The following is a 60,948-nucleotide window of genomic DNA, read 5'->3' on the forward strand; positions in this document are numbered from 1 at the left end:
ATGCCTATACAAATCTAGCCATGCCTGTGATAGCAATTAAATACCTTCTATTTGTAAAGTGCTTTTACACACTCTACCTTATGATCCCCATTTTACAGACCAGGAAACTAAAGCTCAGAGAGAGGTTAAGTGACTTGCCCAAAGTTGGTAAACAGTAAAGCCAGCACTTGACCCCAGAGATCCTGATTCTGAGCCCAATGCTACTTTCACTAAAACATGCTGCCTCACCTTCCAGCTTTTTTGTTAGCTGAACTTCAAATGTGTGGATGTGTTGTTTCTGTCTTTTATCATACTTGTCAGCTTTGCCAGGCCAACAGAACTGCTTTGAAATGATAGGAGGGAGAGAGGGAGAGGGAAAGTGAGAGGGAGAGGGAGAGGGAGAGGAAGGAAGGAAAATAGAGGAAGGGGGGGGAGGAAGGAAGGAAGGAAGGAAGGAAGAAAGGAAAGAATGGAGGGAGGAAGCAAAAAAGGAAGAAAGGAAGGAAGGAAAGAAATATATAAAGATGACATGCATGCATACAACCATTTATTAAGTGCTTGCTATGTGCCAGGCACTGTGTTAAGCACTCAGAATATAAATACAAGAAAACAAGACTACTCTCAAGGAATTTAAATTCAAATAGAGGTAAACAATTGAAAAAACATAAAAGAGCTGTAAAATGGAAGATGGAGCAGGGCAATTGGTGATGAGAAGGAGCAGTGAAGAAAGTGAACTGAGCTGGAAGTGAAGAAGGGTAATCCCAGGCAGAGAGAGAGCAAGCCTAAAGACAGGTGAGGTGGTCAAGGCAGCAGGTAAGGAGGGAGAGCAGTCTGTAAAGAGTTGAAGTGGGAGAAACATAAAGGACAGACAGACAGCTTCACAGAGCGTGCATTGTATCTTGGACACAAGCCACCTACCTACCTATGGTCTGATATTGTTCCAGGCCATGTACCTCATTCTCTCCCACAATTTGTTTTCCACAGCTGAGTTGCCTTGTGGGCCAGGAAGGTAGCCCTTGGGTAGTTAGTCAACAAGCATTTAAGGGTTTACTAGGTGCCAAGCATTGTCCTAAGCTTCCCAACAAACAAAGGCAAAAATACAGTCATTGAGAGAGAAAACATGCAAATAACTATTGTATATACAAGACATATATTTGGTGTAAATGGAAGGTCATTTCAGAAGGAAGGTAGTGGGGGAAGGAGGCTGAAAGGCCTTCTGCAAAAAGGTAAGATTTGAGCTGAGTCTTGAGGAAAGCCAGGAGATAGAAGTGAGCATTCCAAGGTGGGGGTGGGCACCCATCGGATAGAAGATTAATACAGCCTTGGAATCAGAGAGAACTAGGTCCAAGTCCCCGTTCTGATGCATGTTAACTGCTTGACCCCATGTTAGTTAGGAATTAAGGTGAGCCAGAGGCCCAACTTCCTTCCATTGTATCGTCCTTGTTACAGACAGGAGACTTCAAGGCCCTAGCCCCTTTCCTCTTTCAAACACTTCTCTTCCTGCCTCATTCCATGCGTGAATGCTCCTCTGTCTCTATCATTCTCCCATACATATAAATCCATAAACTTCATTAAGAGAGGGACGTGGGGGTGGGGATAACAGAGTCCATGTCATATGGTGGCATCTGAACCATTCGCTCTTGTGCCTACGGCTCAGGTTTCCTCTCTGCTCCCCCATGCAGTATAGAATGAGTCTGCCAGTGAATGTCTCCAGCGAAGGCTGAGGTGCTGTGGGCAGCAGGTCCACCACCCATCCAGTTAGAGCGGATGCATGCTCAGGAGAGGAATTGGATTCCCCCTGACGCTAGAAGCTATGGATGTAGCAGAAAATAAAACAGGAACCTGGTTTCAGAGGCCCGGTATGTAACCAAGACTAAGAGAGATCTCTGCAGATGATCTTAGTACCCTCCTCCACAAAAGAACACGAATTGTTTGGGGAGGAAGGGTTGGGATTTGGATGGTTTTATTTTTCTCCTTGAAACTATCCCAGGCCCTAACTACAAGGGAAAAAACAGAAAAGTACTGAATCTGGAGTATGACCTTCTTCCCCTACCTCCTCCAAAGAAGGGGCGGTGTGGAGTAAGAGTACTCCCGTCCTGTATTATGCGGTAAGGTTTTTGTCCCCGATCATTTGGGATTTTAGGGAAGGGTAACTTATTTTGTTGTAGCAATGACTCTTAGAGCAGCGTCTCTTTAAGACAGGTCTCCCCGAGGCAGCCTGGACCAGACAAGTTAGAAAGAGTGAGGCGTTCGGGGACCCCAGCTCTCCAACCCCTACCCTTTTGGTGACGCGGCTCGTTCCTAGAGAGGTGTGTCGTTCCGTGCAGAGGAAGCAGCTTTAAAAAAAAAGAACTTTTTTTAAAGTCTTTCAATTGTTTTATCTGTTTAAAGATAGGTCCTATAAGTGGCCTTTAAATGGGAAATTGAGAAGTGGTTGGGATTGAAAGTCTTCTTTCGTGAAATTCACAGCAGCCCGCGGAAACTGTTCCCCTGTGTGATGGGTCTCTTAGAAACCTCTGACTGGACGTGGAATTATTGTGACTCGCAAATCCCAAAGAGCTAGACGGCTCATCAGCTCCGGAAGAAAGGGACCTAGAATTAAGCACGTTCCTATTTGCAAGCATTTCAAAGGACACCCAACCAATCGCCAGGGACAGTCCGTAGTGTGGCTTTGCATCTTCCCTTTTTCTATCCGATCCCGCAGACCCACTGGAAGTGTGAAATCGTGTGCGCTAGCGCCCGCTGCTCCCAGGGTTGGGGAGGATGGGAGGAGGAAAAGACAGGGCAAAATCCTGAAAATCCACTCGTGTGCCTCAGTCCTTGGAGACACAAAGGAGTTCGCGCGCCTCCCGGTGGCCACTCAGAGCTGGAGCGATAGGTGCAGATGGGACTTTGTGCATTGGGGCCCGAGCAAACCAGGGTAAGAAAGGAGACAGAAAAATTGGGAAGGCAAGGATGGAAAGAGGTAGGTAGAAAAGGCGAGGTGTGGTGGAAGAAAGGGAGACAGGGAAGTTGTCTCCACTCCAGTCCGGATGCTTTCTGGTGTCTCGAGTTGGAAGCTGGAGATACAGCCTTAAACAATGGCAATGCAACTGAGTCTTGTGGTGACCCCATCTGATAACGGTGAGGGAAAAGAATCTGTCTGGGATAGCCTGCAGGCAGTTTGTTCCTAGGTCAAAAACCTTTAGCTCGGACCCCAGAGTTCAGACCAGGCTTCTCGGAGGTGTGGTCAGTCAAGTGCAGCTCAAGGAAGGTGGAGGGGAATTGGAAATCATGCCCCATTGCCTCCAGTTCTTCCGACTCCCTCCCCAGATCTGTGCCTCTCTTAAGTACCTCCCCTAGGAGCCCAGACAGGTCATGGGGCAGTGTCTTTCCATTTTCTTGGATAGACTTGTTTCTAAGTGGGTTATGTTGTTTTAGGGGTATGGAGGGGAGGGAGGTTTGTCTTCCCATCTTAGACAAATGTATGCCGAGCCACAAGAAGCCAAAGGACTGATCCCTTCAGAGAAAGCAAAGCACCTTCTGCTTTCCAGTGTCCCCTGAGTATTATACCAAAAGGTACATGGCCTGTACCTTTTGGTATAGGCCAATGGATTTTTAAAACTAAAAATACCAGCTCTAGGTCCCTGATTGAAATATTTCTTTCTGCCTAATAGTTTAGTAGAAGGATGGAGCTTTGTTATTGTCTGGGGAAGACTTGGGAGAGAAATCAGCCTTTGTCTCATTTTTCCCCACTTTCCCCCTCCCCAAGTCCTCATTTTACATGCTGCAATAAGTATACAAGGAGGGTCTTGGGAGAAACTGTGTGAGCCTTTGGAAAGACTCCCTGGGAAACCAGGGAGCCTTTCAAGGCAATTCCTGGAAGTGATTATAGTTAGGAGAGAAGCAGATGACTACCCACAAACCTATTGAAGATTTGGACTCCTGTCAGAAAGGTAACAATCATCATCATCATCATCATCATCATCATCATCATCATCATCATCAAGCATTTATTAAGCTCAGGCACTGTTCTAGGAGCTAGAGGAAGAGACAAAAATAAACAGCCCCTGCCTTCAAAAAAGTGTACATTTGGGGGTGGGGAACAATGTGTACATATATGAGAAAAGTTTAAAATCTATCTGTCTATATCAATATCGATATCGATATATAGATATAGATATAGATATAGATATAGATATAGATATAGATATAGATATAGATATAGATATAGATATAGATATAGATATAGATATAGATATAGATATAGACATAGACATAGACATAGACATAGACATAGATATAGATATAGATATAGATATAGATATAGATATAGATATAGATATAGATATAGATATAGATATAGATATAGATATAGATATAGATATAGATATAGATATAGATATAGATATAGAGTAAATGAAAATTAACTAGAGGGAAGCTGATATTCCTAACTGGGGTGGGGAAGGGGATCAGGAAAGGGCTCTTATAGAAGGGGAAGACAACCTTGTCCTCCTAATCCTTTACAACTCTGGGTAGTATCCAAACTGATTCTGAAAGAAGCTAAGGATTCTGTAAGAGTTAGGCATCCTGAGGTCTGGAAGTGATAACGAGTGCATTCAAGGCATGGAGAGACAGCAGTGGCACAGAGTTGAGTGAAACGAGTCCTGTGTGAGGAACAGCAGGTACACTTACTGGATTACAACTTTGAAGGAAAGCAATATGCCACTAAGTCTAGAAAAGAAGGTTGGAGCCAGAATGTGAAGAGTTCAAAGGCCACAGGCCCTTCGTATTCCACACTAGACGCAACAGGGAGACACCAGAATGTTTTGAGCAGAGGCAGTCATACCTGTGTTTTATGAAGATTACTTAAAGAATCTTTGGTGTAGTGGATGGATTGAAGAAGAGAGAAACCAACTGAGGCTATTTGCAGTAGTCTAGGTGAGAGATGATGAGGATCTTCATCAAGATGGTGGCCATTTAAGTGGAGAGCCTACCTTATAGCTCTTCCGATTTAGAGAGTGCTTTTGTAAATATTATAGAATGATAATACCTCAATCCAGAATGGATGTTAGAGATTGACTACTCCAACTCGCTCACTTTTACAGATGAGAAAACTGAGACACAGAGAGGGTAAATAAGTTCCCCAAAGTAGATCAGGTAGTAAGTCACAAAGCCAAGTTCTCAGAACCAAATGCAGTGAGTTCGGCACAAAACCGTGCTATGCCTCTATGTATATAATTTTATCTTCACAAACAAAGAAACCATCAGATAGGCATTACTATGCCCTATTTTGCAGAGGAAGAGACTGAGAAACAGAAGTGACTTGCCCAGAGTCATAGTTCCAGCTATGAGTGGTATAACTGGGACTAGAGCCCAGAACCTCTGATACCTAGTTAAATACTCTCTTCACTAAAACAGGAACTTAAATTTTAGCTTCTCAGTTAAAAAAAAACTATGTTTTAAGTGACTTCAAGTCAATTAAACTTTTTTTTAATTAAGTACACATATGTTCAGGAGGCAGCCTCACATAGTAGTGTATAGAAAAGATAGCCTTATATACGAGCAGATCTGGGTTCAAGTCTGACATATATTAATTGTGGGACCATAGACAAATCAATTAACCTCTCTGTGACCCCAAACAACTCTATAAGGCTCTAAATTTCAGACCTGCTGGCAATCTTCATTGATGTGGAGAGTTTCCCCATCAGGAGATTCCCTACTGCAATGAAAGAAAGAAAAAACATCAGCAAAGCAATGGTTATTATACAAAGTTTTTGCCCTTATTTTCTACCAGTTAAGTGGGAAACCTGCATGGTCCACAGGGAGTTGTTCAATTAAACTGATCAAAAATTTTCGAGGACAGTGCCCTTTTAGGCTGACATTCGGTGTGTCACACCTGATCTCACTAGTGCTCCCAACTTACAAAGGCATCTCAGTTTTAAGAATAATGGGCATACATCTGATGCTCAGTGGGTCTCCATAAGGTTATCCAGTTAATGAGAAGAAAAAAACTCAAGGAGAAGAAAAATCACTTTTAAAGAGGTGTAAAATTGTGTTGTTGGAAGTAGAAGGGAGTGGCTAGATTATCCAGAAAGTGATTTCCCTTTTCAAACTTCAGTTGGTCTGTGGAGATTCTTCCTGGACCAGCAGAAATGTCTTCCCTCTTGTGAAGTAGAGCAACCTGAGGAGAACCTTGCCTGCAAAGTGTGAAAATGGGAGACTAATGATGGCAGAGCTGGAAGGATTTTGAGGGTTATATAGTGCGCTGCTCCTCTTTTACAGATGAGGGAAGACGTCACACATCATAAAGAGGCAATGTGGTATTCGAACACAGGCCCTCAAAATCTAGTATTCTTTGCCATTAAATTATGATGGTGATGACAGTGGGCATTCCATTCCCCCAGATAATCAGCCTTCTGAACTTGGTCTCAAAGGACCGGAGTTCAAATTCTGACTTTGCCACTTATTTCCTGTGTGACTGGGGCAAGCCATTTCATTTCTGTCAGTTTTCTTCTCTAAAATTTAGGGGTTGGACTAAATGATGTTTAAGATACCTTCTCGTACTCAATCTATGGCCGTATGTCCTAAGCAGGTCAATCACGGAGATCTTTCTTTTGCTCCCTCGGGGGGGGGGGGAAAGGGGAGGGGCAGGTTAACTCTTTGACCAGAGTTTGACAGCAGAGCTCTTTGCTTTGAGAGAACCATAGAACCATAGAAATAAGAGCTGCAGCATCCTCCTAAGTGGGGCTGGGTTGGGCTAGACTAACTGTGCAGAGGGACCCGAAGTCTGATCAAGGCTGGACAAAGCAGCACCTCTCCTAGCCTCCGTCGGGGGGTGGCGGAAGCTGCTCACATCCTTCAAAAACCAGTGCGCCATCGCCAGAAAAAATCCCTTCCTTGCCACCCAGGTTCGACCGGAGACACAGGCTTGCCCTTTGCTGGTGGGGAGGGGGAAGGGCAGAAACTGATTCAGCCTTGGTGACCCCAGCAGTGGCGGGGCCACTTGCCTCGTAAAAAGCTCCCGGGGAGGGCGGCGGGTTCCGCGCGCTCTGTCCGCCTCCTGGGAACATTGAGGTCCGCAGCGCGCGCTCTCCATAACCTAGCTCTTTGTTCGGGGGGCTTGCGCCCAAAGTGAGGTTGGTTTTTTGTTTTGGTTGTTTGTTTGAAACAATTACAGAACAAGCATTGGATAGTACTTTGTGTGATTGGGGCAAAGGGGTAGGGTGGAGTGGGGGAACGTTAAAAATTTCCAGCCAAGGGAAGAGGGGGTAAAGAAATTCCCTACCATCACCCTCCCCACCCCCAAGAAAAGCAGCCCGAGAAGTAGTGACCAATCCTCCTCGGATTACCATCGAAAGGCTCCTCCCTTCCTCCCCTCCCCACCTCGATTTGCATAAAAAAGCCAGGAAAGCTTGTTTTGCCCCTAGCACCCGATCCCGCTGCCGCCCCCAGTTTCGAGCCCCGAGTGGTTCCCCCAGCTGAATGAGGTCTAGGGAGGCCCCCAGAGCTCCCCTCACTGTCTCTTTCTCCGTGCCCCTTCCCACCCTCCTGCTCCTCCTCCCCCCTGCCACTGCTTAGTGTCTTGCCTCTGACCAGCGGCGCGGAGAGCTCCGGTCTAGGGGGCTGGGGGAAAGTGGGGTTGCTTAGGAGGTCGCGGTTGCTTTTTCCCCTCTTGCTAGATCCTTTTCTGAGGTCGAGTTGCCCAAGATGCCTCAGGGGCCCGGCTCTCTGCTCCTGCTCTTCCTCGCCTCTCACTGCTGCCTGGGCTTCGCCCGTGGGCTCTTCCTCTTCGGGCAGCCCGATTTCTCCTACAAAAGGAGCAATTGCAAACCCATCCCCGCCAACCTGCAGCTATGCCACGGCATCGAGTACCAGAACATGCGGCTGCCCAACCTCCTGGGCCACGAGACCATGAAGGAGGTGCTGGAACAGGCGGGCGCCTGGATCCCGCTCGTTATGAAGCAGTGCCACCCGGACACCAAGAAGTTCCTTTGCTCGCTCTTCGCCCCGGTCTGCCTCGATGACCTGGACGAGACCATTCAACCCTGCCATTCACTGTGCGTGCAGGTGAAAGACCGCTGCGCCCCGGTCATGTCCGCCTTCGGTTTTCCCTGGCCAGACATGCTGGAATGTGACCGCTTCCCTCTGGACAACGACCTCTGCATCCCTCTGGCCAGCAGCGACCACCTCTTGCTGGCCACTGAGGAAGGTAAGAGCCCCGCCCCCCGAAGTTGTCCCCAGTAGATGAGAAGGCGGCGCAATTCACGCCCCAAGTTCCCAAAACTTTTGCGCTTTCCCCACCTCTCCTTGGGTAAAGTCCACCAGAGAAGAGGGGTCAGGCTGCTTTCCTGGACCCGGGACAATGCCTCCCACAGACCCCAAATAACCTGATCGAATACCAGATCAGGAAAGGAGACTCTTGTTCTTCCGTCTCGCTTGGTAGAGGTGACCCTGTGTTTTTCCCTAGCCATGAAGCATAAAGTAAGCGGTCTGTGGGTGTCGTTCCCCCCCCCCCCGCGGATAGGAAGGAAGGAAGGAAGGAAGGAAGGAAGGAAGGAAGGAAGGAAGGAAGGAAGGAAGGAAGGAAGGAAGGAAGGAAAAGGAAAGGAAGGTCAGAGGCTTCCACAGGTGTTTACTGTCAGTGCAATATTGCCATTGTTTATAATTCCAGTCCCCTCCCGAAATCTGTAGAAGCAAAATTCAACTAGATTTTACCTTACCAGTCACTTTTTTGTCCGTTTCAAGTTTCTATCTTGGAAACAAAGTCAGAAATTACTCCCTGAAGAAAGCTCAAAAGAGAGCATGTTAGCCGTCCATTGCATCCAAGTTAAATTCCCTACAAAGGAGTAATTGGAAGAAGGAGATGGGGAAAATGCACGGTGTCTGGGTACAAGAAGAAATATGTGAAGAGGGCACAAAGGAGTCTCCAGGGAATAATCTTTCTACCACTATCTGCTTTTATCTGAGGACTGGTTTTAATTAACTGGGGAAAATCATGCAAAAGAGAGTTTCCCAAGTTTTTAAAAACGGGGGGAAAGTTCCTGTACAGAAACCATCAAAGCAATGAAAACCTCATGGGCTCTTGATATTTTTCCCAAAAGGAAAAAATATACAATGTGCCTGAACTGATTTGGGTTCCTCATGGAATGGCAAGGGGACTCCCTAATCCCTTTCAGGGCATTCAAAAAGATCTCCTTTTCAATCTCTAATTGCTTTCTACAGCCATCATTAGTTAAAGAAAATGCAAAGTTGCTTAGCAGTGTTTCCTGGCATGCATTGGGAGTTTGCAATCATCTTATTGGTTAGATTTCTAATTTACTGCAAATGTTTGGCATTTTTCAAGCATTTGTCCAACATATACCATAGACCAACCAATGCAGGTTAGTAACATTTTATATACATTCCTAGAGCTTTAATGGAAATGTTGTGGTTCCTTCTGTTGCTTTTTGGTTCAGATTACTTACACCCTTTCCCTCTGTGTTCTAGACTGTCCATTGCTCCACAAAGGACTGTTTTGCCTTCCAAAAATGAAGTTTACATGCTCAGATATTTACTTTTTTGCCATTTATGTAGCTAACATAAGAAATGATCGTAAGTGGTATCTGCCTCCTAGGACCCACAAACAGCTTCCTAAAGAAAGCTCAAGTATGCATTAATGACAATCATCCAGTTCAACTTGGACTTTAGAGACACTGTGAATAAATACAATTTAAAATGGTAGTGGCTGGAGGAGAAATTATTGCCTTTGTTTAAAGAAAAAACCAGTAGCTGAGTTGCCCCAAGTGCTTTTCCTAGGACAAAACATTCCAAATCCTCTCCTAAAACAGATAAGGCAATGTGTATGATCATGACACCCCCCAAAAAGATTTCAGTCTTGGAGACCAGAGATTGGCTACACAGCCAACTTGTTTACCTTTAGATGTAGTATCTAATTAGTAGCTTTTCAAGTTCCAGTGAATAGGAGGGGGTAAAAAAAGAAAGAACTCTATTCCAAGGTTCTCTTAGATATGAAATAAGTCCAGGGTAAAACAAGTACCAGGTTGGCTACATTTGCAAGGTAATGAAAAATCAGTTTCAGTATGCTAATGTAATTAAGTACAATCCTCCCACAAAGTCCCAGGTATTCATCAATCAAGTATAGTCTCCATAATGGAAATAGCACTTCCATACAGGAATTGTTCAAATGTTAACCCTATATTTCAGTCTTCAAAATATCTTGGAATTTTTCACTTGAAACCCAGGGCTCTGATGATCTAGGAGGAAAAATCTAGCTCTACTGGCATCTTTCCTCCTCTCCCTTCATTGAAGGGAAAGAGATGATTGAGAAGGGAGCTTTTGGCAAATTTGTGGTCAGGAAATGGAGCCCAAAGATTCATTTTTCATTTGAAAAACATTCATGTTTCATTGTTGCTTACTCTGAGCTGTCTAGGAAAAAACTCTGGTTCCTTGGGACGTGGATTTTCAAGACAAGGGTCTTCAAAGAAATAGGGTTATGTCAAGGGATTGTCTCAGGGACTTTTCATTCAAAAAGAGCCAAAATCTGCTCAGGTCTGTGTTGTGGTTATGAGTGACTGTATACAGACTCCCAAATCTTACCCTCTAGAGACACAACTTTTACTTCCCATTGATTATTGGAACAACCTATTACTGCCTCCAGAATGTAATGGACCAAGAAGGGGGCTTTTAGTCCCTTAGGAACAAATGGCTCCCCTCCCCTTATAAAAAGATAATATTTACCCAGTGAGCAGTTGAAACCTTAAAGGAAGGTGTGAGCTGAGATACTGAGGGAAGCATACAAACCATTGGCTGGAGAAGTGACCATTCCTTTTAAAGTTACCTAATGCCACCTGCTGTTCCCTAATAACTAAACCTACTAAAACCTCATTTTTCCCATTCCTAGCTCCAAAGGTATGTGAAGCCTGCAAAAACAGAAATGATGATGACAACGACATTATGGAGACCCTTTGCAAAAATGACTTTGGTAAGTGGAAACAGGAGCTCCCACCCATGATTTCATACTTTGAAAGTTTTATCAAAGGATAAAACTTTAGTCTTGATGTTACAACAAGTAGCTATGTAAAATTGATTTTCACCAATCATTTGACGATTACTCCTAATTCCTTTTCTCATCACTTAAAGAATATTATATTCGGTTTTATTTATGTAGATGCAATACATTTTCCATGAAAGTATAGTCAGGTCTTTATTACCTCTTTGTAAATTATCCATTTTGCTTTTTGGTTTTAATCACACATTAATTCACTAGTATTTTCTTGTTCCCAAGAACTTGCCAGGGCCACATTCTCCTCTGGTTACTTGATGCCTGTCAAGGTACTGCAAACTGAAACCATTATTAACCCAAGTAAAATTTTATCACGTAGTGGATTGGAAAGTGATTTGGAGTCAGAAGAACTGGGTTTAAACCAAAGCTCTGCCACTTATTACTACCTTTGTAACTTTAGGCAAATTTCTTCAGCTCTCCCAACCTCACTTTCCTCATCTATAAAAGGAGGGGTGGGGGACTAGATGATTGCTAAGGTCCCTTCCAGCTCTAAAATACTATGATCCTAAGTAAATCTGCAACCAAAAAAGAATCATCATTCATTCTAAAGCCAAGTACATTATTTTGGATTGGGGGGGTCTCTGGGGGGCAGGGAATCATCTTCTCCTTTTCTCCCCTTTTTACTCTACCTCTTGCCATAGTGAAAGAATTAAGAATTGTCTGTATGGTAGATCTGTTTTTAAAATAATTAAATTCTGTGTTTAATTATCCAAATGAGTTATATGACAAGGGCCATTATAACCTCTTGTAGATAAATGTAATAAACACACCTTAAAAATCCATACAATTGAGTTATGAGAAACCCTCTTATTTAGATTGTATTAATGTAGTCTGAAGCATTAAATGGTTTTTTAAATAGAAAGTTAAAATATTCACATTAGGAACATGCAATAGAGGTACTACTTTATCAAGGTCTTAGGAAACAACCAATTGTATGATCCCTATTGTACTTTGCTTGGTGTTACTACAAGAGAAAGGGATTTGGAGAGTTTCTCCCAAATTCACGTAGGATCATAAGATCTAGAGCTAGAGCTTTCCTCTTTTATAAATGAGGAAAGTGAGGCCCAAGAATATTCAATGACATGCTCCAGCTCACACCAGTAGTCTATAGTCTCTCATGAAGCCACTCATGAAGGGGAGAAAGTATGACAAGAAGACATGGTATAGTAGATATTTGATAATTACTTAAGGATGGATGGATGGACCTCTGAATGGATTGAAAACTGGACTTTGCTTCCTATGAGCTCAGTGTCCTATTGTTCCATTCTGAGGCCAATTAACCAATCCAGATTCAAATCATCCAAGGTGTCCCCAACATAATTTTTAAAAAGTTTATAAAGCACCAATGTGTGCATAGTTTTGTATTATCTTGGAAATAAAACAACTTAAACAGAAACGGCCCCTGCTCTTTACAGCCTAAACTCTCCCCTATTCCCATCCCTAATGTTTCCTGAAATAAATAGACCATCTTAGACACATAAAGGATTTTACTTATATATTATACTACTTATAACCCTGCTACCTAAGAAGGTATCCTATACTGATTGAAGAAAACCATGCTTCCCAACTCTTCCCACATCTGTCCTCATTTCCCAGTTGGGAGGAATGATGGCCAACTCTCCCAGCAATCCGGTTGCCCATCCAGGAAACTTCAGGCAAAGGGTCTCTAAAAATATGAGCTTTCAAGCCAAGTGTTATTTCTAAAGTCTCATGCTGAGTGAAATCTTCTCCAAGACTAAGTCCCTACCTTAAAGTCCCTAGGAAGAAGCACAGAAATTCAACTGGCATCACCACCATCACCTTTAACCTCAGTGGCACCTGCTTAGGGAAAAGGCAGATGACTAACTATTTCACTTGCTAAAAGGTCAATCACTCCCCAGCTTTGGGGTTGGAAAGGAATCCCAGCTGACAAGGATGGGTAACAAGAGGAAGAGGCAGAGATGTCTTACCCAAATTATGTTCCTGCTATCGCTAAGCCTGAATCTGAAGTGTTACAGCATGTTAGTATATCAGACAGCTAATTTTATATCATTAAGATACAATTATAGTCCTGTCTCCCTTGTTTTCAGGTGCTTAAAAACATCTTAACAATTAAGCTCTCCAAAAACAGAATGGGGTGCCTCTCCATCACTTTAAACATTCAACTAGAGCCTGCATCACGTCTTTTGGGGCAGTTTTAGAAAATACTACTGTTTGAATATTAGATGATGTCTGAGGGTCCTTTTAACTCTAAAATACTTGTGATTTGGTGAAAATAATAAATTGTCAGCCATCCAAATTCCTAAACAGTCATGATTAATACTGAAAAATGAATGATCCAAAAATCACTGGAAGTTCATTAAAATGCTATCTCAGGTTACATGCCTAGGTACCTCATTGTAAGGGATTAGGGTACCATAATGAGTTTCTTTCAGGAACTGATCTCCCTTTGAATAACATCCAAAACATACTTTTAGTATGGAATTCCACCCTATAGCAGGTTGGCTTCTATAGATGGTCTCCAGTATATTTCACTTCAGATTGCAGTCACATACACTTCTATATATACTCACCCCTTTTTTGTTCCAGAACCATAGGATAGAGTAAAAAGGGAGGATCTTTCAAGTTACTATGGATTAGTCATAAAGCTGACTGAGAGTTAACTATGTAATAAATGTAAAATAGGCCCTTCCTGGTCATGAGTGAGTCAGTGACCTAGAGAAGAGGTTTTTCCCCCTCAACTGGTATTACAAGGGAAATTTAAAAATAAAGAGAGAAAATATAAGATGTCTATTCTTTCCCTTTACATCCACAAAGATACTAATAATATAGAGTGTGGAAGAAGAAAAAAATGCTAATTATGCCTAATAACCAGTATATTTGTCATAATCCTGGATAAATTCTGACTTCAAGTCAAAATACTTTTATTCAGTGCTTTGCTTCGCCAATTAATCTTGTGTGAACTCAGGCAAATCACGTGAACACCTTGAGCTGAAATTATCCTCATCTGCAAAATGGAAATCATAACACCTGCCCAGTCAAACTTACAGGATTGTCGGGAGTGTCAAATGACATAATTTACTTAAAAATATTACATGAATGCAAGAGATGATGCTAGTACAGCATGACAGGCAAATAATTTTCCATGCCCACCAACCTACAATGGGAACGTAGGTCTGTTTGCTCTTTTCACAGTAGGGAGCATGTGAGTTAAAGCTACACAGAGCTTTTTTGCCCATTTTGTTCTGCATTTTGAGTGGTTCTTTGTACTGATAAATAGCTTTTCAATCATTTCGCTCCCCCACGGGCATCTTTCTGATGTCACCCATTCAAGTAGATGAGAAGGTGGACCTTGCAGCAACAATCAGAATGTTCCTTCCCTCCCATCTGAGCAGGGGAGATTTTCTTCTAGCTATACTTTATAGCACAAATTTGAGGGAAGAACAATAAAGGGCCTGAGAGGAGAGAGGAGGGAGAGGAAATGGCAAATTTGCTTCATGTTAATTTACCCTAGAAAGCATCAGCTCCTTCTCCAATATAGTTCTAAGAAATAAATATATTTAATGTCCTGCACTTCAAAACCAGAGGTCGATTGAGACTTTCATTCCTATATATTTCTTCCCCTCACCTCCAGTCTTGGATATGTACAACAGGGAATAACCCTGCCTCCCATCCTACATCCAGACTGGAAACTTTCAGTGGGAAAAATAAGATCCTTTGTTATTTAGAATTCCCTAGATTGTTCTCAATTCCAAAGTCAATGAGTTCCTAGGGAAATCAGGGCAAAGTTTAATATCTAAGAGGTGAGAGGTGTAGAAACAATACTTTCCAATGCTGATTCTTTTTTTCTTCCTGATGCCTGAATTAGTTCAAACTTTCCACATCTTCCCTCTATTACCAGCCCCAAAGGAGAAAACAGGGAGACCCAAGAGACAGCAGGAAGAGTTGGCCAATGCTATTTCCATTCCCTTTAAAAAGACACAATAGGATATCTCCACTATGTTTAGATTGCTTGGCTTTTTCAATGACTTAAGTCTCATAAGTGCTAAAGACTCCTTCTTGTAGTCCGAGTGTAGGCAAAACCCCAGGCAGAAGTTAGATGGGCCCCAGTGTTGCTCAGTTGAACGCTTGCCATTTCTCAGTGACAGGGAGAAGCCATGAGATCATAGAATGATGGGTTTAGAGCTAGAAGGGATCTTAGAGGTCATCTAGTCTGAGCCTCTCATTTTACAGATGAGGAAACTGAGGCTGAGAAATAAGTAAAATGTAGGTAGGAAATGACAGAACCATGATTGGAGTTCTTTGCCTCCAAATCTAGTACCCTATCCATTACAACACACTTCCCCCCATATTCAGAGTTTATACAAATTCTTTAAAAGTTTAAAAAAATCCTGCAGTAATTAAATGAAAGGGGAAAAAATCCTTCATTTCATGTCCATTTTAAGCCTTATACTTAGATACTCCAAAGAATGAAATTTCTGGCTGTCCAAGGATCTTCCTATACCCTGACACCAGATTCACCTCCATCAGTACTAAGATTGGTGACAATAATTATATAATATTGGTAACAATAGTTAATGCTGAGAGCAAAATTAAGAAATTTAATTCTTTCTGGAGAGGAAATGTAGTATCATGGAATGAGCTCTGGACTGGATGTCGGAAAACCCAGAGTCCAATCCCAGCTCTACTATTAACTAGTGCCATGACTTCACCCATCTGGTCCTCAGTTTCCACATCTGTAAAGAACAAAATAGCTGAGCCAGGCTAGAGTGTCTCTAAGACCCTTTTCAGCTCTACCATTCCTTTCCCCACTTTCATGGAGTCTTGAACTGTAATTACAGCAGATGCATTTGAAGTTGGGGGGTTTTTTGGTCCCTAGGAATCCTGTTCATGACTATAAAATGTGTCTTTTATAGCAAACCACTTACTTTTCGTCTTAACAGTCTAATGAGTTTACTTATCCATTTTTGGAAATGGTACATATATGATCTGTAAGTGCCTTGGCTAAGCCAGTGATAGCATATGACGATGAGGTATTTGGAGAAACCCTTTTACAGTTAAACATGTTGTACTCTTAAAAAGAGCCTTGCATGGGTTTTTCCCTCCTCCTAGTTACTTTACCAAATGAAATGCAGCTGTGAGATCAATTCCCCTTCCCTGTAATCTGTCCTTTAGAAAACAATGATTGTGTAATACAATTTCCTTACAGGTTTGTCCAAAAACCTCTCCAACATAATAAATTGAGTTTAAAGTTTACAGCCACAGTAAGGATCACATTTCACCTAAAAGTCAGACGTTTCTTTTCATACTGAAGTTTCCAATAGGGGAAGTCAATTTGGGGCATGTACCACATACAATCTACATACAAACATGCACTCTAGGGGCTTTCTTTTGGAAGTGCTAGGAAACTAGGAGAGAAGTTAATTGAGTCCCAGAAAAAAAGAAAAAATAAAGGGAAGGGAAGGGGGTGGAGAGGAAGGGATGGTTGATTTGAAACAAAATGCCTGGCAAGTCCTTGGAGTCTATAGAAATGAAGCCACCTGCTGCCTGCCTCCCATCCTGCTGTCCTCTGACAGTTTCATTAGCTTCCATGGAAGCCTGCAGTCCCTCCCTCCCGTGGGTCATGTTGCTGTGCCCTAATGGAAGGAGGAGAGGATCTCTCTTTCTCTCACACACTCCATCTTACTCATCTGCCACTCTTTTGCTCTTAGCCCTGAAGATAAAAGTGAAAGAGATAACTTACATCAATCGAGACACCAAGATCATCCTGGAAACGAAAAGCAAAACTATTTACAAGCTGAACGGAGTGTCCGAACGGGATCTGAAGAAATCCGTGTTGTGGCTCAAAGACAGCCTGCAGTGTACCTGTGAGGAGATGAATGACATCAATGCTCCCTACCTGGTCATGGGACAGAAGCAGGGTGGGGAGCTGGTGATCACCTCCGTGAAGCGGTGGCAGAAAGGGCAGCGAGAGTTCAAGCGAATCTCCCGCAGTATCCGCAAGCTCCAATGTTAATTTCTTCCTGTCTGCCTGGGTTCTCTGCCTGGCCCATCCTGGCGGTTCTGCTCCCCGGCCAAGCTGAGCATGTCCGCCCGGGACTCCTTCCTCTCACTTAACCAGCCTCCATGCCCAGCCCTACACTTCCCACTGCCTTTTGCACCTTCTTATCCCAGAATTTCTTGAGTTTTGAAATTCCTAGGAAGCCTGGGGCATAGAGAGCTATTTTTCACTTAAAAGAAAAAGAAAGATAGAAAAAGAAAACACCCAAATCTTATGTGTACATATTAAAATTGTAATAAAAAATCATGGATAGTTTTATGAAATATTAAAATAGCTTGCTTCAGGCTAGTTATTGGGTAGGGGAAAATGTGGATCAGGCATGATGGTGCACGCCTTGTAATCTCTGCTACCAGGGAGGTTGAGGCTGGTGGATCACTTGAGCTCAGGAGTTCTGAGATAGAGTAGGACTGAAAACCCTGTCCAGTGTCCCAGAGTAAGTCCAGTGGCACGCCACCAACCTGCCTGAGGAAGAGTGAAGCAGCCTGGGCTGGAGATACAACAGGTCAGAGCTTTTGTGTCTGTCAGTAATGGGATCAGGCCGGTGAGCGTTTGCTGCGTTTTCGACCTGGGCAGGATAGGAAAACCCAGTGTCCATTAAAAAAGAACATGACTCACACCTAATTTTTTTTTCCTTCTTTATTTGGAACATCTTGTTTTTATTTGTCACTTACAATGCAATAACATGCCTAATGCTTCACATTCTATATAACCAGTCTCTATTGTGTGTAACAGAATAGGTTGAGATAGAGCTGGCTGTTATCTCAACCCCTTACTCTCCTTCGCTCTGGCCTGGCACTTGGGGGTCTGAGCTTTTCAACATTCAGCTGTTATTATTCCATCATAGTTGGGAAATTACGGCTCTTGTATGTGGCATTCCATTTCCAGGTACAGGACTTGGATTGATGCAAAGCACATTAACCTATGTTCCTGGCATGTTTCCTTCCAATAAAATGCAAAAACAGATTACCAATATTATAACTGATCTGAATACAATGTTAAGCTTTTTAAAAAATAATTTTACTTAATTTTACAATTAAACCATTTGTAGCCTGCCTGTAATATACGTAGTGATTTACCTAAAAGAGTTGTAAAATATTGCTTTAACCAACACTGTAAATATTTCAGATAAACACTATATTCTTGTATATAAACTTTATGCCATGTTTTACCCATTGATTGTCTTCTTGTTTGTCCTAAAATGTCTTTTAATAAGAGGGACTGGGGAAGGAAGCAGTACAGAGCTTGACTATCCAACCTTTTAGTCATTTAAAACATCTGTGTCTACCTTGTTTTCTCACTGTCAACATGTCACATACTTGGAACATTTTAGGGTGGGATCATCCATATGGTCCTTGCTGCAGCAAATGTAGGACCTACAGGTGCCTTAATGCAATCCATAGATTCATAGATTTAGAGTAACTTTAACCAACTTGGGATCTACAACTTTTTTATATTTTAATTAACTGTGTTTCAATAAAATTGATTTCCTTTGCAATCCTATGCATTTCCTTTTATGCTTTTAAAAATATTATTCTGAGAAGGGTTCTATAGTCTTCACCAATGTGTCCATGATAGCAAAAAAAAAAAAGGTTAAGAACCCATGATTTAGAGTTAAAATGGACCTCAGGAGTAATCTATCCATTCCCCTCAGTATACAGATGAGATAACTGAAGTCCCAAAAGACTATGCGACTTACTTGCTCTGTTCAGCTGCCTAACTGATATTTCTAAAGCAAAGATCTAACCATGTCACCACTACCACTACCACACTGCCCTCAGTAAATACCACTGGTTCCCTATTACCTCCAATATCAAAAAGAAAGTCCTTTGTATGATGTTTAAAGATCTTCACAACCTCCCCTCTCCCTACCTTTCCAGACTTCCTACATTCTACTCCCCTTCAGGCACTCTATGGTTCTGTCAAAGAGCCCCATTTGTAGTACCTTGAACACAAAACTCCAACTCCCTCATCTGTGTCTTCACCATGCCTATGCCTGGAATACCATCCCTCCCATCCTCCAACTTTAAGATCCATTTCAAATATTGTTATTGTTTGTCCTTCATTCTTGAGGAACAATGACATCATGGGGTGATATTTTGACTCATGCATGAATTAGATGTAAGTGAGGCAGAGTTGCACAAAATAGTCAGCTTCACCCTCTCTTCCAGAGTCATTAAAGTCCAGTGGAATGACAAAAGTCAAGATAACTGGTGATGACCCAGGATGCAGTGGATGACCTTGACATCTTTGATGACTGACCAAGCTCTAAGCACTCCACAGCACTTCCTTCAGTCCTAATTTTACTTAATTTTATAATTAAACCATCTGTAGCCTGCCCATAATACACATAGTGATTTACCTAAAACAGTTGTAAAATACTGCTTTAACCAACACTGTAAATATTTCAGATAAACACTATATTCTTTATGCAACATTATGAATTTTAGTTCCTTAAATAATTTACATCACAGCTTTAGAGCTCAAAGGGACCTTCAAGGTCATTAAATCCAACCCTTTCATTTAAAGATTTAAAAACTGAGACTCAAAGATTTTAAGTGGCTTGCCCCAAACTAGTAAGGGGCAGAAGTCAAAGATTCAAATGTAGGTCATTTTACTCCAAAGCCCTTTCCACTGTACCGCACTGTCTCCTGGTTATCTGTGTTTGTGTCATTTCCCTACTAGACTCTAAGCTCTATGAGAGGCTATGTCCAAAATTTCTCACCCTTCCAGAGTCTAACTAGCAGCTTAATACGTGGGGATTGAATTGAATTGAAATGTTCACATAGATAAACTCAAAAGAAAATTTCAATGTTATAAAGTCACTTCCAAAGGACATGGCACCTTTAAGGAATTCCCATAAGATCTTCAGGTCAGTTGTTATTGGTTTTGGGTTTTTTTTTTAAAAAAACTAGTAAAGACCAACCCAATCCTTCAATATCCAGTTAATTTTTCTAGGCCTTTTGATACTAAGTTTGGAAGCCAAGCCCCCACCCCACTAACAATGCCAATGAAAATTTTCCTCTTCCATAGACACAGCAAGACTTTGTTTACTGTAAAAATTAAGCATGCATAAGTAATTTTATACTGAGATATTAAATTTAAAGAACAGTCCTAATTGAACAACATGCCCTGCACAAAATTTCCATTTATAACTATTGAGTTGCTTGGAATCATTTAAATCCCTCCCAATGAAGAGGTGAAACAAGCAACAAACAACGAAGAAGTCAGTATTCCATTTCTCATGTATTCCAAAATACTGCAAGTATGTGTTTTATTACAAAAACGAACACCATGTGTGCCCTATTCTAAGCCATTATGTGACATGCTAGGATTGTTGCATTAATAGAGTAAACTGGCAAGGCAGCTGTATCTCCAATACTCATTTGTTGTGCATTTTTTTTCATTTGAGTGCTATGTGGCTAAAGGCAGATTTTCCCACTGCTTTGATAAAGGTTTATGCTGGACTTCCACAGACCTGCATTCCACTCAGAACTCATTCTTTCAATTATCAGTAACCCAGCTTTACCATCTCTGTAAGGTAGATACGCACATACCTGTTCCTGCCTGTGACTATGGGTGTTGTCACACACACAATTCAATGTCCCTAAGATTATACTTATTCAGGACTTAATTGAATTGTGATAACTGCAAATTCTATCTTTAAAAAAGACAAAAAGGGGTGGCCTCTATGATTGAGATCACAAAGTCATGGACTTTCGAGTTAGAAGGGACCTTCTTGTTTGTCCTTCATTTTCAAAGAGGACAAACGATATCACAGGGTAGTGTCTTGACTTACAGGAGAATTGGACTTCAGTGAGGCAAAGTTAGTTGTGCAAAGTTGTCAGCCTCACTCTCTCTTCCTGAGTCATCAAAGACCAGTGGCAGAACAAAAGTCAAGATGACTGGCAATAGCTCAGGATGCAATGGATGCCCTCGGCACCTTTGATATCTTGCCAAGCTCTAAGCACACCACAGTGCCTGCTTCAGCCACCTTCATGGCCCAGTAGAACAAATTGTTCTTATCTGCCTGTTCTGCTGGGAGAAGTCTTCACATGCTTGGGGTAGACATCCCACTAACTAACCATAGAATTTGAGACCTATCAGTTACCTTAATTTGGTTTAACCTATTTGCCGAGATAATCTACTGGGATGTGGCCGCTATGCATGTTACAGCTTCTTGGAGCCACAGGTGAGGATTGGGTGAATCAAGTGAATACCAAAGATGAATGAGCAGCCCTGAAAAGGGCTTGACAAGCCCTCACACCAGAGGTGCTAGTCCTCCTGAACGCCCCATACACCTCAGAGAGTATCTAGTCTAACCCCCTCACTACATATGAAGAAACTGACCTGGAGAGGTAAAGTGATTTGTCCAAAGTGTCATAGGTAGAACGTAACAGAGCCAGAACCAAAACCCAGATAGATCTCTAGAATATCACAATAATACTATTGCAATACTCCATATCCAATATACACATTTTCTGATGTCTCTCTCCAGAATGTGAAGGCTATATCTTCTGAAGTCACTGTGTGACTTGATCTGATGCATCCTCCTAGGAACTGATAACTTTGAGTCAGGCCAGGATTCATTTGAAATCCTGCAATCTATAGATAAAAAGGACTGCTTTGAGAACAGTGAGAACTGCCAGACTAGAGAGGCAATAGAGTCACTCTCTTCTGCCTTGGTCAGAGCAGATCTGGAATATTATTCTCAATTCTGGGCACCACAATTTAGAAAATGTATTAACAGGCTGAAAGGTGTCCAGAGGAGAGCAATTAAGATGAATAGGGGTGGGGGCCCTGAATCCATACCATATGAGATTGGATTGAAATAGTTGAGGATGTTTAGCCTGAGGAACGAAAGACTTAGAGGGGGATGTGATAGCTATCTCTAAAGATCTAAAGGGCTATAATTGTAATAATAATAACAATAATAATTGCTAGCATTTATATAGCATTGTAGAGTTTGCAAAACACTTTATAAATGTATTATATACAATATATAACTGCCCAAATCTAACCTATGATTTCCAAGCCAGGCTGGGGTTTTTTCCAGCAGCATCCTCTGTGTACCTATGGGATCTCCTCGTGTCTCCAAGAACCAACTTTAAGTCACCAGAAATCTCAAAATGGGACATATTTGTGATATTTGTTGATTCAGGAACAGCAGTCCCAAATTAGGAATGTCATACCTTGTTCAAGATGTCTGAACACCTTCATGTAAAACTGAAGCCACTGCTAAGTGAGGGAATGAGGAAAGGAGAAGAAAGACATGGGAAGAGAAGGGCCTTACTAAGAATTTAGATTTGATTTCTCCTCCTGCAGAGAAAATCCTTGCTCTCAATAGGTGAAAATAGCTAAACTGAAGCTTGAGGCTAGAAACTCCAATTAATTCTAAAGGAGAATTTTTCTTTTCTAATATCAGTTGTTCAACAGGACTAAAAGCTATGAACTACAGAGATGCTTACTTTCAAAAACCTGGCTTGCAAATTCTCTGAAGGCAAGAATGGTGCCTTTCCCATTTTTTGTGTGACAAAGCTTGACATAATGCTGGGTGCTCTGTCCATGTTATTGATGGACTCCCTGCTTCTAGTCTGTCATCTCCACTATTTCAAATTAACTAGAAATCTGAGAACTCAAAAACTGAGCTCCAGTTAACATTATTCAAATGAACCGGCTGTTATATGAACCTTAAACCACATGTCAGGATCTGCATGTTTGGCCACAGGGCTACATGAGGGCCAGGAAACATTAATACAGGAAGTCCCCAACTTACAAAAGGGCCATGTTCCAAAATTTCATTTGTAAGTTGGTTGTTTAGAGAACAGAACACAATTTTCCATGGAAACAATGTTTTAAATTATGGTTAGGTTCCCAGGCTAGCCCACATAAAAACTCACTTAACCCACAATTTACCTGAAACACGCAACAACTGCAAAGAAAACTGCAGGAAAAAAATAACTGTTAAAATATTCTAGTCATCAGACATTTATGAAGCATCCATTATGTGCAAAGCCCTGTACTGGGGATACAAAGATACAGATCAGCAAGACCTCTGTCCTCAAGAAGCTTAGAGTCTACTAAGGGGAATATCACACGTCCCCAGAACTTATACGCTCATATAAGCACTTATACATATGTGTGTGTGTGTGCATTACAAGGTAGATGGTGATAGGACAAATGAAGGAATTCAATCTATTGTGGTAAAATTTGAGGCAGTGCAGAAAAATTTTAGCTGAAGAGATCAAGGAAAACTTTGTGGGGAATTTGGCAACTGAACTCAGCTTTCAAGAAGGGGAAGGATTTTCACAAGCATTGCTCAGGAGGGATGCCCTGGCAACATGCAGAAGAACAGAAAATGGCAGGCCAATCTCAGCGAATAGCTAGCAGACCTGGACCTGCACTGTATGAAGGGACATAATGTGAAATGAGGTTGGAATGGTAACTTGAAATCAGGCTGGGGAAGAGCCTTAAGTGCCAGGCAGAAGAGTTTGTGTTTTATTCTAAAGGAAATATGGAATCATTGAAGGGTTCTGAGCAGGGTAGAGATCTGTGCATTCGTTAGGAAGATGAGTTTGGAGATTGTTTTGAGGATGGGCTGGAGAGGGGAAACTTGAAATCGGAAGATAGATTAGGGGAATATTATACTACACCAAGTGAGGGGTGCTAGGGGCCTCACTGAGGATGACGGTGTAGAGAAAGGGGAAGACGAGAGAGGTTATGAAGATAGAATTGACAGGATTTGGCAAATGATTCTATATGTGGAGCAAGGGAGTCAAAAATGACCCAGGATTCAAGTTTGGAGGACTGGGAGAAAGGCAATGCAATCAAAAGAAACAGAAATTAAGAAGAAAGGTAAGTTGAATAAAGTTGGACACACCAACTTTAAAATCCCAGTGGTGTAGATAAACGATAATGTTGAAAAACAAATCATTTTTATTTATCTCAAATTCTACTGGAGTTGGCAGCAAAAGAAAGTTTAATAAGAAGATGAGGATTTTCCAACTGAAGACTTTCATGGAGATTCTCCAGGTGACTTAAGAGTACTCTCTAGGTTTTTAAAGGTTTATGGCAATGATTCAGCACTCTGTGTAATTTCAGATTCCCCTAAAAGTCCTAGGAGTTTAGGAGTGAGTACATTCCAGGATATGTCATTCCCCCTGCACTTTGAGGGCAAAGAATAATTTCATTTTTTGTCTTTGCATCTTCAATGCCTAATGTAGTAGCTAGCATATAGCAGACAATAAATGCTTTTGGATGATAGATTAAATTCTAAATATGAGTCAGCAGAGATATAACAGTCAAAAAAGCTAATGTAATCTTGGACTGCCTTAAAAGAGGTGTAGCCTCTAGAACTGCATGGTACTCTGATAGTCCCATGGTACTCTGCCCTGGACTGGCCACTTCTACAGTAGTGTGTTCAGTTCTGGGCACGACAATTTAGGAATGACATTGTAAAGCTGAGAGCATCAAAAGGAATGCGACCAGGATGGGCAAGGACCATGTTAGGTTGAAGGAGCTAGGGATATTTAGCCTGGATGAGAAAAGACTCAGAGAAGGCATGAAACAATTCTTCAAGTACAGGCATACTTCAGAGATATTGCAGGTTCAGTTCCAAACCACTGCAATAAAGCAAGTATCGCAATAAATTTTTTGGTTCCCTCATTGCATATAAAAATTATGTTTACACTATAGTGTAGTCTTTTAATTGTGCAATAATATTATGTCTAAAAAATATATACATACCTTAATTAAAAAATACTTTATTGCTTTAAAGATGCTAACCATCATCTGAGCCTTCAGTGAGTCATGATCTTTGTGCTGGTGGAGGGTCTTACTTCACTGTTGATGGCTACTGACTGATCAGGGTATTATTTGCTGAAGGTTGGGGTGGCTATGGCAATATCTTAAAATAAGACAACAATGAAGTTTGCTTCATCAATTGACTCTTCCTTTCACTTGAACTCTTAGGGTTATTAGTTGGCCTAATTTCAATATTGTTGCGTCTCAGGGAATAGGGAGGCTGGAGGAGAGGGAGAGAGATGGGGAACTGCCAACGAACTGATGGGTCAGTCAGAATACACACAACATTTATCGATTAGGTTCACTATCTTGTGTGGGTGTGAATTGTGGTGCCCCAAAATAATTACAATAGTAACCTCAAAGACTATTGATCACAGATCACTAAAACAGATAAAATAACAATGAAAAAAGTTAGAAATATTGTTAGAATTACCACAATATGACACAGAGACGCAATGTGAGAGTGTGCTGTTGGGAAAATGGTATGGATAGATTTGCCTGATGTAGGGTTGCCACAAACCTTCAATTTAAAAAAAAAAGCAAAAACAAAACAAAAACCAATAATTGTGAAGTGTAATAAAGCTAAGTGCAATAAAACAAGGTGTGTGTGTATTGGAAATGCTGTCACATGGAAGAGAAACTAGAAATGTGTCCTTTGCCTCAGAGTACCTAAAGTAAAAGTCCCAATAAGGCAAATTCAGACCACACGTAAGGCAGAACTTCCTAACAATCAGAGCTAGCCAAAAGTGGAATGGGCTTCCTCAAAAAGTAGTGAGTTCTCCCTTACTCAAATTACTCAAAGACTAGATGACCATTTAGCCACTGAATGATTATTTATTGGGTATATTGTAGTGAAAATACATTGTGAAAGTGAGAATACATCCATGAAAGTCTTCAGTTAGTCTTTAGTATTGGTTAAACTAGAAGGTTGCTAATGTCCCTCCCATCTCTAAAATTCTATGAGTCTATGCCTGCCATTCATGTCTCCTAATTAGACAACCTTTGATAGGCTAGGAATGACAGCCTGAAACTCTAGGGGGCCAGCTTGCGCCAGTGATTATCAGGTAAGAATCAATAAGACCAAGGAAATGGGAGGGATCTTGGCCTAATGCCCCAATCCAAGGATCGAAGAGAGCAACTGGTAATCCCAATAACTCACATTTCCACATCACTTTTTTTTAAGTGAGATCTGTGATTTCATCTGGGTAAATGTCAAACTCAAATAGAAATGTATCTCTATTGGCCACATATTGACTTAGAAAACCACAAATTAACATCCTCTGTTATATTGTATTTTAGTTCTTTTGTTCAGCATTTCCCAACTATATTTTAACAGCGAGAGAGAGAGAGAGAGAGAGAGAGAGAGAGAGAGAGAGAGAGAGAGAGAGAGAGTCTTGTTTTTTTAGATGAGGAAGGAAATCCTCTAGAGGAGATAAGTAATTTACTTATGGCCACACAGTCATTGTCAGTGCCAGAATTCAAAGCCTATGGTTCATCACATTATACCATGAGGCTTCTCTAGCCAGTCACATCTAAAGTTCAAAGCCTCAATGCCCCAAATGCACAAGGGGACAGATTCTGGGAACTAGACAGTAACAGGTGTCCAAACTTGGAAGAGATGGATCCAAAGTTAATGGGGAAAATAACACCAGAGGAAGAAAACGGTGCTTAGAATGCTAACTAATTGTTTCCTTCAAGACTTAGCCTGTGGAAGTATTATCTGCAATCAGGGGCATTTGTTAACATAATAACAACAAAACATAACATTTATGTATGGCTTCAAAGTTGGCAATGCACTTTAAATACATTATATTATTTAATCTTTACAACAACCCTGTGAGCTAGGTACTACAGATACGACTATCCCCATTTTACAAATGAGGAAAATAAAATTGAGAGTTTCCTAGTGACTTAACCAGGATCACATACCTAAGAAGTGTCTGAGTCAGACTTTAAACCCACATCTTCTTCATTCCAAGGCTAAGACACTATCTACAATGTCAATAACATGCCTCTCTTCTTTTCCTCCTTAACTGATGACCATATAACTATGGGTTTGGACATCAGTGAATGAAGGGCAGCCTGAGAGAAAAAAAAAGGAGTAATCTGGTTCTCTGCTAATTGCTGGCAAATGAATTCTCAGAGAGAAGCAACATCATCGACTTTCATTTGTATCACCTCTTTTGTATCACCTCTTTTGTTTCTGAGACTAAATTCAGGATTTCATGTCATATGTCCTAGCTATCATCACTACCACCTAAAGCTATGAGAGGCTAAAAGAAGCTACCGAGGAAAACACTGACATCCTGGAAAGAGTGGGTGTTGAGCAACAGAAATACAGTGTATTTATTCTATTGGTTTTATCAAAGGGGAAAATTCCTGGGAATGATTGTGGGCAGTCTCTACCATGGCCTAACCAAGTCATCCATTAAGATCAAACAGGAAGGTCAGAGAGTCACCAAAGCCTGGCGTAGGTTCTTGATGATTGAACCATGTGGAATTCTGGAATAACAGGACAGATTTTTGTCTCATCCCAGGAATTTATGACAGACTCAGGAGTCAGCCATTTGCTCTGGGGGACAAAGTGCATAAAGTCATTGACCCTTGCTTGCTAATTCCCCTAGGAATGGAACATATGTTGTTTAGTCTTGGCCAAAGGGACGTAATACAACAAAAACCTGAGCCTAGAGTGATTCGCTCTTCCTTCTGATGGTCATTTGGGGCACAGGCCACCAGAGGGCATGAAATCTCCCAACTGGAAAATAGTGTCAGCAATTCCTGTGAACACTGTCTCTATAGCTACATTCTGGCTGAATAGGGAGGATGCCTGGGCTAGAGTGAGAGGAAACAAGGAAAAGTTGAATTGCTTATCATTGATCAGAGGCAGCTCTAGGTTTAGAAGAAAACTTAGAGATCCCCTGACCCAGTGTTCTTCAAAATGAGGGGTATGAATTGACCGCCACATGATATGCGATGAAACAATAAGAGGAATGGAAAATCAGTCGTATTCCACTTTCTGCACAATAGTCAATCACAGAGCTTATCTCCCATCCAGCCACACCTACCATTTCCCCATCGTAGCCCAACACTCTCCCACTATATCCCCTCTCACCACTACATGGGTTTCCAGCCTTTCTCTTTTTGACCCCCACTTGAGTGACTCAGTATAGTTAGAACTTGATCCACAAATGGGTAGTCACAACAGCAGCTGTATATGTGCTACTGGGGAAATCCCTTCCCTCACTTCTCCACCTCCTTAAGAATACCCATCCCCATTTGTCTATAGAAGATCTTGATCTAAAAAGTCCGGAAGCCACTGCTCTGGTGCAACGGTCCATTTTTATAGTTGGAATTCTAAACTCTAGTGTTCCTTATCCCAACTCTCACTAGCACTGATAAGTTATGTCCTCCACAACAAAACTGGCTATATCTTCCCCTTACAGTTCTAAGGGTTGATGGACTGCGAGGTTTCTTTTTCTGCTACCAGCTCAAGCCCCCATTCTGGTATATTTTCCCCAATACCAATTGCCAGTAACCCAGTGAACAGCAATTCATTTTCACAAGGAGACATTAATTGAGAAGATACTGCAAGAATAGACCCTCCTGAATGAGGGTCACATTCTCTTCCATGCCTCCTTGGTCCAGAGTAGTGTGGACTCAAATATTCATTCTACGAAGTTCACTTTTAAATGTGGCATAGTCAATCCATAAAGTCACTCCAGAAAGCAGCATCTTAACTACTAGATCTAATTCATCGCTGAACTGGGTCCCATAGGGTGTTCCTTGAGGCTTTAGCCACAGACTCCAGCCTGGACTCCCTTCAGTAGACCTCTGGTGGCTTTCCTCACATTTTGAAGCATACAAGGCAGCCCAGTCCACTCCATTTCCAATATTCCTTTCTCTAAGGTAGGAGAGAATAAACTGAACAGGGACACATAGTCATGACTTCTCATGAAGCCCATTGTGAGGAACAGGACTGTCCCACCTCCTCCTCCCTCCTCTCCACACCCAAAGATTTACAGCAGTTCTTGCCTCCTTACATAAATGCAGCCATGCAGGAAGGAGTGCTAAGTTTCATTGATGGCATTCTTTTGTATTACATACCCAGTTCTGCCATTGCAGCCAATCAAAAAAGCCTGAAGGAAGCAAACTGGTAAAAGCCTTAGAAATGGAGAGCTAAACCCTTTCACTTGGCATCATCAGGCACTTCCAGAAACAAGCTCACCAGATACACAAGTTCCCAGGACTCATCAGCCCACATCTATTACATAGTTTTGGAAAGCTTTGGAAAGCTATCTTAGCTTTTGAAGCTAAGATAGGTTGAGTGACTTGGCTTGCCCAAAATCATACAGAAAGAAAAAAAGAGAGCCAGGCTTTAGAATCACTTGCATGTACCATGGTAGTAGCATGGTATAGTAGATAGAGCACTAGACCAGGAGTTATGAAGGCCTAGATTCAAATCCTGTCTAACACTAACTGAGTAAACCTGAGAAAATAATTTAACTTCTCTATATCTTTGTTATTGTGAGGATCAAATGAGATAATGTATGTAAAACACTCCACAAACTTGAAAGTCCTATGTAAATGTCTACAATAATTATCATTACTACCATGCTGCCTCTCAGTCTCAATTCCCAGCACTTAAGGCTCATTAGCAGGTTCCACAGGCTGGCAAAGCCAGTAGCATTCTGTTTCTGCACCTTCTTCTTGGAAAAGTATCCGAAATGTACATTACCCTGTAGATTATAAACAAATATGCAATTCTTTCAATCATCTCCATGCCTTTGCATTGACTATCTCCAATGCCTGTAATGCATGGGGAGGTGAGAAGAAGGGGGAATGTATCCAGAGAGCAGGATTGGTAGTAGAGGCTCACCCAAGCTAACCTGGTAACTTCTTATTTTAACTAATTACTCCTTTTTAAAAATTAATTTATTTATTTTTAGTTTTCAGCATTCATATCCATAAGATTTTGAGTTCCAGATTTTCTTTCCCCTCCTTCCTTTCCCCCCTCCCCAAGAAGATATGCAATCTGATATAGACTCTACATATGCATTCCTATTAAACATATTTTCACATTAGCCATGTTGTAAAGAAGAATTAGAACTAACAGGAGGGACCATAAGAAAGAAGAAACAAAACAAAGCAACAAAAAAAAAAGGGCAAATAGTATGCTTCCATCTGCACTCAGACTCCAAAGCTCTTTGTCTGGATGTGGATAGCATTTTCATGATGAGTCTTTTGGAATTGTCTTAGATTCTTGCATTGCTAAGAACTAAGTTTATCAAAGTTAGTCATTGCACAATGTGGCTGTTACTGTGTACAATATTCTCCTGGCTCTGCTCACTTCACTCAGCATCAGTTCATATATATCTTTCCAGATTTTTCTGACGTCTGCCTGCTCATCATTTCTTATAGTACAACAGTATTCCATTACATTCATATACCACAACTTGTTCAGTCACTCCCCAATTGATGAGCATCCCCTCAATTTCCACTTCTTGGCCACCATAAAAAGAGCTGCTATAAATATTTTTGTACATGTGGATCCTTCTCCCATTTTTATGATCTCTTTGAGATACAGCCCTAGAAGTGGTATTGTTGGGTCAAAGGGTATGCATAGTTTTATAGCCCTTTGGGCATAGTTCCAAATTATTCTCCAGAATGGTTGGATCAGCTCACAACTCCACCAACAATGCATTAGTGCTCCAGTTTTCCCACATCTTCTCCAGCATTTATCATTTTTCTGTTTTGTCATGTTAGCCAATCTGATGGGTGTGATGTGGTACCTAAGAGTTGTTTTGATTTGCATTTCTCTAATCAATAGTAATTTAGAGCATTTTTTCATATGACTATGATAGCTTTCATTTCTTCATCTGAAAACTGCCTCTTCATATCAATTGACCATTTATCAATTGGGGAATGACTTGTATTCAGTTCTCTGTATATTTTATAAATGTAGCCTTTATCAGAGACACTGGCTATAAAAATTCTTTCCCAGCTTTCTGTTTGCCTTCTAATCTTGGTTGCATTGGCTTTGTTTGCACAAAAACTTTTTAATTTAATGTAATCAAAATCATCTGTTTTGCATTTCATAATGTTCTCTATCTCTTGCTTGGCCATAAATTCTTCCCTTTTCCATAAATATGACAGGTAAGTTATTCCTTGCTCTCCTTAACTAATTATTCTTGCCAACTAAGAGCGAAGCTCTGCGATGTCTAGCTCCCAAAATACTGCAAGTATAGTCAGCACCTTCTATATCTGTTACTCTGAACAAAGCCTCAGTTGCCCTGGTTACAGTTCTGGTGTAAGTGTTCCATGGTCTTTACTGGTTAGCTTTGCTTTGTTCCACGGTTTCAGATTGTGTCCAGTCCTAGTCAACCATCTAGCCCAAGTTAGCCATTGGAGGAGGAAAATTCCCAAGTCAGAATGGAGCCTGCCATCCCAGTTGCCTCTTCCCTACCTTCTGATCTTTCCCTTTTCTCATTTTCTACATCAGCTCTTCCTTGACTCCCAATAGGAACAATGAGCCCCTACCATCCTTGGTTTTTCCTGCCTCTGATTCAAATCAATTCAATATTGTTAGGGCCTACAGTAGCTATTTTGGCCAAAGTGTGGAAAACCCCTTTTCCCCCCTAAGAAAAGTTCCAACTTTATTTTGGATAAAGAAACTGTTAATAAAACCACGGGGAATACCAAATCAAAATAAGTAAAGACAAAAACAGATTCCTTAACTAGTGTCTAGCTGCAAGTTGGCCTGGCTGGTGCAGACTTTACAAGCACTCAGGACTCCTCACGTCAATGCTGTCAAGAGGAGCCCTTAGCAACTGTGGGACCCTAGATTTCCTGTCCTTTGATGGAACTTAATACCTGTTGTGCTAATGTCAAATTTCAGGGAATTACAGAAGTCTAGAGCTGGAATAGGTACGGAAGCTAAGAAGCAGTTAAGTTAAATGACTCTGACCTGGTCAAGCCATATCCGGTGTAATATGTTTACTTCTGGGCCTCACATTTTGATGATGCTAATAAGCTGGAGATCATCCAGTGAAGAGCTTCTATATTATATTTTATGAGGAGCAGTCTAAGGAACAAGGCGTGTTTAGCCTGGAGAAAGGAAGACTTGGGGACATCATAACTGTCTTCAAGCTATGTCTTCAAGACTTGAGGGAACCATAGCTCTCTTCAAGACTGCCATATGGAAGAGGGACTTGATTTGTTAAGCATAATCCCAGGGACGAAACTGGGAGCAATGGCTGGGAGTTACAAAGAAGCACATTTAGGCTTCATGTAAAGATCATGACATAGAAGAGTTAGTCCAGCCTTTCCATTTTGTAGATGAGGAAACTGAGCTCCATAGAAGTGAGATGAACTGTCTAAGTCTGTAACCAGTAGAGGTAGGATTTTAACCTGGATCCTCTGTCTCCAAATCCAGCAAAATTCCCACTATGAAATGTCACTTCCCAACTTCCTAATGATCAGAGCATTCCAAAAGTGGAATGGACTTCCTCAGGTAGTCCTATAGCTAAGATTCATGGGATTATGGCATAATGGATTTGTTGGTGGGAGGGACCTTAGGGACCATCTGGTTCAAACCCTCCATTATACAGATAAGGAAACTGACGCCTCATTTTATATCTAGTGCTTAGCACAATGCCTGCCACACAGTAAGTGTTTAACAAATGTTTATTGAATTGAAGTGACTTGCCCAAACATGGTTTAGGTGACCATTTGTTAAGGACATGGTTGATTGGATACTTGACCAGTGTACGTTAGGCCAGATCCAATCTGATCCAAACCAATAAACATTAATTAAGCTTCTACTCTGAGCCACACATTGTCTAGGTTCTAGGTGACCTCTAAGGTCCTTTCTTTCTGTGATTCTGGCCATAGCCCTCCAAGGCAGGCACCATCGTTCCATTTCTGAGTTTGTCTGACTTATCAACTCCTTCTTTTACCACCTTCTTCTTGCACTTCGTATACAGGAAGCCTTTAATTAATGTTTCATTCATTCATTCCAGTGGCCAGGAGTAAGCTTCTCCCTTTTTCAAAGCAAGTACCTACCTCCAGAGTAACTATCAAAGAACCAAACCCTGTCTGCATCAAGCTGGCTGAGAAACAGGCAACCATAATGCTTCAAATTCCCCTGCTTGATATAGTCCTGGAAATCCCCTTCAAGCCTTGCATAGAAAATACGGAGGGAGGGAGGGAGGGAGGGAGGGAGCAACTCAAGTGGCTTTGGGCACCTCAAAATGGCAGATGGCATAAACTTGACAGATCATAGCAGCAGCCATGAAAGATGAGAGAAAAAGTTGTAAAAAGAAGATGAATACAAGAGATGAAGTGCATGATAGGAAGATAAGAGGATAAGAAATAAGATGAAGGAAAAAATAGGAGAGAAAAGGGAGAACATAAGGAGAGCTAGAAAGGGAATAGTGAAGGAGAGGCAGAGGAAGAAGGTGAGGAAAAAGATAAAATGGAAGGGAGGGAAGGTGGAAAATGCAGAGAAAGAAAAGAAGAAGAGAGGTGGTAGAGGATAAAGTGGGAAAAGAAGAAAGGGGCAGGGAGAAGGAGAAAAGGGAGAAAGTAGAGAGAGAGGAAGAAAAAGGAGAAGAATAAAGGGGAAAATCACTTTATCTTTCTATGTCTGTTTCCTTCATATGTCAAAGGAGATTGGTTTCCATAAGCTCTAAAATCCCTTCCAGGTCTAAATCCTATGATGCAGGCAGAGACCTGTGGGGAGACCAGTGGGTAAGAAGACAGATAGAAGAAGATGGAAAACAAGAGGAAGGGAGGTAAGGGGAAAATAGAAGGGGAAATGAAGATGAGAGTTAGCAAGGAAAGCTGAAGAGGAGGATAGAATCAGTGAGTTGGAAGGGACCTTAAACCTTTCCAATTCAACCCTTTCATTTTACACAGGAAAAACTCATCCCAGGTTTTTCACACTTCAGTTCCTTTCTTCATCTGTAAAATAATGAGGTTGTACTCTTTTGTCTCCCAGGCCCCTATCTCCTCCATAACTGCATCTGTTCCTTCTCTACACTCATGCAGATGCCATCCTAGTTCAGACCTTCATGATGTCATCACTTGAACTACTACAATAACTTCCTAATTGGTTACTTTCTCTCATTATTCCACATCTCCATCCATCCCCCATGCAACTGCCAAATTGATCTTCCTAAAGCAGAAGCCTGACCATGTCACCCTCACCACCACCAGCACCACCATCCTCATTCAATAAGAGCTAGCAGCCTCCTGTTATCTCTAGTGCCCAGTACAAAATCCTTCATTTAGCATCTAAAAGACTTGACAACTTGGCCCCAGCCTAATGCTTGTTGCAACCTTATGCCTTTCCACATACTCTGTGATCTTGCCAGATTGACCATCTTGCTAGCCTTCATACTCATCCAAAACATAATTAAAATATTTAAAAACAAACAGGAAAGTATGATACAAAACCACCCATTAAAAGGAACTACATAAAAAGGAATAAGGTTATTTTAAAAGCTTCCTTCTGAGTTTAAATGCGTAAAGTTGCTTCTGCCCATTGTCTCTGCATTGCTTATGGTGATGATCATCTAAACACAGTGAAATGTGACTCCGGTTCAAAAGTTGTTCTGCTCTCTGATTATTTCATTCTAATATCCCATTCTTATATTGTCTTTTGATTAAAAAAAAAAACAACCAAAGGAATTCACTAGCTACATTGGTCAAATTACCTGACGAATCGATTTTTAACCAACAACTATCATTTATATGTTTGCCCCCAGAACATATACGGATTTTTCAAAGATTATAAAGTGTATTCCATCACAATGCCCTTACTACGAAATATTATGAGTAATATCTTGGTGAGAGCAAAAAGAAGTCTCATACTATAATAAATACAAAAAAAAAGTTTCTTATTTTATCATTAGGGCCTCCTTTTAAAACTTCTACATATATGCTTTATAAGAAATGTAACACTTAGATATAATTTAAAAAGAATACTCATATATTGGGGCTATGTGCTCAACATTTTTTTTCACTGAGAAGAAGGTGTAATCAAAAAAGTCTGGAGACTACTGGCTTTAGACCTTGAGAAGTTAAATGACTTACACAGAGTGATTTAGCTTGTGCGTTTCAGACACAGAACTTTAACCTAGACCTTCTGCATTCTAAGTTGGGTCCTCTATTCACTTTGCTCCACTCTCTGTTTATGTGCTTCATCAAAGACAATTAATGTTTTTAAATTGAATCAATCTCAGCTTTCCCAGAATTTAGAAGAAAATCAGAGGAAGTTTTGTATAGTTGTAAGAGAAAAAAAAACATAAACTGAAACTTATTGAGAATTTGTCTAGATTTATCACATACTACAAGGTTGAATCTCCACATCTGTACAAATATACCATGATATGATGGAAAGACCAGTGAATTTGGGGTCAGAAGACCAAGTCTGACCCCAACTCTGCTAGGTATTACCTATGTGACCTTGGACAAGACACTTCCTTTTCTGGGCTTATTTCCTCCCCAAACAGTCCAGGGGAAAGATCAATGGATTTGGAATTAGAAAGATGGCAGGTGTACATCCAACCTTTGCCACTTCCTGCCCATGTGGCCTTGGCCAAGTTGCTTTGCTTTTCTGGGGCTCAGTTTCTTCACAAGAAACATGGAGCAGATACTACTTTACCATTCACCTAACTATAAAATTCTGAGTTCATCCACTTTTACTATGACTGTCCATTCCCCCCAAAAAAGATAGCCACTACATTTTCCAGCAGGGGGCACTCCAAGAGCAAAGGTTTTGGAAAGAATGATGCTAGCTAGTTGTCTCGGAGAGACTCTTCTCCTGAGCTGTTCAAGGCTTCTCTGCTGTTGATAAGGCAGGAGAAGGGATCATAATGAGATGTGCACACAAACATCCGGAATGTTAAAAAAAAAAGATATTAAAAAAGAAAAGAGTGGGGTAGAGTGAGGCAACCGCCTCCCACAGGTGTTTTTCCTCATTGGCTCTGACAGATTTTCTTTCTATGCTATTTGTTGCTTATAAAAGAAGATAGATAAGTCAACAGGGGTTTATGGATGTGATCTTTTGATGGCCTGGGGAGGAAGAAGGGAACTGGGGGAGGCAAGCATTCGCATCAGCCACATCTCAGACTTCCTGATATGGTAGGAAAAGACCTAGCCTTGCAGTCAAAAGGTCAAAATTAGAAGTTCTGATCTGCAAATTAACACTCCAGGCCATGTGATCTGGCGTACATCACTTCTCCTCTATTAGTTTTAAGTTTACAAATCTATAAAATGGAAATAATAATACCAGTCGGATTCACCTAAAAGAGTCATGGCTGGAAAACGACTTCTTTGTAAACCTTAAAGGATGGAGGGAGGGGAGCATCACCAGTCATCCTGATCTATATCTTGTCACTGGACCCAAATGGCTCTGGAGGTGAAAGTGAAGTCGGTGACTTTGCAACTCCCTTCCTCACTTAAATCCAATTCACTTGCAAGTCATGGCATCATCTTCCTGATGTCATGGTCCTCTTCCAGAACAAAGGACAAACAATAACAACAAAGGAAAGGGACCAGAACCCGTGATTTTATTGGCATAAGGAACTCCCAGGCAAGGAAACTCTTTCTACCAATGCATCTCAGCATTTTTTTCAGCAACATAGAGTCTTAGAGATTTGCCTAGGTGACTTGCTCAAGATCACACAGTCAGTATGTGGTAGATGCAGAAGGCAAACCCAGGACTTCCTTGAAGACCAGCTCTCTACACATCATGCTACACTGATTTTATCTAGGTGGCATCATGACTAGAGTGCTAGGCCTGGAATCAGACAGACTTATCTTTCTGAGTTCAAATCTGGCCTCAGACACTTACTAGCTCTGTGATCTTTGCCAAGAAAATCCCAAATGGGTTCATCAGGAGTTGTACAAGGGGCAGCTAGGTGGCACAGTGGATAGAGCTCCAGCTTTGGAGTCAGGTGTTCAAACCTGACCCAAGACACTTGACATTTACTAGCTGTGTGACCCTGGGCAAGTCATTTAACCCTGATTGCCTCACCAAAAAAGAAAAAAAAAGTGTTGCACAAGATTGAAATGACACCATCACCACAACAGACATGAATTATTAGCCATATAACCCTCAGTAAGTCATTTTATTTCACTGAGCTACTATAAATAATACTTGTGAGGAAAACAACTTTTTAAACTTTAAAAGGGCATGGAAATATGTTCATCATCATCTTCATCTCCCCTTCACCCTGCTCACCAAAGCCTGCCCCAACTGCTGTTTTCTCTTCCATATTTCTTTGTTTGTTTAAAACCAGGCATTCCAATGAAAAATTGAAAAAATATGGTCATCACCTGGATTTTTCCAAATATCTGCAAACTCCTGGAAGTTAATGAAAGGTTCATTCTTCATACAGTAGCACTTTCAAGCAGGAAATGCTCAGAGCTCATAAGGCTCAGTTTTCTCATTTTCTAGATGAGATTTTACAGGCTTTAGTGACTGTGCAAGGTCACATAGTGAGTGGGGGGCCAAGCTGAGCTGAAGTTTCCTGGTTTTTCATTCATTACTTTTTCTGCATTTAAAATAATTTAAATATTTTAAATATATTTAAATTAAATATGTTTTAAATAAATACATTAATATAAATAAATAAAACAAATATTCAATATTTTTAAATTAAAATCTTTTAAAATATTTAAAGTAATTTAAAAATAAAATAATAAATTATTTTATTTATGATAATTTATGTTTTATTTATATATAATTTAATATATTTTATTTATAATAAAAATAGAATAATAAAAATAAAAAATAAAATAATTTTAACATAATAAATAATAAAGCTTTCTCAGGGAATTCAGTCGGCCCCACAAGTCAATACTACATACTTAAGCAAAAACGTATGTCTCTTCTCCTTGTAGGAATCTCTATGGCACACTTTCCTTAAAAAGACACATGCAGAACCCACGATACTATAAATCACAAGTATAGAAGTTAAAAAAAAACATTTGAAGTTTTGTTGGCAAAGATACTGGAACGGTTTGCCATTTCCTTCTCCAGCTCATTTTACAGAACAGGAAACTGAGGCAAACAGGGTTAAATGACTTGCCCAGGGTCACACAGCTAATAAGTGTCTGAGGCCAGATTTGAACTCAAGTCCTTCTAACTCCAGGCCCAGAGCTCTATCCATGTGCCACCTGACTGTAAACCTTAATTATATGACTAGATAGTATTTAAGGGCCCCTGCTTGTTTAAATTTTCTGAGCACTGATGAGTCTAAATTTCCCAATTAAAATTTATCTTTTGACATTTGACCCTTTCCTTTAGAACCTAAAATCATCTGGCCTGGGATCCCGCCTACTAGTTTTTATTGTTAAAGATGAGCTGAAGTGTCCTGGGTTTTTCATTCATTACTTTTTCTGCGTTTAAAGTAATTTAAGTATTACTTATAAAGTTAAATATTTTAAATAACTAAGGTGTATAGTATTAAAAATCGGCATAGACATATGCTGCATACCTGTGTACATACAGACTTACATAATTCAGGAGAAGAGGTTACTCATGATGGACTGGAAATATAAGTCTGTGCACAAAGAGATTATTCTAATTTTCATTATGTGTCGACTGTGTGGCCCCCAGCAAATCACTTAACCTCAGTTACCTTAGCGGTAAAACTGAGCTACACCTACCAACAGTGTCTGTCTCTCAGGGTAGTTAGGAGGCTCTGATGATACGAAATACAAATAAGACTTTGCAAATGTTAAAGCTCTATGCAAGGGTCAGTAATTACTGTTGTGCAGATGTGTCTCTATACAGTGGAAATACTAGTGCAAGTTCAGAGGTTCAGAAGAGCCAGTCATGCAACATAAGTAGTTCTCTACAAGGCAACTAAAATTTCAAAGCTCATTTTTCAAATGCAGTGATCCTACCTGGGACACAAACACAGAAAAGTTGACAGAACAGGAAGTTTGCACAGTTTAGTGACTTTGGGGAGGTTATAGCTCCAAGTTTCTTTGCAGAATGGTTAGAGCAATTTACAGCTCCACCAACAATGTGTGAGTGTATTTATCTTCCCACATGCCCTCTAAAAATTATGAGTTTCCTCCTCTGTTATCTTTGCCAGTCTGATGGGTATGACTGACAGCAAGACTTTGCTTAATTTATCAAGACTTGCATTTAACTTATCACCTACGTGCCACAGGGACTGCTGTTTCTGGCATTAAACATAAATATCTTCTGCATTGTTAGAGGAACTGTAAATTGGAATTATGTGAAAAGACTACATAAAATGTCCCAGAAATCCCACTGCTAGTAATATTATCTCCAAGGAGGTCAATAACAAAAAGAAAGGCTAACATAGACACCAAAATATTTATGACAACAGTTTTCATAGTCACAAAACTTCAATTGGAGAATGTCTAAATAAATGATTGTAACAAGATATTACTCTGATGTAAGAATACATCTTTATATGACTATAAAGAAGTGTGGGAAAGCATATGAAATGATGCAGAATAAAATAAGCCACAACAATTTAAATGGGAAGAACAACAAAAGAATTGAACAGGAATCCTTTGACATCAGAATAACCAAGCCTGGCCTCAAAGAAGAGGGAAGAAGAGACTTCTGAGGGGACCAGAGGTATGGCCTGCCACACATAAAGTCAGGCTTTTTGCTGTATTAGTTTTATTTAACTCTTTTTTTCTTGTTCCAGTTATTATAAGAGATGGTTCTCTGGGAGGGGAAAAAGGAGAGATTAATTGCAAAATGTTGGTGATGTAAGACAAAAGATATCAAGACAATTTTTTTAAAGAAAACGGAAGAAGTGTAGACAAGCAGAACTTTTTTGAAAGTTAGTTATAATTATACAGATATATATATACATACATATACACACACTAAAACATATATATACATATATACATACATGCATACATATATAGAGATGTTTAATCAGGATTAAATGGAGAATCACAGTTTTATATAGAATCCCCTTTTTGTGTGGTTTAGTATATATGGAAATGCTTCTATTTTATGAATGTGTTGTCATAAACTTTATTTCAAAAAAAATTTAATACTTAAAAAAAAGGTCTCTTCACTCATGTTGAACCCTAAGCAGATGCCTATCTTGCCTGGCTCTGAGGCAAAGTGTCTGTCCAGAAAAGACTGAAAAAGAATATTATTTTTCTTCAGATCTGAAGATAGTTTGCTCTCACCTCTACTTCTTTAATTCCCTTCAAGACTCAGCTCAGGTGCTCCTCCTACTAGAATAAGTGCTCCTTCTTCCCTGCCCCCACCAAGTACTTGGTATTTATTTCTATAGGTTCCTGTTGTGTGCACCCCCACCCTCCACCTCCACCACGAAGTAAGCTCTAGCGCAGGGACTGATTTGCTCTCTTAACTCTGCATCCCCACCACCTAGAACAGTATCTGGTGTGTATAAGAGCCTAATAAATAAATGCTTTATTGAGTTGAATTGGTTTAAATTTATTGAATAAATTGAATTTGTCAATAAATCTGCTCACTTTGCAGCTTGGAGTTAGAAAATATTTCTCAGCTGGTCCATGCTTGATGAGAAGGTTGATTTCTTTTGCTTTTTACTACTACTACTACTACTACTCCTACTACTACTACTACTCCTACTACTACTACTACTACTCCTACTACTACTACTACTCCTACTCCTACTCCTACTACTACTACTACTACTACTACTGCTGCTGCTGCTGCTGCTGCTGCTGCTGCTGCTGCTGCTGCTGCTACCATTTAAATGCCACTTTCAGGTTTGCAAAGCACTTTACAACTTTACAACTGTGATATTATTATTATTTTATCCTCACAACTACCCTGGGGGGAGGATAGGTGTCATTATTATCCTTACTTTACAGATAAGGAAACTGAGGCAGACAGTGGTTATGTGAAAACGCCTGAGGTCACACTAATACTAAGTGTCTGAGGCTACATTTGAATCAAAATCTTCCTGATTCCAGGTCCAGCCATTGTCAAATTCAGAAATGAACAAAATCCCATGTTATTACTTAAGTTTAAATGGAGTCATTTCTGTTTCTCTTTGAGTATAATTTAGAATATAAGAAGTCAGAGTTGCTTTATAATGGGAGCCAGTTTGGGCTGGTCCTATTTTGCTTCATTAGCAATGTGACCTCTTGACATTTATGGTCCACATAATGTCATAGACTCGTAGATTTACATCTGGAAGAAACCTCGGAGACCATCTAATCCAACATCCGCTTTTACAAATGAGGAACTGAGCCCAGGGAGGTTAAGAGGCTTACCCAATGCCATACAGGTAGTAAGCTTCAGAGAGTCCTTTGAACTTCAGCTCTTCTGCTGTTTCTTCCATATTACACCTCCCTAATGAAGTACTAATGCAAACAGGACACCGTGCTCAGAAATACAAAACCTGATAATTTCTAAAACTCCCCATCCAAGAATGTGCAAGGAAACTTGCTTTGACGTGGGTCCTTACGGGTCTGCCACTTGATAATATTAGATTTCCATCATCCTAGAGGATTTTTTGCTTGAACAAAATTTCCTTAATAGCACAATTTGGTTCAATGAAACTAATCTTAATTCTAATGTCTTCCTTCTGCTGTTTCCTATTTATCCCATATTTAGCTTGCTTTATATATATTTGTTTTCATGTTATCCCATTAGACTGTAAGCTCCTTGAAAGCAGGGACTGTCTTTTGCCTCTTTTTCCACCCCTATCACTTGGGACAGTGCCTGGCACATTTGTTGCTGTTCAGGCATGTCAGTTGTGTCTGACTCCTTGTGAACCCATTTGGGGTTTTCTTGGCAAAGATGTTGTAGTGGTTTGCCATTTCCTTCTCCGGCTCATTTTACAGATGAGGAAACTGAGGCAAACAGGGTTAAGTAAACATGCCCAGGGTCACACATCTAAGTAAGTGTCTGAAGCCAGATTTGAACTCAGGAAGATGAGTCTTCCTGCTCCAGGCCCAGCACTCTAGCTGCCCACCTGGTACATAGTAGGAGCTTAATAAATTTTCACTTACTGATTGATGAGAGAATCAAAATCAAAATTTTGAGTGAACTCAAAGCCTCAGAAAGTCGAAAGGAAGCCGCCCTATCCACAGCAGCCCCAATAAGTGTTCATTCAGTTTCTATTAGAAGACTCCCAGCGAATGGGAACACCCCCCTCCTCCAACACAGTCCATTTTACCTTTGAATGGCTCTAATCTCTGGCTGATGAAGCCCAAGAAGGGATAGTTACCCTGCTCCTCCAGACTATAATGTAAAATCAGTCAGTAACCCAAGTTCTGCCTCAGGAAGCAGGAGAATGGGATTCTCCTCAAATCTAATTTAAATCACAGGATAATTTTACAACTAAGCTCACAGTGGTCTGGAGGCGCTTAAATATCTGTCCAGATACTGGGCTTAATTGACAGAAAATTAGAACTATCTAAAAATAGAACATGTTGCTTCAGGACTGCATTGTCTCTCCCCCTCCCCCCCCCCGCCCCAGCTATGTGACCCTGGTCAAGTCATTTAACCAATCTAGAACTTGTGTTTCATCTGTAAAATGGGTAAAAAAAAATTACTTACTTACCAAAAGGGTTGGAGCTAATTATCTGGTTATTACATCTATGACTCTGAGTTGCAGGTCACTCCTTACTGATGATCAATCATTTCCCAGCCACCATTTTCAAACTGTGCTGCCTACACTGTGGATGGACATCATCTTTATCTCTCTCTCTGCCCTCAAACCCTACCACCACCACAGAACTCCCGAGGACTCTAATAAGAGATGTACTTTTGCCTTTTCTGGCCCAGAACTAGAGCTCTATGTAAATTCCCAGATGCTATTTCCCATGTTACCCTGTGTACCCCAATCCTTAGAGTTCCCTTGTGTGTATTGTCTTCTACCATTTGAAAGGAAGCTTCTGGAGGGCAGGGTCTATTTTGCTTGATTTTTTATCCCTCAACACTTAGCAGAGTGCATAGCATATAGTGAGCGCTTAATAAATGCACACACATACACATGTCTATGTATAGGTGTGTATAAACATATATACATACATGTGTGTGCACATATATGTACCTGCACATATATGTACATATACCATGTGCATGTGTGTATATATGTGTACTGTGTGTGTGTGCATATGTGTCTACAAAGGTAAGGTCCCAAATACTATTTTCATGTTTTCTTTGGGCTAAATTTGAAGCCAAGTTTTCAGAGGTAAAAAATTGATCCTTCAAGCCTGTTACTTTTTCAAACAAGTTCTTCATCAAGAGAGGCTGCCAGGCATTGTGAGTAATGTTCTAGATCTGTAGTCAGGAAGACCTGCATTCATTTCTTGCTTCTGATACTTATGACTTATGTGACCATGCACAAATCACTGATCTTTCTAATTTCCATTTCCCCATCTATAAAAGGGGATCAAAATATCTTTAGCATTTACCTTATAGGCTGGTCATGAGGTTCCAATAAGATAATAGGTGTTAAAGCTCTCTGCAAACCTTAAAGCACTAACTCTATGGATGTCATTTATTATTACACATTGTTCATCTTAAGTCAATTCCATATCAAGCTAATCAGCCTGTCTTCTCTGAACCTAAGCAACTTGAGAGAAGGCAGTTAGGCAACGAAGATGGACTGCAAAAGAAACAAGTGTATTTGGAGAATAAAGTGTGCTAAGAAAAAGACTTGCTTATTATATACACTATTACAACATGTGGGTGAAAGCCTTCATCATCAGCTAATTGGTCCACATGAGTACAGATACTGAGATATCTAACTGCATTGCTCACTTTCCATCAGACTCCCTTCCATCACTGTGGCATGAAGTCATCCCTGTGTCTTAGAAAGCTGATTAGCAAGGGTAAGGGTGGAGGGGATTCTGGGAAGATGGCAGAGTAGGTCAGAAAATTCCAGGCTCTCCAAATTTCTTCCACCAACAGATAGAACATTGTCTCAAACTGAATATAAAGTGGCAAAAATAAGGGAGTAAAGCAGTTGTCCTCCTAAGACAACTTGAAGGGACCTCAGGAGGGACATGACCTCGAGTAGAAGACAAAGTCTAGCAGGTTCTGTCCAATTAGAAAGACTTCAAGAACAAGTCCAGTGATGGGCTATTTCTTCTGAAGACCAGATTGGCTCGATCCAGAAGCTCATCTACATAGGGCTGACCACCCTCTCGGTTATTTTGGTCATAGAAATTCACAAACACTCTCAGCTAAGGCAGGGAGAAGTTAGGACCTGTTTCAGTACTAATTGTCATTATTGTTATCGTTATTATTGCTTATTTTATTATTGTCTATTTATAAACATTTATTATGTTATTATTATTACTACTGTTTTAAAGTTTTCAAAGCACTTTACATACATTATCTTATTTGATGCTCACAAGAACCCTGTAAGGAAGGTGTTATTATTATCTTAATTTTACAGATGAGGAAACTAAGGCTCAGAGATGTTAAATAACCTTGCCAGGGTCACACAGCTAGTGTGTCTGAAGTAGGATGCTTACTAACTCCAAGTCAAGCATTCTCTCCACTACACCTTGCCATAGAGAGAGTGTGCGTACTGATGAAATTACAGGTTTTTGGAAATGAACTATAATATTGTGTACATGCAGACATAGCCTCAGAGTTGACACTGACTAACCCAATTAAATTAAATTAGAAATAGAATCCTATTCAACTACATTCCCTCCACTTTCTTGTATGGGTCATATGTGTATTTTCCCTTTCCATTTCCATAATTTTTGGACACATGGTACCCTTCAATTGAAAAGTTTCAGTTCAGCATAAGCTGGAAGTTCTGACTATTAGCTATACTGGGAGAACAGCATGACTACTCAGTCTTTAAACATCAATCACTTTCAGCTAAATTTCTCTTCCTATATGCAGAATTTGAAAGACTTTCTCTGCTTAAGTTAAATGTCTTTCCTGTTTATTAATAGTGTGAAAAATTAACACGTCACTATTCTAGCAGAGAGAAACAGAATCTTCTCTTCCAGAGAACATTATCGTAAAACAGTAGTGATGAAAGTAATCTGCCTTTATTTGGAAACAGGGCTAAGGCCTAGGTGATGTTTCCCAGGGCTTTTCCTAACTAGTATACTCATTTGCAGAATGAGAGGGTTGGTACTAAATAAGTACTTTTTAACCTTTTCTGTGTAATGTTCTCCTCTGGCAGTCTTGGTGAAGCCTATGGACTCCTCAGAACAATGTTTTTAAGTGCTTAAAATAAATACCATGGAAAGAAGAAAGGAAGGAAGGGAGGGAGAGAGGGAAGAAGGAAAGAAGAGAGGAAGAAAGATGTAATTCCTTTTTTCCCATCCAAGGCCACGGAAATCTGTCCATAGACCCCAGGTTAACTCCTGGAGGTCCCTTCCAGCTGATTTTACTATTCCCTAACTCTATTTCTGATGCTCACCCACCACCAGAAGGTAATGTGGGTATCAGGCAAGTTACCTGTTCCTTTACGTCAGGGCAGCTGGTTGTCACTCACCCTGCATGAGTCTCACAGGATTGTAGCACTGCTCGCTGATTTCTTAACCACTCACCTACCATCCCTTCAAGCAGAATCTTATTGACTCATCCTACCTAGGGCATTACTTCATAGAGCCTTAAATCAAGATGGCAAAGGATAAGCCTAATAGTATCACACACTTCAGACTATGACTCTCATTCAGAAACCTCATCACCACCTACAATCTCCCTAAACGGTAAGGAAGACCAAAACCCAGAACGTTAAAGCTCTGAGCTTAATCAGAACCAGTTCAATCTTGGAGGGGGAGGGGGGCACATTCATGGCTAGATCATGGGTACCATTTAATTTGGGGCCATGCATTTAACCCCATCATTGTAAGGACCTAACAACAGTCTCTGGTGTCATTACTTCTGGCACCAGCACAGGGCCATAATTTGTTGTAGAATTAGAAGGCAAAGGGAGGGTCGCAAGAGGCCTCACGTGATCCTGCTTTTTTCTATTTAGTGACCCATTCATCATCCGGTACCATTAGACAAATGAAAAGAGAGATTCAATGTCCACTTTTCTTCAAGGTCTTTTGAAATTCGTGTACTACCTTTAGGCAGCAGCAGTCTGATTTGACAGGAAATTCTTCCTGCTATGATGTGTGGATGAGGAAAAATATGGAGTAATATGATCCAGATGCTAGAGCTGCCATTCACCAGTAATGCCGATGTGTTTTTATACGTCCATGTCCAGATGGTGACCCCTCTTGCGTTATTAATGGGTTCCAGGCACCAAGCTTTCTCTTTTGCATATATGGAACCAGATTTCCCATATTTCATGTGCTTATTTATGAGGTCGAACATTCCTACGTCTCATATGTGGCAGTTACTATTAAAAATGAGAAGTTTTAACTGCTCTAGAAATTGATAAAGAATCTTTTTAATTGCTATGAAATGTGGACTGTCTTTCACAATGGCCTTTTCTGCTATAATTATGAAATCCATAATGCAGATTTCTGACCCTTCCCCTCTCATGTTGAAAAAAAAAATAGACTCTCTGGTATACATTTTGAAGATGGTTAAGAAATTAAGTTCATTAACTTCATTAAGGATCATGGTTTCTTGTTTCCAGTTTGTGATCCAGAAAACTTTCATTTTAAAAATAGCATGACTGCATTGCATTCTGTTCCACAAGCTCTGTTGTAGACATGTACTTATAATAAAGATCTTCCTTTCTCCCCTTCTAATGCTCTCAGCAAGGATGCCCTAAAAGTAGGTCTAGATGATTTCCCATACAGTATTTTTTAAATAGACGGGGAAATAAGTGTATGAATCAGCAGTTATCAATGTTGTATCTCCCTTTTTCTTTTGGTAATAATCAAGTCTGAGGTCTATTCCTCACATTTGAAACTTAGTTATACATATATGTACAAGATATTACATGTTCTGTCTATAGATAGTGTGTTTCCTTACTTATCATACTAAATCATGATGCATATTTTGTTGGAACTAAATAAAACTCAGAATGACAATGGAAAAAAAAATAGCATGCCTATGAACTGAGAATATCTCCTATCAGTCTTTGGTGAGCCATCTACTAAGAAATTTAAGCTATCAAAGAAAATTGCCTATATTTATATAACTACATAGGGAGAGAGGTAGTATATGTGTGTATTTAAATGCCAATCAATACTTACAGTCACTCTTTATTTCCATGGATTTGAGGACATTAAACAGTCTTGTAAGTTTTGGCTCGTGATATAAAATCTAAACTAAAGAGAGCAGAGTACAGAAGTTGATGCATAGTTTCAAAATGAGTGTGTCCAAGACAAAAACAATCCAATCCAATAATCTTTTATTAAACACCTATTGTGTACAAGGCACTGTGCTAGATATTAGAAATACGAAGACAGAAAAAAAATCCCTGTCCTCAGGGAGCTTACATTCCTTGAAGGATCTTAAACTTTCCAGAGTTATAAAAGGTGTCACTTCCCCTCTGCAGATTTTAGTTTTCTCGTCTGTGAAAAGAAGGCTGGAACAAGATGATGTACCTTGAAGTATTCTTCTAGTTCATATCCTATGATTCTTTAAATCAAATCTTACAATGGAAAGAAAGAAATAAAATGAGAATGATAAATAGATGGAAATAGTTATTTGATTGCCTGTGTAGGAATAGTCAATATGCCTCAATTTTTCTACAGTAATACAAGGTGTATTTATTTACTAAGTGTAGTAGATGTCCATTTCTTTCTTACTTCAGTCCTTGAAGGAGCTGTAATTCCACCCTTGTGGGAACTCCCTCCACCAGCACAGATTGCAACTCCTTTATGATGTAAACTATAAAGGAAAAATAGAGTCTTGTCAGTCAATAGACCTTTATTAAGCACCTACAATAGGCCAGGTACTGTGCTAAGCACTGAGGATGCAAAGAAAGACAAAAGACAATCCCTGCTCTCAGGGCGTTCACAGTCTGATGGGATAGTGTTGTTTGCTGAAATATTTCTTCAATAAATGAAGAAACACACTTGCAGAGTGCTTTGAGGTTTACAAAGCACCTTACACATGTCATATATGATCTTCTTGTGAGTAGATTCTAATATACCATATAGGACAAAAATATCAATATAATATTTAATAAACTGTTCAACATTACAGAAAATGTTCTTAGGATTTTTTAAAAAAGGATTGGCCAACATTGAGATCAATTGAGCAGGTATAAAAGCCATTCCTCCCTCCAAAACGCCCTCTGCTTGATATAGTTAACATAGGTGGATGGCCACTTCTGGCAAATTTCAGGTTTCCGCCTTTGATAGGAGGAAGCATCACCTTTCTCAAAAGGAAATAGTAGACATTTTTGTCCCCAGTTTAGAATTTTACAGTTTATGTACTCATTAACTCCTCACCTCTATTCATCCCCTAAACAAGGAAAGAGAATTCAGTTATTTAAATCATCCAGGCAAAAGTAAACCAAACACCTTTATTTGAAATGTACAAAATAATTGAATAAAATGGGTTTTTAATAATTTATGTTATTGTTTATTGGTTTGAATTATCCCAATATTTACTTTGAGTTTTCCCGTGTGTGTGTGTGTGTGTGTGTGTGTGTGTGTGTGTGTGTGATGCTTGTGCTTACATGCAAATCTATTTCTAAAATCAGCCTTAAAATAGTACATTTAAAGAAAGTTTCTTGGTAAGGATGGTACATGTAAAGTGTTTGGGTTAGCTAGCATCTTGGAAAAGTTTAGATCCAGACCATTTAAGGATGAACAAAGATGAAAGAATATTAGGTGACAGAAGAGGGCTGGGACGTGTTCTTAGTAGGGATGTCCTTAGTAAGTATTGAAGGGATGGCTAGGATGTTGGCTTTTATTGAACTACTAAAGTTCAGCCAAATATTTTTAGCTATTTATATCAGAAGCATACAATCAGAAGTCTTCTAAATAAGAAGCAGAAATGTCTCCACCACACACATTTTTTCCAAGTCAGACCTGATGATATCAGTACTCTCCTATTCATCCATGGCAAATAGTTATTCCCATCCTGAGAAGCCACAGGGTTCCAAAAACCTTATTGCTGCTATGATTTTGTCCTTCATATTCTGATTTTTTTAAAAGTTGATCACAACTGGGATGACTTAGGTTGAGATCTGCCTCTGAATTCAAAGAGCATCAAAACTCATCTCAGGTACTTGGTCAACCTTGGGACACTATCATGCCATGTTCTGAGCTAGCCTGCAGAAGGTTGAACAGTCATAGGTCTGGGTCCCAAAAGGCTGAACACAAAGGGACTAGTTGGTTAGGACAGGCATCGGAGAGAAGAACAAGAGGTGGCTAGGTGATATGGTAGATAAAGCATTGGAGTCAGAAAAGACCTGAGTTCAAATCCAGTCTAGGATGCTTACTAGCTGTATGATTCTAAGGCAAGTCTTCCTTAGTTTTCTCAACTATAAAATGGGGATAATAATAGCACCTACCTTGAAAGGTATGACCTTGAAAGATCTTTGTGAGGATCAGTACTTTGGAATATAAAGGAAAAGAAAGGAGTAAATAATACGTGTGTGTGTGTGTGTGTGTGTGTGTGTGTGTATACACACACACATATGTATATGTACATATAGAGAGAAATATGTGTGTATATGTATATATACATATATATGTGTGTATATGTATATGTACATATATATATGTGTATATGTATATGTACATATATATATATATATATATATATATATATATATATATATATAACATCTATTTTGTGCCAGGCACTGTTAAACACTTTACAAATACCCTACTTTTACAATTGAGGAAACAGAGGCAAACAGAGGTTAAGTGACTTGTCCAGGGTCATATAACTAGTAAGTATATGTGACAAGATTTAAACTCAGGTCTTCCTGACTTTAGGCCCTATGCTCTATCCACTGGAGATTTGAGGAAACCCTTTTAGATAGTTTAGCCTTAAAATTATTTTCATCTGAAATCTAAAAATGAGTCACATTTTATAGCGCTTTACATGCGTTGTCTACTCAGTCCTCACAAGAACCTTCTGAGGCAGGTACTATTATTATCCCCATTTTGTAGATAAATTCACTGAGGCTCAGAGAGGTTTGCCAAAAGCTCACATAGCTCGTAAGTTTCTGAGGTGGGATTCAAACCCAGATTTTCTTAACCTCAAGTTCTATATGCTCCACCATTTTGTTTCTTTCCAGAAAATATGTGACAAAAGAAAGTTGGCGTCTAGGGGTTTGAATTATCTGAATCTCTTGAATTATCTGAACTGTCACCTCAATTCTACAAAGGACTTTTTCTGGACATAAAAGCAATCTGAAGCCTGATTCTGAATAGGTTGCTTAGTTACTCAAAAATTACTGAACTAAATTATTCCAGGGATGCTACCCTAGGCCCTCAGTAGTTTAAAAAGATATTCCCTCACTCTCCCAACTTGCCTCAGTGGCAGCTGCAGATACAACAACAGTAGCATGTCCCACAGGAAGTTCTCTGCTCCCAGGCATGGATCTCTGGGCTTCCTGCCTTGAAAGAGAAGCAGCAGGCATGGGGGAAAGTTGAAGAGCTTCAGGGGCAGCTAGTTGGCACAGTCGATAGAGCACTGACCCTGAAGTCGGGAGGACCTGAGTTCAAATCCAGCCTCAGACCAAACACTTGACACTTACTAGCTGTGTGACCCTGGGCAAGTCACTTAACCCCAACTGCCTCAAAACAAAACAAAAAAAAAAAGAAAGTTGAAGAGCTTCCCTAAAGATGACCCCCACCAAGCCTTTCTGGGCTATAAGGCAGGCATGACCCACATTGTTTGAAAGGTGGACAGGGCTGGCTCAAAAGTCAACAAGAAATAAGTTGCTGAGGCTGTCATCATTGTGGAGACACCTCCCCATGGTCATTATAGGCATCATGGGCTATGTGCAAACCCAAAGAGGTCTGTGTACCTTCATTTTTGCTGAGCACATCAGTGATGAATGCAAGAGGCGATTCTATAAGAACTGGCATAAGTCCAAGAAGAAGGCAAGTCCAAGTTCTGTAAGAAGTGGCAGGACAATGATGGCAAGAAGCAGCTGGAGAAAGATTTCAACAGCTTGAAGAAGTACTACCAGGTGATCCACGGCATTGCCCACATCCAGATGCACTTGCTCCCTCTAAGGGAGAAGTCTCACCTGATGGAGATCCAGGTGAATGGTGGCAGTGTGACTGAGAAGCTGGACTAGGCCCACAAGAAGCTGGAGCAGCAGGTGCCCATGTCCACCGTATTTGGGCATAAGGACCAAGGGCTAGGGTTACAAAGGTGTCACCAGCCACTGGCACACAAAGAAACTGCCCCCCAAAACCCACCACGGTCTGTGTAAGGTGTCAGATATTGGAGCTTGGCATCCTGCTCTGTGGCTCAAGCTGGTCAGAGGGGCTACCACCATCGTGCCAAGATCAACAAAAAGATCTGTAAGATTGGCCAGGGCTACCAGATCAGGGATGGCAAGCTGATCAAAAGTAATGCATCCACTGATTATGATCTGTCCAACAAGAGCATCAGCCCTCTGGGAAGCATTGTCCACTGCGGTGAAGTGACTGATGACTTTATCATGCTGTAAGGTTGTGTCATTGGGACCAAGAAGCATGTCCTCACCCTGTGAAAGTCTCTGCTGGTACAGACCAAACATCGTGCCCTGGAGATCGACCTGAAGTTTATCAACACCACCTCCAAATTTGGCCGTGATCAGTTCCAGACTGTGGAGGAGAAAAAAAGCTTTCATGTGACCTCTCAAAAAAGACCATTCATGAAAGAAGAAGCTGCCTAATATTTCCAAACCAACTTGGAGCTGGTGGATTCTCAATAAATTTTTCAAAGCTAAAAAAAAAAATACTCCGTCTAGTTCTCTGATGGCTGGTGACCCTGATACAGGTACAGCTCATATCTCTGTACTTCACGGTAAAATGTTACTGGTGTCAGTTTCTGGCTATGTGTGGGATGTTCTCAGTTACTACCAACAATATCTTTTTCAAAGCAGTCTTCCTAGGGAGGACCTACATACCCAAAAATATTTATAGCAGCTCTTTTCATAGTGGCAAAAACAAAAGTGAAACAAAATGGCTAAATAAATTATGGAATAAAATATTATTGCACCATAAGAAATGCTGAAATGGACAGTTTCAGAAGAAACTTGGAAGATTTCTATGGACTGATGTGCAGTGAAGTGAGCAGAACCAGATCAATTTACATAATATTATAAAGAAAAACAATTTTCAAAGACTGTAGAAGTCTGATCAATGCAATGGCAAACCAAGATTCCCTAGGACCAAGAATAAGCCTACTACCCATTGCTGACACAGAGGTAATGGACTTAAAATACACACTGAGACAAACATTTTTGGATATGGCCAATAAGAGAATTCAGTTGGTTTGATAATTATGTATTTATTATGAGGGTTTTACTTTCTTTTTTTATTATTGTTGTTTAATTTGAGAGGGCAGTGAGAAGGAAAGGAAATCAATGATTATTAGCTAAGAAAAAAAAACATAAAAAAAGAAGACAGAGCCTGTAGAGAACAAAAAGCAAAATTGAAACCATCTTAAGAAATTCTAGAATGTTATTTGTATTTCTGTTTTTAGCTGGGTTTCTCTTCCTCCCAGGGACAAAGTTAACAGGGTCATAAAACTTCTTAAGTGCATCAAACCAAGGGTTTGGACTCAGATTTCTTTCAGTTCTTGTGAGGAGGGAGAGAACATAAAAGGAGTTATGACAGTGAAGGACAAATAAGCTTGCTCCCATTGAAATAGTCAGGTTTTTCCTGTTTTTCTCCACACCAATGAAACAGAGCTGCTAGTTCTTCCCTTTCCACAATATTCTCTCCCACCTCCATTCTTTGTCTCTAATTTACTCCTTCTTCAACTCTAATTCTTAAAAGCCCTGGCTTCCTTCTGAGCAAAGCTCAGGTGCCACCTCCAATATGAACATGTCCTGTCCCCCACACCACCACCCCTCAGTTACTAGTGATCTTTCTGTTTCTCTCACTTTCTCCCTCTCTTTTCCTCCTTCTCCCTCACTTTCCTCCCTTCTAACTCTCTCTCTGTCTCTTTCTCTCTTTTCTTATCTCTCTATGTCTCTCTGTCTCTGTCTCTTTCTTGTCTGTGACTCTCTTTGTCTCTGTCTCTCTCTGTCTCTGTCTCCCTCTCTGTCTCTTTATCTCTTTCTCATCTCTTTCTGTCTCTCTGTCTCTGTCTCTAGTCTCTCTGTGACTGTGTCTCTGTCTCTATCTTTCTCTGTCGCTCTCTCCCTCTCTTTCTCTCTTTTTCTCATCTCTCTATGTCTCTCTGTCTCTGTCTCTATCTCTCTCTCCTTCCCTCCCCCTCTTTGTATAGATTTTCCATTTACTTTCCTGTGCACATACTAGGTTAATAAACTTTTGAATGTTGAATGAAACACACAGCCTCCCAAAATGCTAAATTGCTTTCCATTGTTAACATGAAAACAATCCTTAAAAATAAAATATCCCATGCCAAATTATTTAGAATCTCATTTGGAAATGAGATTGGACAACCTGGACAACTACATGACTGTTTCTATTCCTTCTGCTGACCGCTGCCGAACATAGAGTAAACTTGCTAGGGCATAGATGGAAGAGCTGCTGTGTTCAGAAGAGGGTCTGTCTTTGCCCTGTTTAGCCCCTGAGGACAGAACTACGAGCAATGAGTGGCAGCTTCAAGGAAACAAATTCGGTTTTGATTTAGGTTAAGAGGAACTTGCTTACAACTGGAGCTGTCCAACAGTGGAGTAGGGTTGCCTTGAATTGGTCACCACCCACTCCCCATCCCCATTGGAGGTCTTAGAGCAGAAACTGGATGGCCAATTACTAAGTACATTGTACAGAGGATTCTTCTTTGGTATTATTGCACTAAATGGCCCCTTCTCTCCCCCAAAAAAATATTCCTCCTCACTTTTAGATTCCATGATTCTGTCTGGCACACGGTAGGCACTTAATAAAACTTACTGAATTGAACTACATTGAATTCTATAAAAAGCACAGAAGGCAAGTCACTGCTTTCTTTTTCTAAAATTTATTTTATTTTGAGTTTATGGAATAAAACAAGTATTTCCATAATATAGTATAATAAAAAAGATGATCGCACATGAAACTGCAAATCTATTATGTACGACTTGCTATTACTTTTAAATCTATAATAAAATTATTGCATAAATTTTTTCCCTTTTTATGTTTCTTCCCCCCTCCACCCTAGAGATGGCTCCCATTAGACACAAATATATATGTGTGTGTGTGTGTGTGTGTGTGTGTGTGTGTGTGTAAAATTATTCTATACAAGCTTGTATTTATCAGTTCTTTTTCTAGATGCAAATAGCATTTTTCGTCACCGCTTTCTTGCAGATGATCTCTGGAGATGGTTAATTTTTTCTCATCAACTTTCATGACTACAGTCATTTTAAAAATCAGATTATATGCAATAATTATTTTGCCTGCATATTTACATAATGCTAATATACCACATAATAAGCTTTCTGCTAATTATGGGTTGGTTAGAAGCAAGGTAGAGAAAGGAATTCTGGATATAAGGTGAGAAGGTCAAAGATGTAGAGCTGGGAGGTCATCTAATCCAGCCTTCTCATTTTACAGATAAGGACACTGAGGACCAGAGAGTTTGGGGACTGGTTTTCCCTAAGTGGCATAGCTAGATTCAAACACGGGTTCTCTGACCCTCTCGCTAACCACTTCAGTTGTTTTCTGAAAAGTCGTCACAAGTAGAGGAAAAAACAACTCATTTACTCCTCTAAGTTATAAGGGGGAAATTCACTTTGGGGAAAAATACTTGAGCAAATGTGGTATGAAAGATTTAGATCGTTTTTATAGTATGAATTTATCTGAAGTTCAGAAAAATTTCTGGGATTTTTCCTGAGTTGTTTTCCGAATTACTAACTTTGTGACCTGGGCAGGGGTGGGGAAGATACATGGGGGGGGCAGGGAGGGAATTAAGAAACAGTCAGTGGAGGGGGGAATAGTCTTTCTGTGTCTTTCTTTAGCTGTCTGTGTAATATTGTACAACCTCTGACTGCCTCCCTTGATCTTGTAAGGGTATGTAAAATATTATTTTTAATATATTTTAGAATGTCTGGATTAATGAATGAATTTATAAATAAAAAGCACTAAGTGCTTACTATATGCCAATCACTGTGCTAAACTCTGGGAATAGAGGTACAAAAACAAGGCAATCCCTGACCTCAGGGAGCTCACCTTCTAATGTAGGAAACCATATATAAAGTAGCCAGGAAAGAAGCTGTGACCTTGGAGGACAAGAAGATGGATAGTGGTAAAACTCAACGTTGATTGACAATGCCTTTCCAGAGACAATGGTAGCACTGATTTGATTACAATTCTAAGAGGTAGAAGAGGGGAACAAGTAGGGGTCACTATGCAGCGGCAGGAGTAAAAATTGGCCAGCTGAAATGGAGGCTTCTTGGTCCCAGGAAGTGACAAGTTGAGAAACTAGGTATTTTTATAATCATCACCATTCAAAGGATGTGCAGGGGAGGCTGGAAGAACTGTGTTTGAATCTTGCCTTCAACACTTACCAGCTATGTGACTCTGAGTAGGTCTCATAACCGCTCTGAGCCCCAACTGTAATTTTACAGGACAATAATAATATTACAAGAATAATAATAGCACCTGCTTCACTAGACTGTGTTGGGGATTCAGTGGGATAATGTACGCAAATGGCTTTATAAACCTTGAAAACCCATCTTAGTGTGGGTTATTGTTATAATCACCATCATCCCCCTCAAATATATTAGAAGTTTCAACCATAATGACTCACCTTTCCAGGATACAGCTTACTGTTGATGCCTACTAATGAAGTGTATGTTGGAGCAAGTTAGACAACTTAGCACAGAGAACTCAGCACTGGAAAGGCTCATGGTACCCAAAAGACACCAGGTCCCAGGATTTAGAGAACACACAAGTTCTTATACCTTCTAGTTCTTTTTTTCCAGCATAAAAGAAGAGATGATCAATTATATGCATGCTATACTCAAACACAGAGAAAACACCCATCCAATTCCTGTCACCCAATTCCTTAATGATACTCTACTCTTGTTTTCAGAGCCCCTCACAAGCTATAAAGGTGGCCTCCTGCTCACACACTCCATGTGCCCCTCTGTGATACTCTTCTACATCCTTCTCTAGCTTATTTTACAGATAAGGAAACTGAGGTAAAGAGGGGTAAGTGACTTGTCCAGAGTCATACAGCTAGCAAGTGTCTGAATCCGAATTTGAACTCAGGTTTTCCTGACTCCAGGACCAGTTTCTATTCACTGGCTACCTAGCCACCCCAATAGTTTTGCAAGTTCCCAAAAGCAATCCAGTCTGCTCTTCTTCAGTTCAACTCTGGACCCAGATCTTTGTCTGTCTGTACTATTTGTCCCTAACAGGTCTCCAGAGGGTTTCCATCCAAATTCATATTCCTATCTAGGCAATAGACATTCTTCATTTATTTGGTCTTCCTATATGGATGGAAAGGCCAAATTCCTTTAAATGATTGCGAATATGTTCCAGCAGGCTCTGTCCTCGGGATTGATGCAATCAGCACAATGTTATGAACAAAACAGGAGCTCCCATTCGCAGGGAATTCCTCTTCAACCCACACTCTGTGCTGCCCTCCATCACAGTGGTTTTGGAGAGCAGGCATCTCTTTATTTTACACCTCACCTAATACTGATCATTGAACAGGGCTATTTCTATTATTATATTTTCTAAGGAATCTTGGATGACCTTGATTTTTGAATAGGAGACACCTTGTTGTAAAAGATCCTGTAAAGGTGACATTTTGTTCTAGCTAATTAAATGCTTGATCATATTCAACAAGCAATAAGGCCAATGGGATCTTATATTATCTGCATCTTTTAGTTGATTTTGAAATGGTAAAGATATGGTACATTGTTGAATATCATTGACAAAAAAAGCTGGCTTGTTTCCTACTAATACCTTCATTGAGGATACCCTTGAAGTCATATATAGATGATGCTCATAAAGATTTTGTATAGATGGGAAACAAAATATATAGATTGTTATTTTTAAATTGTATTTTATTTCTCAATTACATGCAAACAAAAGTTTTTAACATTCGTTTTATGAAATTTTGGTTTTCAAGTTTTCTCCCTTTCTCCTTCCTCTCCCCCCTCCTTGAGAAGGCAAGTAATTTGATATAGATTACACATATGTAATCGAATAAAACATTTCCATTTCAGTCATGTTGCAAAAGAAGTTATTAATGGTCCCTAAGGCAACTTTTTAATTAACATGACTGACATTTTTCAACATCTCTGGTACCTTCCCTTCCTTAAAATATCTTGTATATTAGTCTCTTAAAGCCCTCATAACTGTATACAATTCAGCATAAATTTCCTCTTCATATATTTGGTTCAGTCCAGCTACTTTTCCCATTTTTAGTTGGCCTTGAAGTCATTTCTGCCTCTTCAATAAGCTCATCTTGGACTGTGAAGTTAGCCTCTAAGCTTGGAGTTCTAATATCCTTAGCATGGAAAAGTTGTTTTCATACATATATATATGTATACACATGTGTACATATATATGTACACACACACTTCTACATATACATATATATTTGCAAATTGTTTCCATTTTTCTTCTCTTTGTAGTCCTCCATCCGTTTTCAGCATTGAATGCCTTTAAGATGACTTTGCTTACTTGGATATTTTACCAAGCCTTCCTTAAGCTAGTTTGACCCTCTGCTGCTTCTTTCTGCTTTATGAGACAATAATGCTCATAATCATCCATCATTCTTCATAGGTTTATGCTCTAAACTAGTGTTGCCTTTTGCAGCCTCCTCCTTTGGCAAGTAAATCAGACCTTTGCTGACTAAGCTGCCTTCTGGGCTCTTTAGTATCCCTATTGTGACAGTTAATTTATAGCCATTAAACTTACACAATCATAGATTAAAGCTATTACCTTAGAGGCCTTTGAATCTAACCCACTCATTTTACAGAGGAGGAAGCTGAAACTAAAAAGATTAAGCAACTTTCCCAGGGTCACACAATTAATTAATGTGATTGCCTGTGCTAGCTCATCCAGCAGGATTAGAACCCTGGTCTTTCTTTGTTTTGTGAACTGCCATGTTCAAAACTGTTCTTATCATGTGCCTTTATGTAATTGGCTAGGTTTGTCCCTGAAAAAATCAATGTGGTCTGTTCTCGGGGCCACAATCAAAGCCTTTTCAAATGGTAGAAACTTTCAGAGCTTGTACTAGGATAACATAGCCTTTGAGAAGCTATCTCCAGGCTACAAGGAGACATTGGAGGAAGCCTTTGTGAAGAAAGGGGAAAAGAGTCTTAAATGATTTGGGAAAAGGGCAAAGAATAAACCTTGCTGGGTCTGAAAGAGAAGCAAATCTAAGAGTGCTACCAGTCAAGGGGGGAACAAAATCTCCACTATCAGATCTAATTCTTGGAATAGGAAGGAGCCTTGGTGCAAATCTAGTACAAGGGGACCTATAATTACTTTCTCTCCCACCTGTTCCGCAGGCTGTCATGGGATATACCCAAAAAGGGAGGTCCTATAAGTCTCCTTACCTGATCATCTGCTCCCCAGTGGTGGTCTGCATTGGCCCAGGGACCTTCAGCTGGCAATCACCAATAACACCAGAGCCCTATGGTGGAATTAGATCCCAGAAGATGCTCACCAATGACAGATCCTGGAAACTGATTTAATCACTGTTCTACAGACTTGATATTCCAACTCTTCCCTCTCTACTTTGCAGAGGCTAGCTCCCATACTTGGAATTACCTCTTCACTTTTGCCTCTTAAAATCCCTAACTTCCTCTAAATTTCAGCCCATGTGCCATCTCCTCCAGGAAGCTTTTTCTGATCTCCCTAGTCATTTGTTTTCTCTGTATATTACCATGTATATGCTTATCTGTAGAATGTAAAGTACTTAGGGGCAAGACTATCTCCCTTTCATCTTTGTATCTCTGGCCCCTAGTACAGAGCCTTGCATACGATGCGTGCTGAAACAAATTGGATTGGATGGGAGTGCTGATAGATACCCCCCCACACCCCAACCAAATCCGAGGCCCTTAGAGAAAGCATCATTTACTGGCTGAATTTGTAACCATGGATACTCAATTTGTGTTTGTATTTATTGGTTCCCAATGATGTGATGGCACAGTAAATGTTCCCTAATGCAAGAATGATATTGTGAATCTTTCTTTCCCAGTACAGTACCACTTTATAATCTTTGTAGTGTCCCCTAGGCGATCTATTTGCACCTGTGAAGTGACTGGAAGTACAAGTGCTTTTCTTCCACTTCACACCTGATTTGGACAGTGATATCTCAGCTGGGCTTTGACTACTTTCTAGTTACGTTCAACCTGGCAGTTTTCCATTTACTCAATCTACATGGTGGAAACTAAGCTAAATACATCAAAAATGTAACCAGAGCTCTTGCTCGAAGATTTAAAGTGGGAAATACAATGATGTTGCATATGGAATTCCATGGCGTGTTTTCAGCCTGATAACTTTCCAAAAAAACTATCAGAGTTGGTTGAAATTTTCCATGTCTGGCCCCAGTCTAATTATGATTCATTTTTCAAGTATTGGAATAAAGGCCCTTCTGCCATTTGTGGGTAGAAAATTATATCTCTCCCCTTCAAAAACCCTCTGGGATTTTCTAAGCATGCACATGTGAAATGTTGAATATATACTAACTACTCCAATGGACTTGTGATCTCATCTATGTGGGTAATGTCTCCAACAGTATATATTTCTGCCCATCCCAGTTCGTTCATTCTATGAAACTCTTGTCCACGTCTTCCCACAAGATCCCCCCGGGAGTTCACCCACTGTCACGGAGGCCTTCTCTACTTAATGCCTTCCTTTTTCTGATTGCCTTCATCACACACACACACACACACACACACACACAGAGGTGTGTATATTCTATGTACCCTGTTTCTTGTTGTTCAGTTATTTCAGTCATGTTGACTCTTCGTGACCCCAAACAGCTGAGGAAACTGAGGCAAACAGGATTAAGTGACTTGCCCAGGGTCACATAGCCAGTAAGTATCTGAGCCACATTTGAACTCAGGGAGATGAATCTTCCTGACTTCAGGCCTAGCGCTCTGTGCACTATGGCGCCACCTAGCACCCCATGAACCTTGTTTTTTACACATTGTCTTCCCCAATGAATTGTAAACTCCTTGAAAGTAGGGAGTAGGGGTTTCTTGCCTTTCTTTGTATCCCTTGTATTTAACAAAGCTCCTGGCATGTGGTAAACTCTTGATAGGTGCTGAATGACTGAATAACAAAATGACTGACCCACACTGCAAGGAAACTAATGGTGAACATAGGTAGTCCCTTGGTTATTACTCATCCTGACCAGCCCATCTTCTTTAGGGGGAAGAGATGGAAGGAAACAAACATTTATTAAGCACCTACTGTGTGTCAGGCACTGTGCTAAGTGCTTTACAAGTATTGTCTCTTTTGATCCTCACAACTCTGAGAAAGGTACTATTAATATCTCTATAGTTGAGGAAACTGAGGCAGACAGGGGTTAAGAAATTTGTCCAGGGTCACACAGCTAGTAAGTGTCTGAGGCCAGATTTGAACTCAGATCTTTCTGATCTAGGCCTGATGCTTTATTCACTGTACCACCTAGCTGCCTCTTTATATTAAAAATAAAAACAAAAAAATTCTAAGGCAGACAGAGATTAAGTGACTTGCCCAGGGTCACATAGCTAGTAAATGCCTGGGGCCTGAGATCTGAACTCAGATCTTCCTGACTGTGTGACCCTGGACAAGTCACTTAACCCTGTTTGCCTCAGTTTCCTCATCTGTAAAATGAGCTGGAGAAGGAAGAGCCCAACCACTTCAGTATTTTTTCCAAGAAAATCCCAAATGGGGTCAAGAAGAGTCAGGCAGGACTGCACAGTAATAGCTTTCTGACCCTAGGTCCAGACAGAACTTTTCATGAAATATAATTTCCTTTTTTAGGAAAAAAATATGCACCTAAATCAAGGATTATTATTAATTCTACATACACATTTCTATCTAGAGTTATTTCTATTTTTTGTCTAGACATATGATTTACTTGGTGTGGGGAGCTCTA

At 40.3% G+C, this 60,948-nt stretch overlaps 1 protein-coding gene and 1 pseudogene across 1 annotated transcript; both read left to right on the forward strand.

The window, feature by feature from the left end:
* The first annotated feature begins 7,342 nt into the window (after nt 1-7,342).
* SFRP2 (secreted frizzled related protein 2) lies at nt 7,343-18,558 on the forward strand. The gene is made up of 3 exons (XM_020994006.2): nt 7,343-8,170; nt 10,862-10,942; nt 16,714-18,558. Exons 1-3 carry the CDS (start codon nt 7,669-7,671, stop codon nt 17,016-17,018), a joined length of 888 nt encoding a protein of 295 aa, XP_020849665.1. The 5' UTR covers nt 7,343-7,668; the 3' UTR covers nt 17,019-18,558.
* A 10,246-nt stretch (nt 18,559-28,804) lies between these two features.
* LOC110213635 (large ribosomal subunit protein uL3 pseudogene) lies at nt 28,805-51,619 on the forward strand (annotated as a pseudogene).
* Nucleotides 51,620-60,948: the final 9,329 nt, after the last annotated feature.

Source organism: Phascolarctos cinereus, unplaced genomic scaffold (genome assembly GCF_003287225.1).
Source record: "Phascolarctos cinereus isolate Bilbo 61053 unplaced genomic scaffold, phaCin_HiC Scaffold_9;HRSCAF=440, whole genome shotgun sequence".
Lineage (NCBI taxonomy): Eukaryota > Metazoa > Chordata > Mammalia > Diprotodontia > Phascolarctidae > Phascolarctos > Phascolarctos cinereus.

Bases quoted from the DNA above. Each gene is read 5' to 3' on its own strand.
- SFRP2 (XM_020994006.2), top strand. From the start codon at position 7,669: ATGCCTCAGGGGCCCGGCTCTCTGCTCCTGCTCTTCCTCGCCTCTCAC. The intron at 8,171-10,861 runs GTAAGAGCCCCG...TCCCATTCCTAG, and splicing joins CTTGCTGGCCACTGAGGAAG to CTCCAAAGGTATGTGAAGCC. The intron at 10,943-16,713 runs GTAAGTGGAAAC...TTTTGCTCTTAG, and splicing joins CCTTTGCAAAAATGACTTTG to CCCTGAAGATAAAAGTGAAA.